Source organism: Nomascus leucogenys, unplaced genomic scaffold, assembly GCF_006542625.1.
Source record: "Nomascus leucogenys isolate Asia unplaced genomic scaffold, Asia_NLE_v1 Super-Scaffold_241, whole genome shotgun sequence".
Taxonomy (NCBI): Eukaryota; Metazoa; Chordata; class Mammalia; order Primates; family Hylobatidae; genus Nomascus; species Nomascus leucogenys.
The window spans coordinates 2,757,627-2,823,685 of NW_022095767.1; the positions used below are offsets into that span (position 1 = coordinate 2,757,627).

Below are 66,059 nucleotides of genomic sequence, written 5' to 3' on the forward strand. Positions count from 1 at the left end.
GCCTGTAATCCCAGCACTTTAGGAGGCCAAGGTGGGCAGATCACCAGATCAGGAGATCGAGACCTTCCTGGCTAACACGGTGAAACCCAGTCTCCACTTAAAAAAAAAAATACAAAAAATTAGCCAGGTGTGGTGGCGGGTGCCTGTAGTCCCAGCTACTCAGGAGGCTGAGGCAGGAGAATGGCGCGAACCCAGGAGGCAGAGCTTGCAGTGAGCCAAGATCGCGCCACTGCACTCCAGCCTGAGCGATAGAGCGAGACTCCATCTCAAAAAATCAATCAATCAATCAATCAATCAATCACACATCCATGTGCATATAGCCAGATTCACATACTCAAATACAAACCCACTTAGACACACATCCTCACCTCCACACAGAGCCTTCTCCCAGCACACACTGCAGATACCAGAATACATGAAGACACTTGCAAATACACCCAGTACAGCTACGCAAGGACACTCATAGACACAAATAGTCACACTCCTGCAGAAATATACACTTTTTTTTTTTTTTTGAGACAGAGTCTCACTCTGTTGCCCCAGCTGGAGTGCAGTGGCACTATCTCAGCTTCCGCCTCCCTGGTTCAAGCGATTCTCCCGCCTCAGCCTCCCGAGTACTTGGGATTACAGGCATGCACCACTATGCCCGGCTAATTTTTTAAAAATTTATTTTTAGTAGAGATAGAGACGGAGTGTTGCTATGTTGGCCAGGCTACTCTTGAACTCCTGGCCTCAAGTGATCTGCCCGTCTTGGCCTCCCAAAGTGCTGGGATTACACTCGTGGCCACCGCTCTCGGCCTGAAATACACACACTCTTAATGTCTCTCCATACTCCTGCATTGACAGAGGCATCAATAACACCCTCATACAACACACCAGTATGTTTAGATGCACAGAGATAGACATACAGCACTCCAAAAACAGACACACAGCCGGGCACGGTGGCTCCCGCCTGTAATCCCAGCACTTTGGGAGGCTGAGGCGGGTGGATCACCTGAGGTCAGGAGTTTGAGACCAGCCTGGCTAACATGGTGAAACCCCAACTCCACTAAAAATACAAAAATTAGCCGGGGTAGTGGCGCACCCCCGTAATCCCAGCTACTCGGGAGGCTGAGGCAGGAGAATCGCTTGAGCCCGGGAGGCCGAGGTTGCAGTGAGCCGAGATCGTGCCACCGCACTCCAGCCCGGGCGACAGAGTGAGTGAGACCCTGTCTCAAAAAAAAAACAAAAAACAGACACACACTCATCACTTCCATCCATCCTCAGGATACAGACATCTATATAATACAGATCCTTGTACACACAACAAATGAAACACACACTTACACGTACCCAGACACATACCTCAGACACACACACCCCTAGACACCCCCCAATACACTTGGTCACCACCCAAATTCATTCAGAGATACACAGATACGAAGACACACATATTCTTGTGCCTTCACCAACATGATCAGAAACAGGTGCACCTAACCACTCGCTGCCTGCGGGCCGGCGTTTATTGCAAGCACTTGCAGGAGCTCCTACGCCTAAGGGTAGACACTGGGGCTGGCACACACAGAGGGTCCCTAATCCTTCCCAGTAAGCCAGGCGCGCGCGCACACACTCACACACACGCGCGCGCACACATACACATTCAGTCCTCCGCAAGCTCCCTCCACCATCGCCGCAGTCCGGGCCGCCCACCTCCGCCCCGCCCCTGCTGCTCCGTGCACCCTGCAGTGAGGGGCCCGGGCGGGGCGCAGGGGCGCGCCAGGGTCCGGGTCCGGGTTCGGGGGCGGGGCGCACCTGGGCTCCTCCCCGGGGCGGGCCCGACGCAGCGTCGCCAGCGCAAGCGGCCGCACCTGGTTCAGCAGCGGCGGCGGCGGCGGCGGCAGCGGCGGTAGCAGCAGCGGGCCAGGCTGGGGCGCGAGCGCGGCGCAGCCCAGCCCAGTCCAGTCCCAGCGCGGACCCGGCGCCCGCAGCCCCGGCGCCGCCATGGTGGAGGCGGCGCCCCCCGGGCCCGGGCCGCTGCGGAGGACCTTTCTAGTGCCCGAGATCAAGTCGCTGGACCAGTACGATTTCTCGCGGGCCAAGGCGGCGGCCAGCCTGGCGTGGGTGCTGCGGGCCGCGTTCGGGGGCGCAGGTACCGGGGCTCGGGGGACCGGGGTGGGGGGCGGCGGGCCGGGCGCGGCAGGTGCCGGGGGGGGCGGGGCGCCGGGCCGGGAAGGCCGGGGGCCGTGGGAACAATAGCGCCGGCCGCCGGGGGTCCCCGGGCTCGGGCCCCTGCCGCGCCGGGGCCTCCGAGCTTCCTGCTCGGCCCGGGCGGTGGACTTTGCCCCGCCGGCTGCGGGAGCGCGGTGGGGGTGGGGCCCGCGGCCCAGCTCCGCTCGGGGGTCCCCGGCGTCCAAGCCTCCAGGTGAGCCGGGCGGGGTCTGCGGGCAGGGTCGGGTCTCCCCGTGCGGACCTCTCGTTCCCGCCTCCCGCACCCCCAAGGCCTTCCCTTGCACGCCTTCTTCTCTTTTACACACATCACGCCCCTGCGAGGATCTCCTCTCGGTCTCTTCCCCCGCCACACACCCTGGAGACCCAGACCCCGGCCTCGCTGGGGGGGTCTCAAGCGCTCCGGTCTCCACCACCGCACGACCCCCAGGCCCCAACACACACCCCGCGTCGGCCCTGGCCGCGCTGCGGGCGGCGACCGGGGAGCTCTGGGAACCCCCTCTTTCGCCTCCATAGCCCCCTCCAGCGCCTGGCAGCTGTGACTTATGGCCCCATTTTACTGGGGAGGTTGGCGAGCCCAGCCGAAGGGAAACGGCTAGTCCAAGATCGCCTGGGGTGGGTCCCCCCCCATCCTCCCGGCTTCGGGGCCTTCTCCCATTAGAGCAGATCCTTCACTCCCTCCCCCAGGCCCGCTTGCCTGAGAACTCGAGCCACCCTAATGGGGAGGATGCTGTAATCCCGGGTCCCCAGGATTAGAGGCCCTGGACACACTCAGTCTCGGCTTTGGGCAGCTTCACAACCCCAGGCCAGAGCTAGGAGTCAGGGCCTGGCCGGAGAAGACAGGGGTTAATTAAGGTCTGGGCCTTCCAGCGGGGAGCTGTGGGGGGTACACCCTTTTCTCCCACTGGTTCTGCCCACTGGTGTTGGCACAGCCCATCCCCCCTCTCCCTGGCCTTCCCAGATCAACCTGTTCTGGGTGTGGGTCTTGGTGACAGCTGTCCGTCTCCTGGTTCCGCCCCAGCCTGTCCCTCTTTCTCCCAGACATTCTCTGTCTGCGCCTTTCCATGCATGCATTTCCCACCCTGGGGTCTACCTGCCTGCAGATATTTGCTTGAGGAAGAAAGAGATTGGGGATTGGACAGCCAGGACAGCCCCAGCTCCTCACTTCCAAGGTTACCAGGCTGTAGAGAACTCAACGTGGAGAGTCAGAATTGAATGTGAAGTCCAGCTGCACCAGAGTGCGAATTATCCCAGTTATCTGAGCTTCTGTTTCCCCTTCTATAAAAGAAGGCGTTCGCTCACGGATTTATCTGTTTTGCAAATGTTTGTGGGGCAGGGGCACTTACTACGTGTAGGGCACTGCTCCAGTGATGGAGACCCCAGTTACCTCTTTGCAAGGTTGCTGGGAGGCATAAAAGCCATAAGGACCACAGAATCCTTCACGTGGCATGGGGCGCGCGATACATGCGAAACATGCTCGCTGCTGGTGTGATTGGCGGTGATATATTTTGATGAATAATATTAATGTTATCCATTATCCCCTGGCCAGGAATCAGAGTAGAAATTATCTCATTTTGAAGAAAGCAAAGCAAACTTCTGATGAGGGGTGTTGGTGAGCTCCCAGTGCCCTGACTCACCCAGTTCTGTTCTTGTTGACCCAGCTTCCTCTGCTGTGTGACACACGGCAGTGGCTGCCTCTACCGTGAGGGTCAAGTTCAATCTGTTCCCTGTTCAACTCCCCTAAAAAGAGGAGGGGGGCTGAAGGAAATGGGAGCAGAGTTCTACAAGATTCATGAGCTCTGGGGACTCTTGACGGTATGATACCTATCAGGTGCCGGCTGGGCGCTCAGGGTGTAGAGGAGATGGCAGGGGATGGATATGGGGCAGAGGGGGATGGGCAGGAAACCAGATCATAGGGAAGCTGGCCAGCGGGGCCTGGGGAAGGAAATTATTGAAATCTTCCAGGGAGGCAAGAGATCCCACAGGTGGAAAGATTTGAGTCTGGAAGGATGCATGGAAGTTTGACACGGAGAAGAGGTGTGTGGGCAGTGGGCAAAGGCTCGGAGTGTGGACCAGCAGGGAGTTCTCAGAGAAGAAGATGCAGGTCCCCGGGGTGGCGGTGGGAGATAAGGGAGGCTGGTCAGACTGAGGAAGTCCCTTCAGGCCCCTGGTTGTGGATCCAAGGGTACTGGGGAGCCACGGACGGTGTTGGGAACTGACAAGATCAGGGATGCAGTGGCCCCGTGGGAGTAGTGATGGCTCAGAGGAAGGGATAGTTCTGGTAACTCCAAGGCACAGGTGTGAGAAGGCTGTGCAGAAATAAAAGCAGAACACAAGCTCGGAGATTAGATAAGAAAGGGTTTCAAGCCTGGCTAACACGGTGAAACCCCGTCTCTACTAAAAATCCAAAAATTAGCCGGGCATGATGACGCACGCCTGTAGTCCCAGCTACTTGGGAGGCTGAGGCAGGAGAATCCTTGAGCCTGTGAGGCGGAGGTTGCAGTGAGCTGAGATCTCACCACTGCACTCCAGCCTGGGTGAAAGAGCGAGACTCTGTCTCAAAAAAAAAAAAAGGGTTCCATGTTAAACACATTTGGAAAACACCCCATGCCGTTCTTTATGCCTTTAGAACAGCTGTGTGATGTGTGAGGGAAACTCGAGTTCATGTTGGACATTTTTATCCTAGACAAGTTATCTCAGCTCTCCAGGCCTTGGTTTCCTCGTCTGTACAAGGGATATAATAATAAGTTTTATAAGGATTAAATGACTGGATGCAGGGAAGATCATGGTATAAATAAATGGTCGGGTGTGGTGGCATGCGCTTGTAGTCCCAGCTACTCAGGAGGCTGAGGAAGGAGGATCGCCTGAGTCCAGGAGTTCCAGGGTACAGTCAGCTATGATCACGCCACTGCACTCCAGCCCGGGCAAGAGTGAGACCCTGTCTCAATCAGTCTTCCATCCATCCATACATCCACTCACTCATCCATCCATCCACCCATCCATCCACCCACCCATTCATTCATCCATCCATCCATCCACCCATCCATCCATCCACCCATTCATTCATCCATCCATCCATCCACCCACCTACCCACCCCACTCATCCATCCACCCATGCACTCATCCATCCATCCATCCATCCACCCACCCATTCATCCATCCATCCACCCACCTACCCACCCCACTCATCCACCCACCCACCCACCCACCCACCCACTCATCCATCCATCCATCCACCCACCCACCCATCCACCCACCCACTCTCCCACCCACCCATCCACCTATATACCCATCCATCCATCCACCTGCCCATCCATCCATCCACCTGCCCATCCATCCATCCACCTGCCCATCCATCCATCCACCCGCCCACCCCCCCATCCTCCCACCCTCCCACCCACCCACCGTCCCACCCATCCACCTATCCACCCACCCACCCACTCATCCATCCACCCACCCACCCACTCATCCATCCACCCACCCTTCCATCCACCTATCCATCTACCCACCCACCCACCCATCCACCCATCCACCCACCCACCCATCCACCTATCCACCCACCCACCCACCCACCCATCTAGCCATCCATCTATCCATCCATCCACCTACCCATTCATCCATTCTTCCATTCTTCCATCCATCCATCCATCCATCCATCCATCCATCCATCCATCTATTCATCCATCCATCCTAGCTATGTTGTAGACCTGCGCTATTCAATATGGTGGCCACCAGCCAGATGTGTCTACTGAGTCACTTGAAATGTGGTTGATCTGAACCAAGATGCGCTGTAAATGTAAAATATACTCAGGGTTCCAAAGACTTGGTACAAAAACAAACAACAAAAACCAGTGTAAAATATCTTATTAATAATATTTTTATGTTGATTACATGTTAAAATAAGAGTTGAATATGTCTTGGGTCAATAAAATATATTATTAAATTCTTATTGTTTCTACATATGTAATGTGGCTTCTAGAAAACTTGACGGCTAATGTGGGCTTACATTATATGCATTATATTTCTTTTTTTTCTTTTTGAGACAGCATCTTGGTCTGTGGCCCAGGCTGGAGTGCAGTGGCACGATCTCGGCTCACCACAGCCTCCACCTCCTGGGTTCAAGTGATTCTCATGCCTCAGCCTTCTGAGTAGCTGGGATTACAGACATGCGCCACCACACCCAGCTAATTTTTGTATTTTTAGTAGAGATGGGGTTTCACCATGTTGGCCAGTCTGGGCACAATTTCTATCAGACAGCAGTGTTCTGCTGTAAATAATGCTCAGTAAACATTTTAGCCAGGTATGGTAGCACATGCCTGTAGTCCCAGCTACTCAGGAGGCTGAGGTGGGAGGGTCCCTTGAACTCAGGAGTTCAAGACCAGCCTGAGCAACATAGTGAGACCCCATCTCTAAAATAAAATAAAATAAATGAATAAATAAAATAAAAAGAAAGTGGGGCCAGGTGTGGTGGCTCATGCCTGTAATCCCAGCACTTTGGGAGGCTAAGGTGGGTGGGTCACTTGAGGTCAGGGTTTGAGACCAGCCTGGTCAACATGGTGAAACCCCATCTCTACTAAAAATACAAAAATTAGCCGGGCATGGTGGCACATGCCTGTAGTCCCAGCTACTTGGGAGGCTGAAGCAGGAGAATCACTTGAACTTGGGAAGCAAAGGTCGCAGTGAGCCGAGGTGGCACCACTGCACTCCAGCCTGGGTGACAGAGTAAGATTGTCTCAAAAAAAAGGAAAGAAAAATGAAATAAGCTTATAGTATAAGGAAGTGGTTCTCAACTGGTGATGATTTTGACTTAATTGACATTTGGCAGTGTCTGGGGACATTTGTGGTTGTCATTACTTGGGAGGAATGTACTACTGATGTCTAGTAAGTAGAGACCAGAGATTTTGCTAAACATCTTACAGTGTACAGGACAGGACAGCATCCCTTGAATACAAAGAATTTTCCAGCCCCAAGTACCAATGAACCAAGGTGGAAGAACATCAGTCTGTAATAAGTGCCTGATAAATGTCAGTGTAGCCCTAGCTCAAGGTTTTGGTATTTTTTGTTTCTTGTTTTTCATCTTAAAGGCCCTGAGAAGTCCTGTAGGAAAGAAACACATGTGATTTTGCCGGTGGGAACAAGACGTGCCCAAGGCTGGGGCTGGGGAGGTAGAGAAGAGGGTTTAGATTTGGGAGATATCAGGAAGTTGAAAGCCAAGGACGAATTAAATGTGGGGTGAGGGCGTAAAGAAAGGGAGGGAGGGTGATTTCTCACTGCCTTGGGGGCAGGGAGGAGGGGAGGTGTGGGTGAGATGTTGAGAGTGGTGGGAGATGCCCAGGGCGCAGTGGGGCTCACGACAGCCGCTGTTGCAGTCTTCAGGTGGCCCTGGAAGCTGTCACGGGGTAGGGTGGCCTGGGGTGGGGGTGGGGCATGTCCATTTACAAGGAGACGCCTGTGGGAGGAAGGTTTCTGGAAGAAGGAGGCACTGGGCACAGAGCCCAGGCGAGATACGGGCCCACAGATGTGCTTCGGAGGTCCCTGCTGGCCTTGGGGAGGCCGGAAGCCATGAGGGCAGCACCGAGCTCAGGGAAATTGAGGGAGAGGTGGAGGGCGGCTGGGAGGGCAGGGAGAAAGTGAGCCTGAAATACCTCTTCTTTCAAGGAGCCAAGATGAGAGGGGCAAAAAGAAGGCCCAAGTCTGCATGCGGCTGGCGTGTTAAGTGGGACGGTCCAGTGTGGTTTTAGAAGGTGGGAAAGGAGCCAGGACAGGGAGGGACAGAAGGCAGCCAAGAGTGCCTGGGTCCTCACGGGTGGAGAAGTCACGTTCAAATGTGTTCTGAAGCACTAGAACCCCTCACCCTGTTCTTTCTTTTCTTTTCTTTCTTTTTCTTTTTCCTTTTTTTTTTTTTTTTTTTTTTTGAGACAGAGCCTTGCTGTATCACCCAGGCTGGAGTGCAGTGGCGCAATCTCGGCTGGCTGCAACCTCTGCCTTCCAGGTTTAAACGATTCTCCTGCCTCAGCTTCCCGAGTAGCTGGGATTATAGGTGTGTGCCACCATGCCCAGCTCATTTTTGTATTTTTAGTAGAGATAGGGTTTCACCATGTTGACAAGGCTGGTCTTGAACTCCTGACCTTTAAAGATCTGCCCGCCTTGTTTTCCCAAAGTGCTGGGATTACAGGCGTGAGCCACTGCACCTGGCCCCCACCCTGTGCTTTCAAACACACACATAGAACCTCAATATACAAAACAAGGCTGGGCACAGTGGCTTACCCCTATAATCCCAGCACTTTGGGAAGCCGAGGCAGGTGGATGACTTGAGGCCAGCAAATTCGAAACCAGACTGAGCAACATCGTGAGACTTCCATCTTTACAAAAAAATTTAAAATGGGCTGGGTGTGGTGGCATGCGCCTGCGGTCCCAGCTACTCAGGAGGCTGAGGCAGGGAGAATCCCTCGAGCCTGGGAGTTCCAGGTTGCAGTGAGCCATGATCGTGCTACTGCACTCCAGCAAAAACTCAAACAAATAGAGAAAGCTATGCAGGCTGGGCGTGGTGGCTCACACCTGTTATCCCAGCACTTGGGGAGGCTGAGGTGAGCAGATCGCTTGAGGCCAGCCTCAAGACCAGCCTGGCTGAAATGGTGAAACCCTATCTCTACAACATACAAAAATTAGTCGGGTATGGCAGCGTCGCGCCTGTAATCCCAGCTACTCGGGAGGCTGAGGCAGGAGAATCATTCGAACCCGGGAGGCAGAGGTTGCAGTGAGCCAAGATTGCACCACTGCCCTCCAGCCTGGGCGACAGAGAGACTCTTATCTCCAAAAAACCACAAAAGCTATGCAGATTAGAACAAGAGCTGGACAGATTCCCTGCTGTTTATTTCAGTCACCTCTTCCCCCACCCCTGCCAGGCCTTCCTGGCCTTCTCCTCTCCACTCTTGGTCCTACGTGGATTTCTGCGCCCAGCCCACTGTCCACCTGGGGCTTCCTCATGCCTCTTCCCACTGTCCTATTCAGGGACCTCCGGCTGCCTCTATGATGTGACCTCATCGTCTCCCTAAGCCCCAGCCTTTCATATAATCTGCGTCAAGGATGTCCTCAGAGCCCCTCACATTCAATTTCACCCCTTCACCTCCCATTCCTCCTGCACCCCAGCTCAGTCATTACCCCTCTGTTCCATCTTCCCCCTCAGACCCAGCAAGGTCCTGGGTACCTCCCTCTCTGTCCCTTGCCTCCTCCCTTCAATCACCAGGTTTACATCACTCAACTCCCTTGATGTGCCTGTGGTGTGCCCACCTCCCCTGCTTGCCTGTGTGCCCCCCATTCATCCCACCCTGCCTGCAAACTGAGAGAGGGCGTCCAGTTTGCTGGGTCTAACCCCAGTCCTGGCTTTGAAGAGCTATTTGGCCTGGGCCAAGGGACTTTCCTTCTCTGTGCCTCAGTTTCCTCCTCTGTAACGTGGGGGTTGCCAATTGGGCCCTGGCTGCCTCCTAGCGTTGACATAAGGCTCAGTGAGTCTACACTGGCAAGAGCAGGAAGGTTCTTAGGATTGCCGATGTTATTGTCTTTCCTGGGACCCACAAGAACCAGTCCAGCTGGCCTGGGATTGGGGGTAGCCTCCCCTCCTTTCCACTCTAAGTGCCCATCAGCTCCCTGAGGCACCGTGTTCTCTCCCACCTCCTGGGCTTTGCATCTGCAGGCCCCTCTGCCTACAACGCCATCACCCCTTCCTCCAGCAAACTCCTGCACATCTGCACTCTCAGCCCAGATCCCCTCTCTCCCTTCCCAATGCCATCCTCCCTGGTCCAGACCCACTCTTAATCCGGGCCATGTGGGGTGTGTGTGTGTGTGTATGTGTGTGTGTGTGTGTGTGTGTGTGTGTGTGTTGTATCTGGTGACCCTGACCCCCGTGTTTCCCCTCTATGCCCCCACAGAGCACGTGCCCCCGGAGCTGTGGGAGCCCTTCTATACCGACCAGTACGCGCAGGAGCATGTGAAGCCCCCGGTGACACGGCTGCTGCTCTCAGCCGAGCTCTACTGCAGAGCCTGGCGCCAGACACTGCCACAGCTTGAAACACCCCCCAACCCCTCTGCACTGCTGGCCCTGCTGGCGCGGAGGGGCACAGTGCCTGCTTTGCCCGAGCGCCCGGTGCGCGAGGCCGACCTGAGGCACCAGCCCATTCTCATGGTAGGCCCCGCGACTGCCTGTTAGACCACGCCTACCATGCTCATCTCCTCCCCTCAAGCCCCGCCCACCAGGCCTGGCTCCTCCCAAGTTTCCTCTATCAGTCCTGGCTCCTCCTTTCAAGCTTTGTCCGTTAAGCCTAGCTCCTCCCATCAGGCTTGGCTCCTCCCCCAGGTTCCTCCCTCCAGGCCTGGCTCCTCCCCTCAAGCGCTACCATTAAGCCTAGCTCCTATCAGTCTTGGCTCCTTCCCTTAAGCTCTGTCCATCAAACCTAGCTCCTCCTATTATCAGTCTTGGCTCCTTCCCTTAAGCTCTGTCCATCAAACCTAGCTCCTCCCACCAGTCCAGGCTCCTCCCCTCAAGCTCTGTCCATTAAGCCTAGCTCTTCCCCCCAGCCCTGGCTCCTCCCCTCAAGCTCTTCCCATCAAGCCTGGCCCCTCCCATCAAACCCAGCTCCCCAAAAAGGCGCTACTCTGGCCCTTGAGGATTTGCGTACACAGCCCACCCTATCCTAAGGCCTAGCGTCTGACCTCAAAGTCCCGCCCATCGTGCGTGGCTCTTCCAGAACCCCATTTCTGGTTCCTTCCCTTAAGGCCCCACCCATGAACCACTGGCCCCGCCCCCTCAAGCCCCACCCCCCCATCAAGTCCCTCTCATCTCCAGGTTCTTCCTTTTCCCAGGCCCTTGGGGGCCGAGGTGCGCTTCCTGCAGCTCTCAGGTCTCACCCTCTGGTGCTTGCCCCCACAGGGAGCCCACCTAGCTGTCATTGATGCCCTCATGGCTGCCTTTGCCTTCGAGTGGACAAAGACCCTGCCAGGTCCCTTGGCCCTGACCAGCTTGGAGCACAAGCTGCTTTTCTGGGTGGACACGGTAGGTTGGGTTGGGCCCGGGGTGGGTTCGGGGACCAGCATCGTCCTGTGGCCAGACCACTGACCCCCTCCCTGCCCTCCAGACCGTCCGGCGGCTGCAGGAGAAGACAGAGCAGGAAGCGGCCCAGCGAGCCTCTCCAGCAGCCCCTGCAGATGGGGCGGCCCCGGCGCAGCCCTCGGTGAGGCCAGGGCATAGAACCGTCGGAAGGATGGGGGACCGGAGATCTGGGAGGCAGGGCGGGGCTGTGCTTCCCGGCCACTCCTGAAGTGGGGAGGGGGCTAGAGGTGACACACTCTCTCTTTCTTCCCCTCTCTCTCAATCTCTCTGTGCCCCGCCCGTCCCCTGTGCCGGTACCCGCTGCCCTCCTCTCTGCCTCTCTGGCCTCAGTGCCCTACGCGCTGGTACTGGAAGCTGGTTCCTGTAAGTGGGGCTGTCTGTCCGCCCCGTCTGCCTGCCCTGCTTGTAGCTCTCTCTGTCTGTATGTCTGTTTCTGCCTGCCTGTCTGCGCGCCCTCTCATACCTCCCCAAGCTGTGAGCAAAGGAGGTTGGACCCCAGTCCTGGGAGACAGGACCAAGAGAAAGGTAGAATCTCGGCCATTAACTGAAAGGGCGGACTCCTCCCCAGCGAACTGATGGGTGGGGACGAACTTCCCCTCCCGTTATTCAGAAGGGCAAACTCTCCCCCGTTCCCATTAATGAAGAGGGTGGGACCCCCTGAACCTGTCCCCCTTAGCCGAGGTGGGGAGACCACATAAATTTCTGAAGAGGGGACCTGCAGCCCATCACAAACGTGGATCCTGACCCTAGCAGGCAGGGCACCCTCTAGCCAAGGGGAAGACCCTCCAATGCAGAAGAAGATAGAATAACCTTCCTAACTGAGACCCCCAGCTTCCCTAGAGAAAAAGCCCAGCTTTGAGGAGGAGGAGGCCCATCCCTGAAGCTGGAAGTTGAAATTTCTCTCTTCTCTGAGCTGTGTGACCTTGCAGAAGTATCTAAACCTCTCTGTGCTTCGTATAAATTACTCCCGTAGTAGATAAACAAGGAGGAAGTGGGGGAGGTTTTGGGCTGGCTGGCGTCCCCACCTTTGCTCACTCCTTCCCCTCACCCTGGGGCCTGGGTTGGGAGGTTCCCTTCCTGCCTACCTGCTTCCTCTGCATCCTCTCCCCAAGCTGGGGGCCTGGGTCTTTTGTGGAAGGAGGATCCCCCACGTAAGAGGGGGTCCCTACTCTGTGGGGTGCCTTGGGGCTGGGAGGAGGTGGGGTTCGCAAAGCCGGCCAGAGCAGTCAGGGAGCTGGACGGCCGGGGCTCAGGACCAGGGTCAGGGCTACCCCCTCCCCTCCAAGGTGGGCTTGGGGGCCCAGCAGGTCAGCACCCCTCCCCCTTGCTGATGGCTGCTCCTCTCCCCCCAGCACGCAATTGCCTTCTGTTTGAAGGAGTCGGGGAGCAAACCCCCCATGGTAATGTATCCCCCGCCCCGGGGTCCCAGGAGTCCCTGTCCCCAGCCCCCGCTGCTGGCCTGGCTGCTCGAAGACATCTCCTCTGCCTCTTGCTGCTGCCCCTCCCCTGCTCCAGGCTGGCCCCCCAACTCTGTCTCTGGGACCCCCAGCTTCCCGCCCCCTCATGGCGGAAACCCCAGGCCTCCCTGCCCAGCCTGCATGACCGCTGACCCCGGGGGCCAGCCTGGCTGCTCACCTGACCTGGCTCCCATCTGCAGATCCGATACCGCAAGGACCGTGTGGTGGCTCGACGTGCCCCCTGCTTCCCGACGGTGACCAGCCTCCAGGACCTGGCTAGTGGGGCCGCGCTGGCCGCCACCATCCACTGCTATTGTCCCCAGCTGCTTCGACTTGAGGGTGAGTAAATGGATGTGGACCAGATCTTGTGCTGGGGAGCTGGGCATCCTAAGTCCCAGCTCCTAGACCCTCCATCCCCAGGTCCGCGAGACCAGCAATGATGCAGTGGTCATGAGGGCAGCTTCCGGAACTGGCAGGCCTGAGTTTGTGTCTCTGTCTTCCCCAATTAGCTGTGTGACCTCACACAAGTGTATAAACCTCTCTGTCCTTCCAGGAATTCATTCCTGCAGCAGATGAAACGTATGGAGTGTGGACTGTGTGCCAGACCTTGTTTTAGGCACTGGGGATCCAGCCAGAATAGAGACACACTCCCAACCTCACAGAGGGCTCTGGCTGGGGGAGAAAGATACTAAGTTTATCCAGAAGTACTTTTTTCTTTTCTTTTTTTTTTGAGACGGAGTCTTGCTCTGTTGCCCAGGCTGGAGTGTAATGGCACGATCTCGGCTCACTGCAACCTCCACCTCCCAGGTTCAAGCCATTCTCCTGCCTCAGCCTCCTGAGTAACTGGGACTACAGCCACACGCCACCACGCCCGGCTAATTTTTGTATTTTTAGTAGAGACAGATTTCACCATGTTGGCCAGGCTGGTCTCGAATTCCTGATCTCAAGTGATCTGCCTACCTTGGCCTCCGTAAGTGCTGGGAGTGCAAGCGTGAACCACCGCACCCGGCCCAGAAGTACTTTTTGGATATTGGGTACTCCTAAAGGCAATGGGTGATCAGAAAAAGCTTTTTTAAAAAAAACTTTTTTTTCTTTTTTATTAAAAAAAAATTATAGGGCCGGGCGTGGTGGCTCACGCCTGTAATCCCAGCAGTTTGGGAGGCCGAGGTGGGTGGATCATGAGGTCACAAGTTCAAGACCAGGCTGACCAGGATGGTGAAACCCCGTCTCTACTGAAAATACAAAAATTAGCCGGGTGCGATGGCAAGCGCCTGTAATCCCAGCTACGCAGGAGGCTGAGGCAGGAGAATTGCTTGAACTCAGGCAGTAGAGGTTGCAGTGAGCCAAGACCGCGCCATTGCACTCTAGCCTGGGCGACAGAGCGAGACTCCATCTCAAAAAAAAAAAAAAAATTATAAAATTGAGATGGGGTCTTGCTATGTTGCCCAGGCTGGTCTTGAACCCCTAGGCTCAAACATCCTCCTGCCTCAGCCTCCCCAAGTGCTAAGATGACAGGTGAGGGCCACCACACCTGGCCCGGAAAAGCTTTTTGAGCTGAGGTCTTGGGGGAGAGTGTTCTAGAAAGATGCAAAGACCTAAGGCAGTAGTCGCCAACTTTTTGGCTCCAGGGACCGGTTTTGTGGAAGACAGTTTTTCCACGGACGGAGGCAGGGAGGTGGTCTTGGGATAATTCAAGCACGTTAATCTTTATTATGTACTTTATATCTAATACGTTGTAATATAGAATGAAATAATTCTACAACTCATCATCATGGGGAATCAGTGGGAGCCCTGAGCTTGTTCCTGCAACTAGACAGTCCCAGCTGGAGGCGATGAGAGACAGTGACATCACTGTCACCTGATGATGAGTGACAGTAATCATCAGGCATTCAATTTCCATAAGGAGGGTGCAACCTAGATCCCTCACATGGGAGGTTCACAATAGGGTTTGTGCTCCTATGAGAATCGAATGCCGCCACTGATCTGATGGAAGCAGGGCTCAGGCGGTCCTGTGAGTGATGGGGAGCGGCTGTAAACACACTCACTACAGTTCACCTGCTGTACGGTTCAGTTCCTAATAGGCCACGCCCCGGGGGTTGAGGAACCCTGGCCTAAGGATGGTCTATCATAGAATTCACCTCAGCCGGGTATGGTGGCTCACGCCTGTAATCCCAGCACTTTGGGTGGCCAAGGCGGGCAGATCATGAGGTCAGGAGATCGAGACCATCCTGGCTAACATGGTGAAACCCCGTCTCTAGTAAAACCACAAGAAATTAGCCTGGTGTGGTGGCGCACTCCTGTAATCTCAGCTACTCGGGAGGCTGAGGCGGGAGAATCACTTGAACTTGGGAGGCAGAGGTTGCAGTGAGCCGGGATTGCGCCACTGCACTGCAGCCTGGGTGACAGAGCGGGACTCCGTCTCAAAAATAAATAAATAAAAAGAATTCACCCCTCGAAGGACACCTGGCGGAAGCCGGGCTCATAGGAGGTCTTCTGTGTGTGGGGGCTGCTGGTCCCTGGCTTCCCTGGGGCCCCGTCCTCCTCCTCATAGAGTCGGGGACCCACTCCTCCTGTCCCCACAGAGGTGTGCTTGAAGGACCCCATGTCTGTGGCGGACAGCCTGTACAACCTCCAGCTCGTGCAGGATTTCTGTGCCTCTCGCCTTCCGCGTGGCTGCCCCCTGTCCCTTGAGGACTTGCTGTACGTCCCACCGCCGCTCAAGGTAAGGCCATCCTGGGGCCTCCTGGGCCGAGGCGGGCGTCTGGGTCCAGGGGTCCCGTCTGCTGACCCGGCCTGCCACCTCCAGGTCAACTTGGTGGTGCTGCTGGCCGAGTTGTTCATGTGTTTTGAGGTGCTCAAGCCCGACTTTGTGCAAGTGAAGGACTTGCCCGATGGTCACGGTGAGGCCCTGGGGGCCTGGGGGCCGGGTGGGGGGCGGGTGGGAGAGCCAAACCCCCGCCTGACCCTCTTCTCTGTACTGCAGCTGCCTCCCCCCGGGGCACTGAGGCCTCCCCACCCCAGAACAACAGCGGCAGTAGGTATGCTCCCCACACTGGGCGAGTCTCTGGCATTGTGGGTGGGGGGCTCCATGTCTGCCCTGCTGAGCACTGGGACGCAGCTGGGTGATGCTGTTTCCCCCCTGGGGAGAGGCGGAGGAGGAGGTGGGGGTCCTGAGGCTGAAGTACATCTCTCTGTACAGTTCTCCTGTCTTCAACTTCCGCCACCCGCTTCTGTCATCTGGGGGCCCCCAGTCCCCACTCCGAGGATCCACAGGTGAGGAGGGGGTAGGTGGCTTCTGTCACGGGGGACCCCTCCACCCACAGACTGCCCCAGTGGGCCTCATGTTGTCTCCTCGTGAGCCTTCCAGTAGCCTCTCCATCAGATCCCCCTTGCGCATCCCAAGGTGACCCCCAGAATGGCCTCCCCAGTGGCCCCACAGTACCCCGTAGTGACAGTAAATGGCCCCGGGTATCTGTTTCTGGAAACCTCTGGTCTCACTAGGCCACATAATGAGCCATCAGTGACTCACCCAATGACCTTGCAGAGGTTGTCCCCAGATGCTGGCTGACCCCACTCATGGTCCCCAGGGTCCCCATAGTGACCACTCATCGCCTCCCCCAGGCTCCCTGAAGTCTTCCCCGTCCATGTCCCATATGGAGGCCCTGGGCAAGGCCTGGAACCGGCAGCTCAGGTGAGTGCACCTCACAGGCCAGGGTAGGGGGTGGAGCAGGCTAGGGCGGGTTGGGGCCGAGGCTGGTCCCAGGGGCTGACCCCTCCCTCTGGCCGCCCAGCCGTCCCCTCTCCCAGGCTGTGTCATTCAGCACCCCCTTTGGCCTGGACAGCGACGTGGATGTCGTCATGGGAGACCCTGTGCTCCTCCGCTCTGTGAGCTCGGACAGCCTGGGCCCCCCGCGTCCTGCGCCGGCCAGGACCCCCACCCAGCCACCCCCGGAGCCTGGTGACCTGCCCACCATCGAGGAGGCTCTGCAGATCATCCACAGTGCCGAGCCCCGGCTCCTCCCAGATGGGGCGGCGGATGGCAGCTTCTACCTCCACTCCCCTGAGGGGCCCTCCAAGCCATCCCTGGCCTCTCCCTACCTGCCCGAGGGGACCTCCAAACCACTGTCCGACAGGCCCACCAAAGCACTGGTGTACATGCCACACCCCGAGACCCCCTCGAAACCATCTCCCTGTCTGGTGGGGGAGGCATCGAAACCGCCAGCCCCATCCGAGGGGTCCCCGAAGGCGGTGGCTTCGTCCCCAGCAGCCACCAACTCCGAGGTGAAAATGACCAGCTTTGCGGAACGCAAGAAACAGCTGGTGAAGGCAGAGGCTGAGGCGGGAGCGGGGTCCCCCACGTCCACTCCGGCCCCGCCAGAGGCCCTGAGCTCGGAGATGAGTGAGCTCGGCGCCCGGCTGGAGGAGAAACGCAGAGCCATCGAGGCTCAGAAGCGACGGATTGAGGCCATCTTCGCCAAGCACCGCCAACGGCTGGGCAAAAGCGCCTTCCTGCAGGTGCAGCCGCGGGAGGCCTCCGGGGAGGTGGAGGCAGAGGCGGAGGCCGATTCAGGCCCAGTCCCTGGTGGGGAGCGGCCGGCCGGCGAGGGCCAGGGTGAGCCAACCTCACGGCCCAAGGCAGTGACCTTCTCCCCAGACCTGGGCCCGGTGCCCCCCGAGGGGCTGGGGGAATACAATCGAGCGGTCAGCAAGCTGAGTGCCGCCTTGAGTTCGCTGCAGCGGGACATGCAGAGGCTCACGGACCAGCAGCAGCGGCTCCTGGCCCCGCCCGAGGCCCCTGGATCCGCCCCACCACCTGCTGCGTGGGTCATCCCTGGCCCCACGACGGGGCCCAAAGCTGCATCCCCCAGCCCCGCACGGCGGGTCCCGGCCACCCGGCGCAGCCCTGGGCCCGGACCCAGCCAGTCACCCCGCAGCCCGAAACACGCACGGCCGGCGGAGCTGCGGCTGGCACCCTTGACCAGGGTGCTCACGCCACCCCACGACGTAGACAGCCTCCCCCACCTGCGCAAGTTCTCGCCGAGCCAGGTGCCTGTGCAGACGCGCTCTTCCATCCTCCTGGCGGAGGAGACGCCCCCCGAGGAGCCAGCCGCCCGGCCGGGCCTCATCGAGATCCCGCTGGGCAGCCTGGCAGATCCCGCCGCCGAGGACGAGGGAGACGGGAGCCCCGCTGGTGCTGAGGATTCCTTGGAGGAGGAGGCGTCTTCGGAGGGGGAGCCCCGGGTGGGGCTGGGGTTCTTCTATAAGGTGAGTCCCTGAGCAGGTGGCTGGAGGGTCCTGGGCCTGGGGCGGGGGCGGGTGGGGGCAGGGGGGAGGTGGACAGACCCACTGTTAGATGAATAGGGCTTTACTGAAGGATGGGTGGGCGGGTGGGGGATGGATGGGGAGCCAGGTATGAGTGGACAGAAGAGGTGTGAGTGGCTGGGTAAGGCCTCCATGGGTGGGAGAGGGGGGAAAGGGACATTTGCACGGGTGGGGGGCAGGTATGTGGGGTGATTGGGGCCTCAGATGGGATTTGACCCTGTCTGTTGGGTAAGGACTTCCACAAGGGGCTGTGGGGGTGCAGTGGGGTGAGAGGTCTTCCCCCTATGGCTTAATGAGTGAGGCCCTCGGGTATGTTTGGGGGTGAGGGTTTCCAGTGGGGGCTGACCCAGTCATGTCCCTCCCAAACAAGGTACGGGTGGCCAGACAAGGGGGGTAGATAGATGTGGGGAGGGGTGGAGAAACAGGGAGGAGTCATGGATAGACAGATGGATGAATGGCTGGTTGCATGGGTGGGTGATGGACAGATAGACGGACAGGACCAGGATCTTCAGGGTACCTCCTTGCTCATCCTCTCCTTTACCCCCTCGCCCCCAGCACGCTCCTACTGGCCCCCTTTCCTGGCACTGTCCTGTGTCCACTGTCTCTCCATTCCCATGGCTTTCCCAGCCGGGGCTACCACAGTGTCTCACCTGGACACCTAGGGTCACCTTCTGACTGGCCTCTGCTGCCCGCCTCCATCCCAGGCCATTTTCCACTGAGTGGTCGGGGATTTTGACTGCTCCCCTTACCCTTGCTTTTAGAATGAAAGTCCTCCCCCAGGGTGGCCAGGCGCACTGGCTCATGCCTGTAATCCCAGCACTTTGGGAGGCCAAGGCGGGCAGATCACAAGGTCAGGAGATCGAGACCATCTTGGCTAACACGGTGAAACCCCGTCTCTACTAAAAATACAAAAAATTAGCCGGACGTGGTGGCGGGCGCCTGTAGTCCCAGCTACTTGGGAGGCTGAGGCAGGAGAATGGCGTGAACCCGGGAGGTGGAGCTTGCAGTGAGCCGAGATTGCGCCACTGCACTCCAGCCTGGGCAACAGAGCGACACTCCATCTCAAAAAAAAAAAAAAAAAAAAAAAAGTGAGCACAGCCCAAAGCCCTGGGGAGGACTTTCTTTTCATTTTTGTTTTGTTTTGTTTTGTTTTTTGTTTTTTGAGATGGAGTCTCGCCCTGTGGCCCAGGCTGGAGTGCAGTGGCATGATCTTGGTTCACTACAACCTCCACCTCCTGGGTTCAAGTGATTCTCTTGTCTCAGCCTCCCGAGTAGCTGGGACTACAAGAGCATGCCACCACACCCAGCTAATTTTTGCATTTTTAGTAGAGACAGGGTTTCTCCATGTTGGCCAGGCTGGTCTCGAACCCCTGACCTCAAGTGATCCACCTGCCTTGGCCTCCCAAACTGCTGGGATTGCAGGTGTGGGCTACGGCGCCTGGCGTGTGCTCGCTTCTGACTTAGTCCTGCGCCACTGTCCTCAGCTCTGTGTCCCAGCCACACTGGCCCCCCATACTAATGTGCCCCCCAGTAGGTTTGCTCCAGCCTCAGGGCCTCAGCACTAGCTGTCCCCTCTGCCTGGAACGCTCTGCTCTGTACCCCTGTACGCCTACCTAGTTAAATCCTAATCATTCTACAGGGTACTTCCTCCAGGAAGCCTTCCTGGGTGTCTCCAGGCCAGGCTGGGGTCCTCCCGCAGTGTAGAGTGTCTGTGCCCAACACGAGCTTTTGCTGGCACTCACCGCTGTCTGCTGCCTTTGTCTTCCCCGTTGGGTTAAGCACTGTGTGTGTGTGTGAGCGGCACCCAGTGTATCCCATCCCTGTTGTGTCCCAGTACTTAGTGTGGGGCTGTGCATACAGTAGGCACCAACTAAGTGCATTTAGAACAATGATGAAAACAAAAGCACAGGTGGGTGGTGGGCTGGCTGGGTGGACGGAAGATGGGCCTCCAGGCATGTTGGGGGAGGGGGTGGCTGGCTGGACTCGGCATCTGTCCCCAGGATGAAGACAAGCCTGAGGACGAGATGGCCCAAAAGCGGGCCAGCCTGCTGGAGCGGCAGCAGCGGCGAGCAGAGGAGGCGCGGCGGCGCAAGCAGTGGCAGGAAGTGGAGAAGGAACAGCGGAGGGAGGAGGCCGCGAGGTGAGGCCAGGCCTGCCCAGGACGCCCGCTCCTTGGCCTGTCTGCCACCGCGGACCCCGTGAGGGGTTCTGATGCCGATTCCCTGTGATCTGCAGACTGGCCCAAGAGGAGGCCCTCGGCCCAGCCCCGCCTGTGTCCGCAGTCCCCGCAGCCCCGATGGCGACCCCAGCCCCTGCTGCCCGGGCTCCAGCCGAGGAGGAGGTGGGCCCCCGGAAGGGGGACTTCACGCGGCAGGAGTACGAGCGCCGGGCCCAGCTGAAGCTGATGGACGACCTGGATAAGGTGCTGCGGCCCCGGGCTGCGGGGTCCGGGGGTCCAGGTCGGGGCGGGCGGAGGGCCACCCGGCCTCGCTCGGGTTGCTGTGACGACTCGGCCCTGGCACGAAGCCCAGCCCGTGGCCTGCTGGGTGAGGACCCTTGGGGGATGGGGCCTGCCCAGTACCCTTTCCGGGGCTCACTGGGTGAGGCCCCCATGGGTAAGGGGGGAGGAGGAGGGAGATGTAAGCAGGGGTGCTGGGAGGGGGCGGGTATGTGGGGTGACAGGGGGCCTCAGGTGGGGTTGGACACTGTCTCTTGCGTAAAGACTTCCATAGGGGGCCGGGCGTGGTGGCTCATGCCTGTAATCCCAGCACTTTGGGAGGCTGAGGCGGGCAGATCACCTGAGGTCAGGAGTTCGAGACCAGCCTGGCCAACATGGCGAAAACCCATCTCTATTAAAAATACAAAAATTAGCCGGGCATGGTGGCATGCCTGTAGTCCCAGCTACTTGGGAGACTGAGGCAGGAGAATCGCTTGAGCCTGGGAGGTGGAGGTTGTGGTGAGCCAAGATTGCACCACTGTACTCCAGCCTGGGCAACAGAGTGAGACTCCGTCTCAAAAATAAGACAAAAAAAAAAAAAAACTTCCATAGGGATGTGGGGTGCAGTGGGATGAGGGGTCTTTCTTCTGTGGCTTAATGGATTGGAACCTTTGAGAGTATGTTTGGGGTGAGGCGTTGCCCGTAGGGGCTGACCCAGTGCTGCTCCCCACTTGCCTGCTGGGCAGAGCATCCTCCCTCATAGACGGGCCCCCCCACAGGGGTACTGCAGAGGGCCGAGGGGTCTTGGGCAGGGCTGACTCCTCCTGTGTCCCCCCACAGCCTGCTGGACCGGGTGTTGTGGAGGGCAGGGGCTTCTGGTGGGCACTGACCTGCACTCTCTGTCCCCAGGCTCTCGGCTGAGCAAAATCTATTCCCAGTCCACCCTGTCACTGTCCACTGTGGCCAACGAGGCCCACAATAACCTCGGGGTGAAGAGGCCCACGTCTCGGTGAGTTTAGCCCGCACAGGTGGGGTTCGTGTGCCAGGTGGCCTCCCAGAGCCTGGGAGGTGTGTGGGCATCTGGGTGAACCTAGAGGGCGGTGTGGCTCGAGTGTATGGATACGCCATGAAGAGATGGAGGGACGAGTGGGGGCACGTGTGCATGGGGGATAGTCTGTACCTGGCAGACAGGACTCAAGCGTGTGCCTCAGTGCACCTGAGTGCCAGGTGTTCCTGAGGGAGGAGGACAGCACGGGGCACTGAATGGACTTGGGAGGGTGTGCAGTGTATACCGCCTTTTCTTTTTCTTTTTGTTTTTTTGAGAGGGAGTCTCGCTGTGTCGCCCAGGCTGGAGTGTAGTGGCGCAATCTTGGCTCACTGCAACCTCCGCCTCCTGGGTGCAAGCGATTCTCGTGCCTCAGCCTCCCGAGTAGCTGGGGTTACCTGTGCCTGTAGAGATGGTGTTTCACCATGTTGGCCAGGCTGGCCTCGAACTCCCGACCTCAAGTGATCTGCCCGCTTTGGCCTCCCAAAGTGCTGGGATTACAGGCATGAGCCACGATGCCCAGCCATGGCCCTTTTCCTTGGCCCCTCTGCACATCGGGAAGCTTCCCATCTCTGACCCCACTGCCATCCCATCCTTCCCCCACTGCAGGGCTCCCTCCCCGTCGGGTCTCATGTCCCCAAGCCGCCTGCCTGGAAGCCGCGAACGGGACTGGGAAAATGGCAGCAATGCCTCCTCCCCAGCGTCAGTGCCCGAGTACACAGGTAAGCAGGGGCTCTGGGTGACGTGAGGAGCAAAAGGCACCCTTCTCCACGGCCCCTGCTCATTCCTGCTGCCCCCCCCACCCCCTCCCCTTGCCTCACCCTCTAGGTCCACGGCTGTACAAGGAGCCCAGCGCCAAGTCCAACAAGTTCATCATCCACAACGCCCTATCACATTGCTGCCTGGCGGGCAAGGTGAACGAACCGCAGAAGAATCGAATTCTGGAGGTGAGCCCGCCCACACATGAGAGTTGGGGGCTGGTGGGTGGGTGGGTGGCCTGGCTTGGCCAGCTGACCATTTCTAGCACTCCTGCCCAGGAAATTGAGAAAAGCAAGGCCAACCACTTCTTGATCCTCTTTCGCGACTCGAGCTGCCAGTTCCGGGCGCTCTACACGCTGTCGGGGGAGACAGAAGAGCTGTCGCGGCTGGCAGGGTACGGGCCCCGGACCGTCACACCCGCCATGGTCGAAGGCATCTACAAGTACAACTCGGACCGCAAGCGCTTCACCCAGATCCCCGCCAAGACCATGTCCATGAGCGTCGATGCCTTCACCATCCAGGGACACCTCTGGCAGGGCAAGAAACCCACCACTCCCAAGAAGGGTGGCAGCACCCCCAAATAGCCCCACCCGGGGGGTCCACGGGCCGGGCCCTGTGTGCCGCGGCCGCCATCCCCTGGAGGACAGTCAGTCGGTATTCCTGGGTCCTGTCTGTCCCCAACCGTGTCTGGGTGGGGCTGGAGTCTCCACCCTCTGACTTTGAGTCCAGTCCTGCTGTGGGGGCTGAGCTGGGAGGTTCAGGGACTCAGGGCTCAGCTCAGTCCCCTTGTCTGTCCTCCCCCACTTCTTGAATAAAATAATTTAAAGAGAAGTTGAACCTTGTCCCCTCCGAGGCTGGCCGGGGTCCCACACTCCCTGGCTGTGTTTTTAGTCTCCTGTTCTCAGACCAACTCCTGTCTTCAACCCCCATAATCCCCTAATGCAGCTTCAGCCAGGGCACTCCCAGCCCCCAACCAGGGCTGTTTCGAAGCTGCCTCTGATCTCTCGGGCTCGAGGTGTCCGACTGGCCCTTCCTGTGGCCTTGGCCACCCCCGCTTGCTGGATTCTCCTGGTCTGTGTGGCTGTTGTTACTGGCCCTAACCAGCGTTTGGCAGGGGGCCAACTTCTAACCTGATCTTGTCTCCCCTGGCCAGCCTGGTGTTTCCAGGCCTGGCGTCTACCTCTGGGCCAGCGATTCCAGGTTTCTCTGAGATCTGTGTTTGACAATCCAGTTGCCCCCTAGGCATTGCCTGGGTGTCTCAGATGCAAGGCCTGCCCTGCAACCCAGGCTAGCACTGGCTTCCCAGCTGCCGCCCAGTTCTACACAGCTCGGCCCTCCCCTCCTGTCTCACTCACTTCTCTCCAGCCTTGTCACCTCCCTGCAAAGTCCAAGCCAATGGCCTGGGCCTCCCCATGTCCCCAGCTGCCTCCTGCCCACACAGCAGCCTGTGTGACCCATTCGAAGCACAAATCTGATTATATCCCTTGATGCTTAAAACCCCTTAATAGCCTAGAGCCCACTAATGGCTTCCCAGGCTTAGGACTAAGGACCACACCCTGGTCCTGGGCTGTGCACAAGGTCTGGCACCTGGCCCCCCTGCAGGCACAGAAGCGCCTTACTAATCAGTTCCCAGAGCTGGGCCAGAGGCTGCCTGACTCCAAGACTTGAGGGCAAGGGCCAGTCCCTGGTGGGGAGCAGCCAGTGGGTGCCACCCCAGGGAGGCGGCAGCTGCCTGGGGCCACAGAAGGGCTCTGAGAGGCAGGGGCTGGCAAGACCTGGGCAGCCAGGGGCTGGATCGCCCTTCCCAGGCTACAGAGGCTCAAGGAAGTTTCCGGGCAGGACCCACTCCAAGGCCCCAGGCAGCGGAGGGACTGGCCTCTCGAGTCCAGAACTGGCTCTGCGGGGTGAGGCCGGGCAGTGTCTGGCCTGGGGCCCAGCCACCCCACCTCCCACAGCAGCCAATCCCGGCCCAGGGCCAGGCACTCCTGAGCTGTACTCCCTCGGGCACCTGGGCAGCAGGAAGGAGGCTCAGACCATGATGTACAAACGTAGCTGTACTGGGGAGGGGGTGGGGAGGGGGGATGGGGGAGGGACGGGTCAGTCTTCCTTCAGGCTCCCGAACACTGCAGCTGGCACGCTCTGCTGCTCCAGCCGAACCTCTGTGGGGAAGGCGGGAGCCAGTCACCCTCCTGGCGTTGGCCTGTCCCCTGAGGCCCGCCTCGGCCCTGTCCCCGTCCCCGTCCCCGCCCCCGCCGGGCCCTCACCGTTGGGCTCCAGGTCCATCTCGTCCTCATCCTCGTCCTCACCCAGCTGGATCTCCTCGGGGTTGACCTGCTGTGCCAGCTCTGCCAGCTCCTCTCGGGAGGCGTCACTCCTGGGGACGGGCCATGCTGCCTCAGTTCCCCACCCCGGGCCCCCTCAGGACCTGTCCCAGTCCTGTCCCGTCCAAGGATCCGCCCTCACCTCACGAACAGGATCTTGCTCTGGGCGCGCAAGGGCTGGTCGCGCTCCGCCTCAGCCGCCAGCTGCTCTGCCCGCTGTTCCAGCAGCTTCATGTCGTCCATGCCGCTCTGCCCAGGGGCCAGGTCAGACACTAGCGGGTGGTAGCAGGGGGTCAGTGCCACGGGGGCCCCTCCCACACATTGGACGCTGCACTGTCCCAGTCCCCCGGGTGATGGCCCAGCCCTCAAGGAGATTGCCGTCAGGATCCGAGGCTCCCAGACCCAGAAAGCCCAGGTCAGGCCGGGCTGAGATGCCCTGGATCAGGGACCCAGCCAGCTGGGACGGCTCACCGGTGCCCGTGGCACTGCCCGAGACCTTGAGCATCTGCGAGGCCATGAAGTTGACCTGCGTGTTGTATGTGGCCTGCACGCTGCGCCGGATACGCAGCATCTCCTTGATGGTGTCCTCATTGCCATGCCGGACCTCGAAGTCCTTCCACGTCTGCCAGAACGCGCCAGTCGTCTGTGTGGGGGGCAGGGCAGGGCAGGGCAGGGCAGGGGTGGGTGTGTGTGCCTGTGAGCTGGCTGACTCCGCCGCAGCCCCCAACCCAGATGCCCGTCCCTCCCTAGCCCCCAGCCCTACCCGGGGGTCACAGATCTGGGAGCAGAAGCTGTAGATGGCCCGGGCGCGGTCGATCTCCCCAAGCTTGCACTCCATGTCTGCAAACCGCAGGCACATCTCACGCGCGTGCTCGTCCGACAGCACCTGGACACCGGGGTTGGGGAGGCTGGGAGTGAGGCCGGGGTAGCTCAGGGGCTCCCAACACACCATGGCCATCCCTGTGCTTCCAGAAGGCTCCTCCCCAGCCCCTCCCACCTGCCTGGACCCCTTCCGTCTGCTCAGGGACCTCCGGCCCCAGCCCAGCCCCCCGTGGTGGGTACCTCAATGGCCTTCTGGTAGATGCCGCGGGTGTGGGTGACCCCATAGATCTCGGCCGCCCGCTTGATGTAGATGTTGAACATGTCGTACTGCTGGGTGGGCTCCACGGCCCTGGTGGCGCGCTCGTACACCGCCATGGCGTGCCGGGCCAGGCCCCACTCCTCCTCCAGCTGTGCGTACAGCAGGTACAAGGCTGGGCGGGGCACGGGGGAGAGGGGAGCACGGTCAGCCGGGGCCAGTCAGAAACCCAGCCCGCCCGCCCGCCCCATGCCCTCTGCGCACCCCCGCCCACGCCCTCTGCCCGCCTCACTCTTGGCATATTTTGGGGGGCAGCCGTCCAGAGCCTGTTCAAACAGGTCCCGCGCCCGCTCCAGCTTGCGGCCCCCATAGCGGGCAATGAATTTGGTCAGGTAGGTGCTCCAGATGTCGGACACGTTGGGCCACTTGAACAGCGAGATGCCGCGCTCGTATGCCTGTTACCAGAGGGAGAGTCACATGTGAGAGTCTGTAGATAGAGACCACCAGGCACCCAGGATGTCCTTGGGTGACATCTGTAGGGAGCCCGCCGGGATCTCCCTTGGGGCCCTTCCCTGTCCACGCCTCCCTGTCCCTAATGGCAGTTGTGGGGGTCTGTCCTCTGCACTGTCTCCCTCTGTGAGAACCCCAAGAACAGGGGTGCAATGGGACCTGCTAAGCACACTCTGGCCCCATAGGAGGTGACGTGACGGGTGAAGGTAGGTGGTTCCCCAGCTCCGCTGACGCTGGCTGCCCATCCCCAGGGAGAAGGCCGCACCCCCAGACAGAGAGACAGGCAGTAACACGCATGTGCATGTACGACCTCCCCATTTGTGTATCTGTATAACGCCCACACGATCCATAGAAACACACACTCAAACATGACTGCTCCGGCCGCGGGACAGGGCCTTGCCACGGAGACACACGACACAGCCCCTGGACCCCACAACCCGTCTCCTGAGCAGCGGGGCAGGGAGAGCCCGCACACACTGGCACCAACACCCTCCCGATGAGTCATGGGTGCATACGGAAGTAGGACTCTGCCTGCTATGGAATGAACTGTGCCCCCCCAAACATTCATATGCTCAAATCTTAACCCCCAGTACCTCAAAAAGTAGATTCGTTTGAAGATGAGATCATTAAGTTAAACTGAGGTCGTTAGGGGCCGCCTAATCCATTATGACTGAGGTCCTTTTAAGAAGAGGAAATTTCGAAAGTGACACACACAAAGAGAAGGCCACACAAAGACATAGGAAGAAAGCGGCTGTCTAAGCTAAGGAGAGAGGCCTCAGGAGGAACCAGCCCTGCCCATGCCTCCATCCTGGACTTCCAGCCTCAAGGACGGGGAGAAGCTGAATCTTTGTTGTTTAAGTCACCCAGTCTGTATACTGTGTCACACAAGCCCCAGCAGACTTGTAAGTTGCCGAGGCCCCCTGGGGAGGGGACACCGCCATCAGGGGCCTCTGGGTCTGTCCCAGCCCCTCACCTTGAAGCTCTCCTCGAAGTACTTATGCTCCTCCAGGAACATGGCATAGTTGATGACGATCTGGGGTGTGGCGATGCGCAGGTCCAGGATGCGGTCATACACAGCCTTGGTGGACTGCGGGGGTGGGGATGGGGACAGGTTGGAGCTGGTTCTGGAGCTGAGTCCAGGACCCTGTCCCTCCCCAGCCACAGGCAGCTCACCTGGAAGGTGCCAAGGCTCTCCTCCAGGTCAGCGAGCATGGACCAGACCTTCAGTGACTTGTACACGCGGTTCTGCACGGGCTCTGAGCCATCAAAGTACTCAGCCCGGCGGGCAGGCAGCGCTGTGGCCTTCTGCAGGGGCAGACAGCAGCCGAGGAGGTGCTCAGGGGCTGTCCCGGGCCCTGGCGGTACAACCTGCAGCCCCCACCCCACAGCCTGGGCCTGTTCTCACTCGCAGCAGCCGCAAGGCCTCATCGTAGTTCTCGTGTCGGAGCTCCAGCTCCCCGCACTGACACCACACGCTTGCCAGGTCATCCACCTGCTTGAAGTTCACCTTGGTGGCCTTCTCCAGGATGACACGGGCCTGCCGGGGTGCGCAGAGGCGAGGCTGAGACCCTGCCCACCTGGACAGCTCCCACCATCAAGGGTCAGAAAGGCGACTGTGCTCACAAACATACAGGCACAAACACACAGGCGCACACACAGGCACACGCATGTGTGCACATATGCATGCACCCAAATGCACATGCATGCACACTTGCACACACACACATGCACACACGCACGCATCCGTGCACACACGTACGCACACAGGCACACACACATACATGCACACATATACAAGCACGCACACATGCATGAACACACAGGCACATGCAACAGGGTGCTCACATCATCCAGCTGCCCGTTGTCCTCATAAAACTTGGCAAACGCCACCCACAGAGTGTGGGGCTTGCCTGTGGCCTTGAAGGGGTCCACCGTCTGCACAGCCTCTGTGTAGGTGTTGATGATCTAGGGACAGGAGGGAGGAGGTCATATAGGACTCAGGACCCTGCAGATGACAGTCGGGGCAGAGCTGTGGCTCTGAGGGGTGTGGCCTGGAGGGTGCTGTGGCCCCTGTTGGGAGAGGCCAGGAAGGAACTATGGCCCTTGCCAATGGTCAGGACCAAGAGAGAGCTGTGGCCCAAGGGGCGGGGCCAAGAGAGCTGTGGCCCTAAGGGGCAGGGCCAGGAGAGAGCTGTGGCCCTCCAAGGGGTGGGGCCAGGAGGGAGCTGTGGCTCTGAGGGGCGGGGCTAGGGCAGGACGAGAACCCCAAGAACAGGGGTGGAATTGGACCTACTAAGCAGAGTCAGGTCCCTAGAAGGTGACATTATGGGTGAAGGTGGGTGGCTCCCCAGTTCTGCAGGAAACTGTGGTCCTCAGGGGCAGGACCGGGGCAGGCTTCACGCACCTCCCGGGGGCGGCCCTGGTGCAGGGCGACACGCTTGTGCCACTCGTGCACGTGGTGTGGGTTTTGGCGCAGCAAGACGCTGTTGAGGAGCAGGGGCCGCCGGCTGATGAGCTGCTCGAAGCGGGCCAGGCGCAGCTCCAGGTCCACATCATCTGGGAGCCGCAAACATGTTTGTGAGGGGCGGAGACCCAGGATGCAGGTCGCCGGATGCCACCGCCTCTGCTCCCCACCCTCACTCCACTCCAGTCCCCAGCCAAGTGCTCTGGGCCCTAGACACTCAGCTCAGGTGTCCACCTGAGCCCCACCTCCAGCCCCAGGTACTGCAGATACCCCCTCCTACCCCACTGTTCCCCTAGCCCTCCTGCCCTGCCAGGCTCTGGCCCAGGCCTGAGACGTGTCCCCATTCCTGGCTCCTCCAAGACCCCCACACCCCCTGCATCCACCCAGCCTCCTTCCCTGCTGGCCCCCAGCTGAGCCTCCTGGGGCTGCCCCAACTGAGATGTGTCCCGCCCCTACCGCTAATGTCCACTCAGCTCTCTCCCCACCAGCCAGGGCCCCCAGAGGCTCACCCTCCTCCTCGCGCCCCAGCTCTGAGGCGGTCTCCATCTTTGCGGCGATCATGCTCTCCTCAAACTGGGCATAGCTGTCAAACACCTGTGTGAAGTCCCGCACGGTCATCACCGTCCGGATGGCCTCCTCGTACACATCCCGAGCCTGTGGGGACCCAGGGAAGGGGAGGTGAGAGGAAAGTGATGCAGGGGACAGGCAGTAGCACTCTTAGCACGAGCCCCAATCTGGAACCCCTGGGGGCCTTCTGGGGGCCCATCCAGCACCTCTGGGCAGTGATTCCAGGACACAGCCTCAGTAGAGCCTTCTCACCCCCACCCTGCCCTGAACTGCCAGGGTGATCTTGGGAGCTTCAGGACCTCCTTAGTAAGCCGGGTGACTACCCTTTGTGCACAGTGACCTCAGACGCGACTGAGACACATGTGTGAAGCACTTGGCACCCAATAGGTGGCCAAAAACCCCCCAGCACCTATGGGTCCACCCTGCAGGGACCCTCGCCTCAGCTCATCCTCCGAGGGCTCAGAATTTGCTCCAAAGCACTCCTCTCGCTTGCCTGACCCTCTTCCCCAGCCCGCCTGTCCCCCACCTGGCTCACCCACCCCAGCTCAGGTCCCCTCTCTCTACCCAGCCCTGACAGGTCTTGCCCTGCTGCCTCCGACAGCCTTGGCCTACACATGCCCCTGGAAGGGGCGCTGTGAAGCACATGCCGCCCACACCCCACTGGCGGCTCCCCCAGCCAGCAGCACGGCCAGCCCGTTTGGCTTTCGAGGCGCCCAACCTATCTTCCCTGGGTTCCTGAGCCTCCCCGCTCTCAGCTCTGGCCCCCTCTGCACCCACCTGCCCCCAGGCCATCCCCTGAGCTTGCCACTCCCCTGCCTGCCAAGATCCACAGTCAGCTAACCCCTGATGGAGTGGCCCTCACACCACATAGCTCCTCAGTGCTGTGCCTGCGTCACTGAGCTGATTGGTGACAGGCAGTAACTGTCACTCTGATTTTACAAAAGAAGACACTCCACCTTAGTGGGGCCAAGGTCGCACAGCCAGAGGGTGAACTCTGAACACAAATGTGGCTGACTCCAAGGCTGATGTGCTTGCGGGCCGGAGTGTTCCCCTCCCCTCACCAGGATGGCAATCATGTGCAGGGACATGCATGTCTGTCACAAACGGCACCTTTTTTTTTTTTTTTTGAGATGGAGTCTCGCTCTGCCACCCAGGCTGGAGTGCAGTGGCACAATCGCAGCTCACGGCAAACTCCATCTCCCAAGTTCAAGCGATTCTCCTGCCTCAGCCTCCCAAGTAGCTGGGATTACAGGTGCCCACTACCATGTCTGACTAATTTTTGTATTTTTAGTAGAGATGGGGTTTCACCATGTTGGCCAGGCTGGTCTTCAACTCCTGACCTCAAGTGATCTGCCCGCCTCAGCCTCCCAAAGTGCTGGGATGACAGGTGTGAGCCACCGCGCCCGGCCATAAATGGCACGTTTTCTGCCTGTGCATGTGTCGACATGTGTCGCTGAGTGTCGGAGGGAGACCCCGCCCCGAACCCAGAGCCGGGTGTGCCAGCGTGCACCTTCTCGAAGTGGCCGCTGCGGATGTAGTAGTCGGCGAGAGAACACCAGAGCTTGCCCAGCTGGTCGGTGAAGCGGGTGAGGCCCCCGCGGATGATGGCGTCCACATTGAGGGACTGTACCTTGTCTGGATTCTGGGAGATGAGGTCGCACAGCTCGTGCCACAGCTGCAGGGCATGAGGCAGTTGGGGGAGAGTCTCAGGCTCAGTCACGGAGGGCGGTGGCCCTCCCACCCGGCTCCCGGCTCCCGGCAGGCCCACCTGGTAGTTAGACTTGCCAGCCTTGGACACGAAACGCTCGTCGTTCACCACGGTGGCCAGGCGCTGGGCGGCCTCATCCAGCCGGTCACTTGACTTGAGGTACTCAATGTACTCCTCTGCACTCTCGGGACTCAGCTGGGGACCGAGCCACCCCTCAGGCAGTCAGTGGGGTGGCAGGGCTATGCCCACCTCCCGATTCAGTGGCTTTGGGGCGCCCCCCCCACACCCATTTACGACTGTCTTGGGCAAAAGCAAGCCCTGTCAAACCAGCCTCAGCCCCACTGGTCCAGCCCGGTTCCTACTGGTCTAGCCTCGGCCCCACTGGGTTAGGCTCAACCCCCTATGGGTCCTGCCTTGGCTCCACTGGTCCAGCCTCAGTCCTGACTAGACCAGCTGCGGACTTTTTGGGTTAGCCTTGACCCGCAAGGGCACAGCCTTGACTGCAGTGGTCCAGTCTCAGCCCCAATGGTCCAGCCTTGGTCCTTTTGGGTTAGAATTGACCCCCAAACCACAATGGGTCCAACCTTGGCTCCACTAGTCCAGCCTCAGTCCTAACTGGTCTAGCCTTGCCCCTTTGGGTCAGCCTTGATCACATGGGTCTAGCCTTGACTATAGTGTCCAGCCTGGGCCCCATGGGTCCAGCCTCAGTCCTGACTGGTCCAGCTTAGAATCCAAATGTCACAAAACAGATACTGTAAGTTTGAGCAAACCATGCCCCACTCCTGCCTGGCTGGTGCTTCCACTCTCCACCCTGCCTGCTTCTCCCCACCCCTATTCCTGGCCCTCATCATGGCTGTGGTTTTACTCTAGTTCATGCCATCAGCTCATATGCATCTGTCTTCCTAGTTAGACTAAAAGCTCCGTGCAGGCAGGGAGTGTCTTAGTTACACTGTCCTCAGCACCGATCACTATGCCTAATGTGAAACCGGTGTGAGCAAACTATTTGGAAAATAAAGACATGAATCATGGACAAAATGCATGCATCTCCAGGGGCCTCTTCCCACATCCCGTCTGCTGGGTGACATCCTACACGGAGCTAGCGTCACGGTGAGGCCGTTTCTGGAAACTAACCTGGGGAACCAGCGCACCTGCTCAGCTCACCTTGAGGAAGCGCCGATAGCCTCGCACAGCTGTCTCAGGCAGTGGGTGTGAGCGCAGGAAGCGCAGATACAGGGGCCAAATTCGAGAGTGCTGCGTGATGGGCAGTGCCCGGAGGGCACGGTCGAAGGTGCGGCGGGTGTGTGTGACGCGCCCCTGGTCCATGAGGAACTGGCAGTAATCTAGCCACAGACGAGGCATCTGGGGGTGTGGGGAGAGGCCGCTGGGGCTAAGCCACGGACTCCATGGCCTGGCCATAGACACTCGATGTCCTGTGGCTGAGCCACACCTGGGGCCTCCACATAAATGCAGCGCAACCCAGAAACCCCCAGCTCCAGGACTGAGTCCAGCCCAACTTCCCATGCAAAGAAGCAACAGGAATCCAAGCCCCCATCCCTAACATGCTGAGCCCAGCCCCTGTCCCTGCCCCACCCACCACCATGGACTGAGCCCCATCTCCCAATTCATCCCCTCGCCTAGCCCCAAACCTTGTGCATGAACACAAAGGCCCTCTCATGACAGTTGTTGACATCTTCATAGGCAGGGTCGGTCACACAGCGATGCTTCACCTGTGCCCGACGCGCCTTCAGGTATCGGTACCAGAGTTTGTAGCTGGGGAACAGGAGGGGACAGATGCTGATCGGTCAGCTTTATGGACCCCCCCCCAGAACCATCTGCCCTGCCCCAGTTGGCAAATGTGGGAAGAAGGGGTGTGGAAGGGGTGACATGTCTCAGCAATGACAGGGACAGACTGGGACATCAGAGAAGGTGCGCTGACCCATCAAAGGATGTACAGGTCAGTGATGGAACATGAAGCAATCACCCGGGACCTACTTGGCAGTTTTGTTATAACTGGACCAGGTGGGGTGGGGGCTGGTGGGCAGGGCTGCTGGAGCCATTCCCACCTGCAGGGCAGCAGCTTGAGTGCCCGCTCGTATAGCTGATTGAGCCTGGGCTTCGGGGCGCCCTGTTTGAACTCGATGTAGCGAAGCCAGCATTTGACAGAGAACTGGTTCCGCATGATTTCCTCCTCATACGGGAGGTCCTCTTCCTCCTGCCAGGGCCAGGGAATGGGAAGAAGAGAGACCTACCCTCAGAGCCTGTGTGCAGCACCATCCTACTGCTGGGGCTCAAGTCCAAACTCCGGACTTTTACCTAGATCCCACCACCCACCAAGGAAGTCAGGTCACCAGATGCCCAGGCACCAAACCAGATGCCCAGACACCAAGACAGTGGCCCAGACCTTTACCCCTCGGAATTCAACTACCCAAAATCGAACCCGAATCATCAGACTTCTCAGTCATTAGGGCTCTGGGCCAGGAATGAGTCCGCATCACCACTCGCTTTCTGCCCCAGATGGTCAGACTCCTTAGTTACCAAGGCCCTGGCCCAGATGCCAGGCCTCTGTCCTGGACACCAGACCCCACTTCTTCAAAACGTGCCTCTTCCCAGACACCAGGCCTTTGGCCCCTCAGACTCCCACTGTCACCATCTGACCCATCTCCACCCCAGGCCCAGATGACCAGATCTTTACCCCAGCCACCAGGGCTCTCAGGTCCCGATTCCAAGCCACTAGCCCCGCCCCCAGGATCCCACTAGCCAGCATCTCGCTCAACTTTGCCCCAGAAGTTAAAAGCTAGGCCTTTATCTCATAAGAGGAGTTATACACCAGAAGCCAAGCCTTTAACTCTGCACACCAAGAATCTGGTGAAGATGTCACGCCTCTACTCCAGACAGTAAGTATTTCATTGGCCATCGCCTGACAAGCTCCACATCACCAGGGTTCTTCTAGCCTGGCCACCACCCCAGAAACTGTCATGCTGCAGTCCAGGCCTAGAGACCGCTATCCAGAAAACCAAGCCTTCATCCCAGAAACCAGAACCCTGGCCTCGTAATCACGCCTTTACTTCAGACACCGGTCTTCACCTCTCAAGGTTCAGTTATGCGATCTCCCTCCTCTCCCATTCCCTGCACGCCCCCATTTCCGCCCCTAGTTCGGGACGCTAGACGCTTCCCTTCGACAGTAGTTTTCTACTCAGACCCTAAGATACACCATATTTTTACTCCTGGACAGTTCGGTGCGGACATGACGATCCGGTCTCTGGCCCGTTAAGGTTCCCAGCCCTTGGCCTGGCGGTTTCGGCCTAAATCCCCTTGGCGACCCGGCCCCGATCCCCTGCGGCGTCCAGGTCCCAATGCCCCAACGCAGGCCACCCCCGGCTCCTCTGTGGACTCACGAAGACAAGGTCCGGCCGCTCGGGCCGCGAAAGTCGTGCCATCACCACCATTTTTCTGGATGCCCAGGTACAGGCGAAGAGTCGCGCGCTTATGACGTCTACCACTGACGGCCCGCCCCTCCAAGCCAGACCCGTTTTCTATTGGTTAAATCCTTTTTGACGGACAGGCTCACGTTACTGACTTCGTTTCGAAGACGCCAGCGAACGGAAGCAGAATAGAGGCGCCCGAAGATGCGTCATCAGGATACACATTGGCCAATCAGCTTCAGCAATGGAGCGTGCAAAACACCAGTGAGCTTCTGTCTTGCTGGAGGGTCGGCTTTGGGCGGAAGTGGCTTTGTTGACCGGGAGAAACGAGATGGGGGTGAAGCTGGAGATATTTCGGGTCAGTGGACACAGGAGTGGGTTGGGAGGCTTGGCAGGGGATCTTCCTGGATCTGAAGATGAGGTTGGAAATGGGGGGACTTCAAAGGAAGAGGGCACTCCAAGGAGAAAGCTCTTAAGATTTGAGAGGAACGGACGCTGGGTTGAGGGGGTTCTCGGATTTGAGCTTCTGGGTTTAGGGGCTGTGGGAGAGCTGGTCCGAGTAAGGACCTCAGAGAGGAGTGAGCTGAGAAGGGGGCTCTAAAGAAGGAAGACTTAAGATCCTGGGGGAGCTCTCGGGCTCGTGGTGGGTGGGTGTCTATGACAGGGAGATTCCTAGACTTCGAGAAGTGGAGTTGAAGAGTGACGCCTCCTGGGTTTGGGGGTGCTCCCGGGATCTTAAGTGGGGATTGGTAATGAGGTCTCGAGGAGATGCTTTTGGTTGTAGCTGGGGCCTCTCTGTGTCTGTCTGTCTTTGAGAGGAAGACTCCAGCCCAGGGGGGACTTTCAGGAATGAGGCCTCCTGGATTATAGGAGTTAGGTTTTAGGGTGCGAGGTTTCTGTACCCTTGGTGGGAGTTCTGGGGTTCTTGGGTTGGCCGTAACGAGGCGCTTTTGGACTCTGCAGTAGGATGGGTCCCCCAGGCTCTGAGGAGCCTCTGCACATTGCATGGGGGGGCTCACGTCACCCACCCTCTGCCATTCCAGATGATAATCTACCTCACTTTCCCTGTGGCTATGTTCTGGGTTTCCAATCAGGCCGAGTGGTTTGAGGACCATGTCATACAGCGCAAGGTGGGCATAAGAGGAGTGTTTGAGGGTTCATTCCAGGGGTGGGAGAGGGTGTGGGGCACCAATCTGCTGGGGACCAATGTCTGCCTCCCATAAGCCGACCCTACCCTGATGTGGGGCTCTGGAGGCTCTTGGCTCGTGTCCCAGTTGTGACTTTTCCTTACAGAGGGAGCTGTGGCCACCTGAGAAGGTAAGTGATCTCTTCTTCCTGCCAGAGGGATGGAAGAGGCTGGATTCTTGTATCCGGGATGGGTTTTAGATGAAAATTTTAGGCCAGGCACAGTGGCTTATGCCTGTAATCCCAGGGCATGGGAGGCGGAGGTGGGTAGATTACTTGAGGTCAGGAGTTCAAGACCAGCCTGGCCAATATGGCGAAACCCCATGTCTACAAAAATACAAAAATTAGCCGGGCGTGGTGGCAGGCGCCTATAATTCCAGCTGCTTGGGAGACTGAGGGAGGAGAATCACTTGAACCCAGGAGGTGGAGGTTGCAGTGAGCCCAAGATCACGCCACTGCACTCCAGCCTGGGCAACAGAGCGAGACTTTTTCTCAAAAAGGAACATTTTACTCTCAGCCATGAGTAAGGAACCGAGAGCCGAGGAGTAGATGGTTTCCTTATTGCCTTCTCCTGGAAGAGTGAAGCGGATCCCACTTGGACCACTTTGTAATTGGCAGGGGGCTTCCAGTGAAGACACTGAACCCTGAAGCCGTGGTCTGGGGCAGGGTGGTGGGAGAGTGGGAGGGGGGTCCCGGCTCTGAGGTGTGTGCCCCTTCCCCCTTCCTGTCCCACCCGCTTCTCCACCCCTAGCTTCAAGAGATAGAGGAGTTCAAAGAGAGGTTACGGAAGCGGCGGGAGGAGAAGCTCCTTCGCGATGCCCAGCAGAACTCCTGAGGCCTCCAAGTGGGAGTTCTAGCCCCTCCCCGATGAAATATACATATACTCAGTTCCTTGTTACTTATGGAAGTGTTTTATTCTTTTATCAGCTTTTGGGGGCCGAGTGAGACCCAGGATGCCTCAGGCCCTCAGGGGGCTTGTGTCGGGGGCTGGGGGCTGCTGTTCCGACGGAAGCTGAGAGCGGTCGGGTCCTGAGGGGTGAGCAGGGGTTGGGGACTGAGGGTCCCAGCTCGTTTCTGCGCTCCGTCCTGTGGATGAAGAGGGGTCAGCCAGTGGGAGGGCTCAAGGGCAGCGCTGGCCAGAGATGGTGAACACTGGAGAGAGGGTGCAGGTAGGCACCGTGTCCCACCTCCTCATGAGCACTGGTCTATGTTTACCTTCAATATCTGCCATTTAGGGTGGCATTTGAGTGTGAGGTGGCAGGTCTTGGGGCCCTCGCTGGGGTCTCGATCAGAACCCAAGCTTCGTGTGTGTGTGAAGTCAACACAGGTGAGTATGCAAATGTATATATCCTATGCGTGAGCTTACGTGCCCTCCTCCCTGGGGTACCTTCCTAGGAAGGGGTCCTACTTTCTCCCTTTGGCCTCCCCAGAACCTTCAGACTTGGGGGCAGGAGCCACAAGTTCCAGCCACGGGTCTGACACTAGCATGGCCCCTGTGTAACCTTGGGCCCCTCTAGCCACTGCCTGGGCCTTCGTCCTCCCATCTGAAGTCAGGGCAGTGGATGGACAGAGGTGGGACAGGCCCTGTTTTCTCCTGGCTGGGGTGGAGGGCAGGATCGGAGAGCACTGCCTGGCGGGTTTCTCCTCGGCATCGCCAGAACATCACCTACCTTGGACCCCACGGGCTGGAAGCCGGGCAGGCTGCTGACTGTCACACGTTGGTCATCCATGCGGCGGCCCTGGGTACTGGCCAGCATGTCCATGAGGGTGTCCATCTCGGGGGTGGGGTCGCTCTCTGCGTGGACGTTCACAGACTTGGGAGGACACAGCCGGACTGGGGGCCCCCAACCCTACCCCTTCACCCCCACGCAGATGCTTCAGGGTGCACAACTACCCTCCCACACCCCGTGCCCCCAGGCTCTCCAGATGACCACTTGCCCTGCACTCCCACCCTGTTCACGCCCCATGGACAGCACCCTTGTGCCCATGCTCACGGCTCTTGGTGGTCTGGTCCGGCCCGGCCTGCAGTGAACAGCGCTGCCCCTCCATCCGGTCACCCTGCACATGGCTCAGCAGATTGAAGAAGCCCTCCTGGTCTGGGGAGCCCGCCTGGGGACAGACCCGCTCAGTCTGGTTGGCCCTTCAGCTTGGGGGCCCCTCCCCAACCTTCCCAGCCAGCCTGCTCACACCCTGACCCCGGGGCCTGCCGTCCCTTCTTCCTCAGCCCTCACCATGGTCCCCGCCGATCCTCTGCAGAGCTGTTCTGAATGAGACATGAGTCTCCTTCCCAATCCCGGCCCCTGCCCCAGGGGCCTGGCCAGCAGTGCCACTTCACGTGGTACCGCCTCAAGGGACGGGCTCCGATGCCAGTGTCCCGCCGTCCTAGATTGGGGCCTGATGAGTGTGGCCTGGGAGCTGGGACACGAATCAGGGAAACAGCTCTCCTTGGCCCAGGAGCTACCCCTAGGTCCCAGCATCTCCTGTCAATAGGGGTCCACACAGAGAGCCCTGCCCTTTGCCCTGGGGCCTGGCACTCAGACTCCCAAGCCCACCAGCCCCTTTCTACAGCCACAACTGGGTCAGGGGGTCCTAGGAGACTCACGCGCTAATTAGGTGCCCTACAAACTAATTAGTCTTGTCAATCATGGGCTCTGAGACCTTGAGCTGGGGGTGGGGTGGGGGCAGGGCCCTCTCACCTCGGCACAGGGGCCTGAGCCTTCCTCCGTCTTCTCCTCCTGATCCATCATGTCCCTGGATTCCAGTCACTTTTCTGCTGGCCTCTGCCCCGGCCCAGTGCCAGAGAGGGCCTTTTAAACGTCCAGGACGTGGGGGTGTGGATTCTCCCCATCCCCAAATCCCCAGCTCATGCCCCATCTGCTCCCACCCAAGCTTAAGCCCCATAAAGATCATCCAGATAATTGTTTGCCCACAACGATGCTGGATCTGGCATGGGGGGTAGGGGGCAGGGCGACCTGAGCTTGGACCTCGCTGGGCCCAGCAGCAATGACCGGACCCCAGGGACTCGCGGGTGTGATGTCACAAAAGGCCTGAGCAGCGTCCCCACAGTTGGAGAAGGGAGGCCAACAGTGTAGGGTGGTAGCTGGCTTAGGCGAGGACTTGCAGGTGTCCCCACCCAGCCAGCCAGGTTCCCCCACTGGCTCCTGGAAGGGCAGCTGCCACCTGCAGTTGGTACAGAAAGAGGAGGTTGGAGTCAAAGGCCCCTTCCCTCCCTCGCTCTCTGCACCTGCCTCAGACACCACCGGCCACCCTAGCTCCAGCTCTGTCTCCTTGGCAGCAAGTCAAGGGGTCTCCCAGCCGCCCTTCCTTCAACTCACTGTCCCTGGAACCTGGTTGCCTGCCCCAGACCCCAAAACAAGAAAGTCTGGGGTCTCCTGTTCCCACACCACCCAAATGCCAGGTTGAGCTATCTCCTCTCCTCTATCACCCTAGCCCCAGGTGGGAACAGGAGGCAAGACTCCCTGGGGACAGAGGCAGGTGGGGAGAGGACGTCCCTGCCTTCTCCCTCGAGCCGCTGTGGCTTTCCCTCAGTGCCCAAGCAGGAGATGCCACTGGGAGGTCCCCATCCCCTTCCCTGCGCTCCCCAAGACGCCTTTACAGAAACCAGTGGAAGTTTCATCTCAGAATGAATGGGCTGCGCTATCACCACCTCTGCCCGAGGCTCCCCTGTTCCACAAAGGGCCAAGTTCACACTCTCTCCCTCTATGCCAACGAAGTGTCCCCCTCCTCAGCATGTGTATCCCTTTCCTAGGCCTGCCAGAACAAAGTGTCATAGACCAGATGGCTTAAAGCAACGTAAGTTGACTTTTATTATATATTTTTATATAGAGATGAGGTCTCACTATATTGCCCAGGCTAGTCTCAAACTCGTGGGTTCATGAGATCCTCCCGCCTGGTCCTCCCAAAGTGCTGGGGTTACAGGCATGAGCCACCATGCTCAGCCTTTTAAATTTTTTTTTTAACAGAAATTTATTGAGCCAACATTCCAGAGGCCAGAGCCTGAAATGAAGGTGTTGGCAGAGCTGTGCTCCCTCTGAAAAGCAGGTCTCAGGAGCCCTCCTTGCCCCTCCCTGGCTGTTGGCAGTGGCCTGCCGTCCTTGGTGTCCTTGGCTTGTCACTGCAGCTCTTCACTCCCTGCCTCTGTGGTCACATGGCATTCTCCCTCTGTGTCCCAGTCTTCATATACCCATTTCCCCACCCCCCACCAACCACCTACACAGAATCAGGCAGACATATAACTATCTTACAAGGACACGAGTGAGATTGCATTAGAGGCCTACTCTACCCAGTGTGACCTCACGCTCACTGCTAATATCTATAATAACCCCATTTCAAATAAGATCCTATTGTGGGGTATTGGGGATTAGTACTTCATATCTATTGGGGGTTAGTGGTGGGGTGGCTGGCCCTATCAGCTCTCCGTTCCCCCAAGGGGTCAGGCTGAGAAGCTGGAGGCGGTCCTGTCTTCCATCCCCCCAGGATCTGGAGGGTTCCCCGCCTTCTCCTGCTCAAAACTCTTCCCTTCTCAAGACAAAACCCAAACACCTAGGGGTCGTGGAAGTGTTCTAAAATGGATTGTGGTAATGGACACACAACTCCAAAAATACTGAAAGCCATTGACTTATGCACCTTAGGTCAGCGAGTTGTATGGTATGTGAATTATATCTCAGTAAAGCTGTTAAAAAAGGAGGAAAGGGCAGGGTGCGGTGGCTCATACCTAAAATCCTAACACTTTGGGAGGCCAAGGCAGAAGGATCCCTTGAGCCCAGGAGTTTGATACCAGCCTGGGCAACATAGGGAGACCCTGTCTCTTAACAACAACAACAACAACAACAAAATCAGCTGGGCATGGTGGCATGCACCTATAGTCCCAGCTACTTAGGAGGCCGAGGTGGAAGAATCCCATGAGCTCAGGAAATCGAGGCTGCAGTGAGCTATGATTGTGCCACTGCCCTCCAGCCTGAGCAACAGAGCGAGACCCATCTCTTTACGAAATAAAAACAAACAAAAACGGGGAGGAGGGAGAAGAAGGAAGAAAGGAAGGGAAAAGGAAAGGAAAGGAAGAAATAGCTAAAACTCCTACCTACAGTTGCCAACCGTCCTGGTTTGCCTGTGACTGTCCTATTTTTAGCACTGAAAGTCCTGCATCCTGGCACTGGGATGGGTCAGCCTGACCTTGTCCTACAGAAGTCTGGCCCCTGCTGCCCCTACCCTCCAGCCTTCTTAAGCTCGGGTCTCCTCCCTTCTCTACCTGGACATGCTGTGTGGCTGCTTCTAGAATTCATTCAGGGATAATGTCAAAAGGCTGCTTCTTCAGAGAGGCCCTCGGGGGTCATCCTCAATAAAGTCCCCTCCCACCCCTACCTTCCATGGCACTTGCTGTCACATTAGTTTATTTCCTTTAGGGCAGCATGGATCCTTTCCCCCCAAGACCTTCGGGTCTGATTCACTCCCTATGTCCCATGTAAGTGGCAGGGGCTTGGTACCTTCATCAACACAGCCGAGCGAAGGAACCAGCTCAGACCAGCAAGAGTCTGTTTACGCACATACCTCGCACCTTAAGTCGGAGACCTCATTTTGTATGGGTGCTGCTGGGGCTGTGCCTTCCAAGCAACAGAACACACAGCAGAAGCAGCTTCTGAAATTCCGAGTTGAGTTGTGTGTGTGTGTGTGTGTGTGTGTGTTTGCAAGCATTTGAGGGCGTCACTCACCCCATGTGTGTATCAGCATGTTAATTCGATTGTTGGTCCACGAGGGTAAGCGTGGCTCCTCCCGGAAGAGGGTAAGGCTGTGACAAATGCTCCCCGGGGACAGGATCCTGGCTTGAATCCCAGCAGGCTCACTCGTCGTGGCCTTGGATTAGGGATCCCGCTAAGCCTCGGTTTCCTCGTCGGGACATCGGGCAGGACTGAATGAAAATTATGTTCAGGTGCCTGCACACGAGGTCTCCAGGTCTCCTGAATCCATCAAAAGTTATCCAAGACGGCTGCTGCTGCTGCTGCTGCCTCTAAACCCTGAAGTACAGAAGGCAAGTGGGTCAAGATCCCAGGCCCAGACAGTGGCGGCCCGGTGGCATCGAGTGGGCGCCGTGTATCTTGCAGACACGCAACCTCCCGGGGAAGATGGAGGGATTATTGCCCTGCGATCCCGCTTCGCACGCAAGCCAGGAAATGTGTGTCTGAACTCCCGTCTGTGAGCGTGTCGTCGAGGTGTGCCCCTCCAGCGACTTCGTGCTTGGCAGCGCGGACGCACCTGCCCGTCCTCTCCGCCAGGGACTCAACTTCCTGGGCCTGGGCGAGAACCGACGGCGGGGAGGGGCCAGGTGCGCAGGGGGCGGGGCCAGGGCCTGCGGGGCGGGGTCAACGTGGGTGACGCGCGGGGCCACGCCCCCACCTTGGGACACACCCGGAAGCGGCGGCGGCGCCCCTCGGGGAAGATGGCGCCCTCGGGGCTGAAGGCGGTGGTGGGGGAAAGTGAGTGCCTCTCCGGGGCCGGGCTCTGGCGTCCGGTGGGGGACGGGGGTCGGGGACGCACGGGCTCTGGGATCCTGGGTTCGTGGCGGCTGGGAGTTGGGGGCCGGGCTGGGCGTCCGAGCACCTGACCTTCGAGGGGGCGGGCGGGGACGGGTTCCCAGCTGGACGCCCCTGCTCTCCTGTGCCAGAACAGAACAAAATTGGGGGGCCGGACTCCGGGGACCCAAAGGGGACGGGTAGAGTGTGGCGTAGGCTGGGGCCCGGACTCCTGGGCCTCCTAGGGTGCCTGCCGGTGGAGGAGGGCACAGCTGGATGCCCACACTCTAGGATCTCTTAAGCCGGGCAAAGTTCAGGGGCTGGATTCTTGGGGCCTCCTGGGGCTCTGGTCAGCGACCCTAGGTGCTGTGAGCGCTCAGGGGACGTGTCCAGGCCCCAGAGGGGTGGTGGTGTAGAGGATGCCTTCCTCCTTGCCCCATTCCCAGGAGTACCTTGCAGCTGGAGGACACAGGCGTCCAGGCCTCACCGGCCCCGGTTCTTGGGGGAAGGGTGGAGGGCGCCTCTTCCTCCACCCCGGGGAGTTCCGGCCTCAGCTGCTCCTTCCGCCCTGGCCGTCTTGATAACAGTGGACATGACACAGTGGACGTGGCTGGGCGGGGCCACCCCGTTACTTCTCTCTACTCCTCTAGGCAGGGCAGTCTGTAGCTCAAACCCCTTTAATTGGAGGAGATTGGAAAAAAAGTGATTCCATTTTACAGATGAGGAAACTGAGGCCGGAGGTCAGTGGGATAGCCTCAGCTAGGCATGCCTCAGAGCTGGGAACCAGGGGTCCTACATTTTAGACCAGGGTGGGGGGACTGGCTGAAACCCTCACAGCAGGAGTACTTGAGGTAGCAGGTGGGGAAGCCGAGAGCCTGGCTCTAGAGGCAGATAGAGCTGTAGATGATCCCTATTCTCCTCTTTTCATTTATCTAAAACATGCTTATCGAATGGCACCTTTTGCCCCAGCACTCTGCCACTTAGACACTCAGGATGCTTAGGTGAGTTGCATGTTGCCTAAGAATCTGTTTCCCTGTCTGTAAATTGGGGGTGACCCCAGAAGCCAATTTGCAGAACTGGGGGCTAAAAATAAATGATTCCTGTGCAGCGTCTCACGCCTGTAATCCCAGCATTTTGGGAGGCCGAGGCAAGAGGATTGCTTGAGGCCAAAAGTTTGAGACCAGCTTGGGCAACATAGCGAGACCCCATCTATACAGAAATAAAAATAAATTAGCTGTGGGTGGTACACACACCTGTAGTCCCAGCTACTCGGGAGGCTGAGGCAAGAGGATCACTGGAGCCCAGGAGTTGGAGGCCGCAGTGAGTTATGATCACACCACTGCACTTTAGCCTAGGGGACAGAGTGAGATCTTCCTCTCTTAAAAAAAAAAAAAAAACTAAATGAGAATTAAGATGGGGGTTCAGCCCCAAGGCTGAGAAGGCTTGGGGCAGTGGTGGGACCAGAGAACCAGCATTCTGACCCCTCCCCTCCCTTCCCTGCAGAAATTCTGAGCGGAGTTATTCGGAGTGTCAAGAAGGATGGGGAGTGGAAGGTAGGGGCGAGGCAGATGGCTGGGTACCCAGAGGCAGCCCATCATCAGGCCCATGGGGAAGACCCTGAATGTGAGACCCCCAAGAACTGCCTGTCCACATGGGTGGAGTTGGGTGAATTCGTCCTGGGTCCTCCCACCCAGCCAGCCCTTGAAACTGCCCCTCCCACTGCCTTGGCCCCTCCTGGGGCCAGCTGTGGCCTCTTCCGCCTGCTTCTCCATCCATCTGTCCATCCATCTGGACAGGTGCTTATCATGGATCACCCCAGCATGCGCATCTTGTCTTCCTGCTGCAAAATGTCAGACATCCTGGCTGAGGGCATCACCAGTGAGTGAACGGGTCCCCAGTGAGATGGGACCTCAGCGTGGGAACCCCTGACTGTGCCCCGCTCCCAGGGTTTAGTCCTTGAATGTAGGATCCCCTCAAATCGTCCAGAACTGCCAAGTATGCAGCTCCCTGCACGGACAGCCTGGATCCTGTGACCAAATCCATTCTTAAACGTTGCAAGCTGACTGCGGGAGCCCATGGATTGGAGGCCTCCCCTGCAGGACTCCCTGGCTGCAGCCCCTTCCTGACAGTGCAGCCCCCACATGGAGCCCTGTGTGGGACTCCCAGGGTGGACTCTGGATGTGGGGTCCCAAGAATGCAGAGCCTTCTATGGGTGACCCCAGGTGGTGTCCCAGTCACTTTGCCATTGAGGGACAGGTGCTGAGGGAGCCTGTCCTCTCAGAACCTCAGTTTCCCTGTCTGTAAATTTGGGGAACCCAGTTGGCTGCACAACCCCTGCAGAACCCTGTCGTGTGGCTCTTAGCTGGTGATCCCTAAGTGGGTTTCTCCTGCAGTCCCTCCTAAGCATCCACTCCTCCTCCCCAAGCCTCCAACCCCCCCACACCTGAGACTCCCCACGTGGCCCTGCCTGGATGCCACCCACCTGTGTCCCTTCCTCTGTTCCTACTAGTTGTTGAAGACATCAACAAACGGCGGGAACCCATTCCCAGCCTGGAGGCCATTTATTTGCTGAGCCCCACGAAGAAGGTGCCTATATGAGTGAGCGTGTGTGTGTGGATGCGCATGCATGTGTGTACATGTGCATGTGCGCATATGTGTATGTCTGCATGTGTGCATGCATGTGTGATTGCATATGTGTGTGTGTGTGCATCTGTGTACGCATGTGCGTGTGTCCGTGTGTGTGTGCACGTGTGTGTTTGTGCATCTGTGTATGCGTGTGCATGTATCTGTGTGTGTGTCTGCATGTTTGCGTATGTGTATGTGTCTGTGCATGTGTATGTCTCTGTGTGTGCATGTGTGTCTGCATGTGCATATGTGTGTGTCTGTATCTGCGTCTGTGTATCTGTGTCTGTGTGCATTTGTGTGTGTGTGCATGTGTGTATGCGTGTGTATGTATGTGTGTGTCTGTGCACATCTGTGTGTGTGTGCACGTGTGCCCATGTGGATGCGACACTAGTGTGCATGTGCACATATACATGACCCTGTCCATCCATGTTTGCATATGGTGGCAGATGGGAGGTGGCTGGGAGGCCTAGGCAGACAATGAGCCTGGGTGTGCAGGCTCAGGCCCAGAGAGTGATCCACCTTCCCCAGTCAGTTCAGGCCCTGATTGAAGACTTCCGGGGGACCCCGACCTTCACCTACAAAGCGGCCCATATCTTCTTCACCGACAGTGAGTGAGGAGAGCCTAGGGTGTTGGTGGGTGGGGTGAGGAAGTGTGGGGGCTGCTCTGGCCTGATGCCCCACTCCTGCCTCACCCCAGCCTGCCCCGAGCCCCTGTTCAGTGAGCTAGGCCGCTCTCGTCTGGCAAAGGTGGTGAAGACGTTGAAGGAGATTCACCTTGCCTTTCTCCCCTACGAGGCCCAGGTACGGCCCGGGCTCATCCTGGGCAGGGGGTGGGGGTTTGTGACCAAATGTCCCCTGTTCCCTCAGAAACAGACACTGAGGCTGGGCGCAGTGGCTCACACCTGTAATCCCAGCGCTGTGGGAGGCCAGGGCAGGAGGATCACTTGGGGCCAGGAGTTCAAGACCAGCCTGGGTACAGAGCAAACCCCGTCTCTTAAAAAAAAAAAGACATTAGCCTGGCGTGGTGGCATGCACCTGTAGTCCTAGCTACTCATGGGGCTGGGGTGGGAGGGTCGCTTGAGCCCCAGAGGTCGAGGCTGCAGTGAGCTATGATCGCACCGCTGCCCTCCAGCCTGGGCGACAGAGCGAGATCCTGTCTCAAAAACAGATACATAAAGTAAAATTTTAAAAAGGGAGGTACCCACAGAGTCCAAGGAGCTCTTGCCTTGAGTTCTATCCCACTGGGCCCCTCTCTCTCTGCTTTTGTCCCTCTCCACGCCCAGGTGTTCTCCCTCGATGCCCCCCACAGCACCTACAACCTCTACTGCCCCTTCCGGGCAGGGGAGCGCATGCGGCAGCTCGAGGTGCTGGCCCAGCAGATTGCCACGCTGTGCGCCACCCTGCAGGAGTATCCGGCCATCCGCTACCGCAAGTGGGGACCCCACCCAGCCACACCCCAATGCCGCCCCCCCCAACCGCGTGCAACACCTAACCTTTAACCTCTCTTGTGACCCCAGCCCCGGCCCTCACCCTGGCCCCTGACTCCCACCTTCAAACCCATCGTTGACCCCATCCCCTAATGATGTCCCCTGTGTCTGACCTCCCCGCCAGGGGCCCAGAGGACACAGCCCAGTTGGCCCACGCTGTCCTGGCCAAGCTGAACGCCTTCAAGGCAGACACTCCCAGTCTGGGCGAGGTGAGGGGGTGTGCTTGGGAGGTGAGGGGCAGCCCCAGCCGGCTCAGGGTCAGTGCCTCATTCCTGCCCTAAACCCCACCCCAGGGCCCAGAGAAAACCCGCTCCCAGCTGCTGATCATGGACCGGGCAGCTGACCCCGTGTCCCCACTACTACATGAGCTCACGTTCCAGGCCATGGCCTATGATCTGCTGGACATAGAGCAGGACACATACAGGTCTTCAGACTTGGAACCCATCCCCACCCTTGCCACCAACCTGGTTCCCCAGTCCTTAGCTCCCCTGACCCCCAGGCTCTCTCCTTCCTCCCCAGGTATGAGACCACCGGGCTGAGCGAGGCGCGGGAGAAGGCCGTCCTGCTGGACGAAGACGATGACTTGTGGGTGGAGCTTCGCCACATGCACATCGCAGATGTGTCCAAGTGGGTGCACATGGAGACTGGATCCCCCCCTCCCCCGCTGTGGGCCTGGTAGCGGCCTTGGGATCCCTGGCTGCTGCCAAGTCTTTGGCCCTCATGAGCACCCCTCAGTGTGACTCCAGACTGGCCTCCAATTTCACCCCACCTCCCCCTGTGCCCCCGGAGTGGGCTTACCCATGGCCCCGTGTGGGGACACATGGCCTGTGGCTCCTCTCCCCGCAATCTCACCCCTGCCCACCCTCATGGCCAGGAAGGTCACGGAGCTCCTGAGGACCTTCTGTGAGAGCAAGAGGCTGACCACGGACAAGGTAGGGGTGGACCCAGGTCACCAAAGGTGCTGGTGGAAGGAAGCCCCCCTCCCCATGGGTGCAGGGCCACAGCCTGGATTTCGAGCCTGGACTGAGGCCCAGGTGGGCACTGCCTGGCCTCGCCCCCCCAATCCCTACCCTCTTCCCCCTACTTCCCCAGGCGAACATCAAAGACCTATCCCAGATCCTGAAAAAGATGCCGCAGTACCAGAAGGAGCTGAATAAGGTGCGCTCGGGTGGGCAGGGAGCGGGGACACCTCGGCCCCTCAACCCCATGCTCTGTCTGCATTCTGCCATGACTCAGCCTTTGTTACCCCCAACCCCCACCCCGCACCCTGCAGTATTCTACGCACCTGCATCTAGCAGATGATTGCATGAAGCACTTCAAGGGCTCGGTGGAGAAGCTGTGTAGTGTGGAGCAGGTGGGGCAGGGCCTGTGGGGGGCAGGGCTAGTGGAGAGGTGGAGGGGCCTTGGAGAGAGGTGGGGCCTGGTGGGGAAGGAGTGGGTCTTGTGGAGAAACGGTCCTAGGATGAGGGCCTATGCCTAGGATGAGGGCATAGGTGGATGGGGCCTTGGGTGAGGGGTGGAGCCTTGGAGAGGGGGGACCTGAGTGAGGGGTGGGGCCTTGGAGAAGTAGAACCTGGGAGAGGGTAGAGCTGTGGAGAGGTGGGACCCGGGTGAGGCACCGGGCCTTGGAGAGGTGGGACCTGGGGGAGAGGTGGGACCTGGGTGAGGGGTGGAACCTTGGAGAGGTGGGACCTGGATGAGGGGTGGAACCTTGGAGAGGTGGGACCTGGATGAGGGGTGGAACCTTGGAGAGGTGGGACCTGGATGAGGGGTGGAACCTTGGAGAGGTGGGACCTGGATGAGGGGTGGAACCTTGGAGAGGTGGGACCTGGGTGAGGGGTGGAACCTTGGAGAGGTGGGACCTGGGTGAGGGGTGGAGCCTTGGAGAGGTGGGACCTGGGTGAGGGGTGGAACCTTGGAGAGGTGGGACCTGGATGAGGGGTGGAACCTTGGAGAGGTGGGACCTGGATGAGGGGTGGAACCTTGGAGAGGTGGGACCTGGGTGAGGGGTGGAACCTTGGAGAGGTGGGACCTGGGTAAGGGATGGAGCTTTGGAGAGGTGGGACCTGGGTGAGGGGTGGAACCTTGGAGAGGTGGGACCTGGGTAAGGGATGGAGCCTTGCAGAGGTAGTCTCAGGATAGGGGTGTGGCCTGTGCATAGGTGGGTGGGGCATTGGAAAGGTGGGACCTGGGTGAGGAGCAGGGCCTGTGGAGAGACTGTCCCTGGACAGGGGTGGGACCTTGAGAGACCTGGTGCTGAGATGAGGTAGGACCCAAATGTCCTCTTGCCAAGGATTCTGGGGATGTCCCTGGCCTGCCTCTCCCGTCCCCTTCCCTGACACATAGCGGCCGGTGGACGGCTGACCCCATGCCCGCAGGACCTGGCCATGGGCTCCGACGCAGAGGGGGAGAAGATCAAGGACTCCATGAAGCTGATCGTGCCGGTGCTGCTGGACGCGGCGGTGCCTGCCTACGACAAGATCCGGGTCCTGCTGCTCTACATCCTCCTTCGGAATGGTGGGTGGGGGCTGTGGGGAGTTGGAACGTCCCCATTTGCCAGCGTCTCCCACGATCCTGGGAACTGCTGAACCCCGCAGCTCTCCTTGGGTCATTTCCACTCACCGGGCTCACCAACCCCCACAGCTACCCCTCTGGACCCGGGAACCCTCCTACATTGGCTTGGGGATTTCTCCATTGAGGTGAGGGCTCCCTGCTGATGTGGAAACCCTCACATCTGTGATTCCTATAGATGTGGGGCTCCCTCAGCTCATCCGGAGGAGCCCCTGATCTACCCCCTCCAGGTTTCCCACTTTTGCTCACACTAACCCGGGGTCCTGAGGCCCTCCCCACTGCAAGATTCTCCTATCAGAGTCCTGGGAGCTCCTCAGCCCACCCCAAACTCCCCTAAACCTGGGAGCCCACCTGGCCGCCGCCTCCAGCCCGCCCATTCCCGTCCCCCAGGTGTGAGTGAGGAGAACCTGGCCAAGCTGATTCAGCATGCCAATGTACAGGCACACAGCAGCCTCATCCGCAACCTGGAGCAGCTGGGAGGCACTGTCACCAACCCCGGGGTACGCCAGGAGTGGGCGTGGGGGGAACCGGGGAGAGGGTGCCGATCACAGCAGGGGCCCTGCAAGGCAGAGGGCCGGTGGTGCACAGTTATGGTGTGGTTCCTGGCGTGGTGTGGTTGCTGGGAGGCCAAAAGCAGTGTTTCGGGTCTGGTCTGGGGCCCAGAGGACACTGGGGCCTCCCCCAGTCCCAGGTCACACAATAGGCAGGGGGAGTGAGACATGGGTGCTGCCAGGCTGGTCCTGGCGGTGGTGCGTTTGGGGGCGGGTGGTCTGAGTGCTAGAGGCAGGGAGTAGGGTCCCCAGCGTGGGGGCTACGACACATTGTCTATCTGGGCTCCCAGGCGTCTCTGAGGGTGCCCCGCACCCATCCAGCACCCGCACACAGCCATGTGTGTGCTTGACTCTCGGGCGAGCCTCTCCCGTCTCTCTCTGGCCCTGTGTGTCCCCCTGCAGGGTGCCCTCACCCTGTCCCCATCTCTCCCCCATCCCTCATCCACCTCGCTGTGCACTGTTTCTCCATATCTCTCTCTCTCACCCTTCTCTCTGCCTTTCCCTTTCTCTCTGTTCTATGTCTCGCTCCCCTCCCCTCTCTGTCCCCCTTCTGTCCCCGTCTTCCTCTCTCTCTGTTTCCCGCTTCATCTCTTGTCTCTCTCTTTGCCTTCATACTTTGTCTCACTGCCTCGTATCTCTTTGCCTATCTCTGCCTCTGTCTTTGTCTTTCTCTGGCTCGCTCTCTCTCCCTTTGGCTCTCTCTCTCTGTCTCTCTCTGGCTCACTGTTCCTCTCTCTCGCACTCTTGCTGTCTCTCACTCTCTCTGGCTTTCTGTTCTACTTCCCCATCTTTGCCTGCCATCCCCCACCCTACCAGCCACACCAGGCCCAGCCCCTCTGTGACCAGCCTCCTCCCCCTCAATCCCCCTGCGGCCCTCCCTGCCCTGCCTGTAGGGCTCCTCCAGCCGGCTGGAGCCGAGAGAACGCATGGAGCCCACCTATCAGCTGTCCCGCTGGACCCCGGTCATCAAGGACGTAATGGAGGTACTGGGTGGGCAGGTCAGGGTGGGGGTCAGCCCTCCGCATCAGCTGGCAGCTCAGCCTCCCTCCTGCCGAGGCGCTAAGCCTCAGGGCTTAGGGGAAAATGCTCATTGCTGGCATTCCTTTGGCACCGATCTGCTCTGCCGAGGGGGACATGCCAAGCCCGCAGCTGAGGAATTGGGGCGACAGCGGGGCCTGTGCTGGGGAGCCTCACTTCCTCCCCACCTGCCGGCTGCCTCCGCTATGTCTCTCTAGTCTGTTCCCCTGCCCCTCCAGGAGCCCCCCTGAGCCCCAGCCCTGGCCTTCCCAGGATCCCAGGGCAGCACCATCCAATGGTAATGGGCCCGGGGCGGCTTCCTGGCTTCCTCCTTGTCCCTCTAAGAGCCCCGGCCCCTCCTTCTTCCTGGGGGCCAGAGGCCTGGACCTCCTCATCCCCATGGACCTTGAATACCTGGAATTCTGGGGCTTTGAGGGGCTGAGAGCCCAGACGCTGGGTTCCCCAAAGGGCTGGGGGTATTGACTGATGGTCCCCGAGGGCCTGGAGGCCCAGACTACTGGGTCGCCAAGGAACTGTGGGTTTAGACTTCTGGGTACCCAAAGAGTTATGGAATTAGATTCGTGGGTCCCCAATGAGTTATGGGTCTGGATTTCTAGATCTCCAATGGACTAGAGGCCTAGACTCCTGGGTCCCCCAGAGGCAGGAGGTGGAGATGCTGGTTCCTCTCTGCCAGGATCTTGGCCCCTGAATACCCCGTGGGGGGCTCTCCTGACCCCAGGCCCATGCCTGGGGTTCCTCCCCTAAACCCCCTCTCGGCCGCCAGGACGCCGTGGAGGACAGGCTGGACAGGAACGTGTGGCCCTTCATATCCGACCCCGCCCCCACGGCCAGCTCCCAGGCTGCAGTCAGGTGAGGCCCCGAGGCTGCCCCCACCCACGCCTGGGTCTGTGTTAGGTGGGCGGCCTGGCGGCGGTGACGGCCTCCTGCCTGTGCTTTCTGCCCCTGCCCTGCCCTGCACAGTGCCCGCTTCGGTCACTGGCACAAGAACAAGGCCGGCGTAGAGGCCCGGGCGGGCCCCCGGCTCATCGTGTACGTCATGGGCGGTGTGGCCATGTCGGAGATGAGGGCTGCCTACGAGGTGACCAGGGCCACCGAGGGCAAGTGGGAGGTGCTCATTGGTAAGTCACCAGGACTGGGACCCCGGGGGCTAGGCTTGTACCTTCTAGGTTTCTAGACTCCAGAGTCCTTCGAGTCAGGGACCTGGTTTGCTGAGGGACAGGGACAGCGCCACACCAGCCAGGACCCTGGCGGGAGCCTGCCAAAGACGAAGGCAGCGCCCCCCAACATCATCCCCAAACCTCTGCTCCTGCACAGGCTCCTCACACATCCTCACCCCGACCCGCTTCCTGGATGACCTGAAGACGCTGGACCAGAAGCTGGAAGACATTGCCCTGCCCTGACCCCTGGCCCCGCCCCCTGCCCCTCCCTTTCCAGAGAAATAAACTCTTGCCGTGTCTCTGCCAGCCAGCGCCCACCTCACTTTCTTTCCAAGGGAGCCCCTGGGAGTTGTGCTGACCCAGGCCCGTGCCCCAGGCCCCACCAACCCCTATTATCCTCTCAGAAGGAGAATTAGCCTTTCCCTGCCCCCGAGGGCATCTCAAGCCCTCATGGAGGTTAAGAACTTGGACTTTCGGCAGGACACGGTGGCTCACGCCTGTAATCCCAGCACTTTGGGAGGCCAAGGTGGAAGGATCACTTGAGGTCAGGACTTCAAGACCAGCCTGGCCAACATGGTGAAAACCCATCTCTACTAAAAATACAAAACAACTAGCTGAGCGTGGTGGTGGGCACCTGTAGTCCCAGCTACTTGGGGGGCTGAGGCAGGAGAATCGCTTGAACCCAGGAGGTGGAGGCTGCAGTGAGCCGAGATTGCCCCTCTGCACTCCAGCCTGGGTGACAAAGCGAGACTCCCTCTCAAAAAAAAAAAAAAAAAAAAAAAAAAATTGGACTCTCGTTTGAATATCAGCTCTAAGATTTTCTAGTGATGAGGCCGTGGCCAACTTACGGGGTTCCCAATCTAAAAACATGGAGCCCAAAATAGCAGCTGCTTTGCAGAGGAGAGAACGGAGATAGTGCAGGAAGGCTGGTGACATGCAAGCGTGACAGCTGCTGCTACCCCATTTTCACTGGAACCATTTTGGCTGCTCCGTTAATATTGTTATTAAGCAGAATGGACCCTGGAACTCCAACCCCCCTAGAACTGTTCCAAGGGACCTGTAGGCACACAATGCCAGGAGTTGTGTTCAGCTTCTGCTGTATTCATGTGAGGCACACAGCAAACTCTCCCTGCTTTCTCCTCCCAGCTCCACGGGGTTCACAGAGGCTCCTGACTGCAGGACCTATCAGGGCCTTCAGTGGGTGTATCTGTTTGCTAGGGCTGTCATAACAAAGTACCACAGACTAGGTGACTTAACAGAAATTGCCAGGCACCGTGGCTCATGCCTGTAGTCGCACTTTGGGAGGCCAAGGCAGGTTGATACTTGAGGCCAGGAGTTCAAGACTAGCCCAGGCAATATAGTGAGAACCTGTCTCTACAAAAAAATAGAAGTAGCTGAGTGTAGTGGTGTGCACCGTGGTCCCAGCTACTCAGGAAACTGAGGTGGGAGGATCATTTGAGCCTGGGAGGCAGAGGTTGCAGTGAGCCAAGATCGTGCCAGTGCACTCCAGCCTTGGGTGACAAGAGCAAGACCTCCATCTCAAAAACAAAACTATAATCCCAACACTTTGGGAGGCCGAGGCAGGTGGATCACCTGAGGTCAGGAGTTCAAGACAAGCCTGGCCAACATGGTGAAACCTTGTCTCTACTAAAAATACAAAAATTAGCCAGGTGTGGTGCATGCCTGTGGTCCCAGCTACTTGGGAGGCTTAGGCAGGAGAATCACTTGAATTCAGGAGGTGGAGGTTGTAGTGAGCCAAGATCGCACCGTTGCACTCCAGCCTGGGCATCAGAGCAAGACTGTCTCAAAACAAACAAACAAATTTATAGCCTTATGTTTCTAGAGACTGGAAGTCCAAGATGAAGATGTCCACAGGGTGACTCCTTCCCAGGCTCCTCTCCTTTCCTTGTAGACAGCTGTCTTTTCCCGGTGTGCTTACACAGACTCCTCCCCCCGCCCCCATGCATGTCTGTGTCCTAATCTGCTCTTCTTACAAGGAAACTGGTCCTGTTGGATTAGGTCCCACGCATATGACCTCGTTTTTAGTTAATTATTTCTTTAAAGATCCTATCGCCAAGTATAGTCACTTTCTGAGGCAGTTGCGGGGCAGGACTTTAGCACAGACATTTGTGGAGAGGACACAGTTCAGCCCATAGCACTCAAGTGAGGTGTGAATCTCTCAGCGCCAATAGAACAGGGGAGGCCGGGTGAGGTAGCTCACACCTGTAATCCCAGTGCTTTGGGAGGCCCAGGTGAGAGGATCTCTTGGGCCCAGGAGTTCGAGACCAGCCTGGGCAGCATAACCAGATCCTGTCTCTACAAAAAAATTTTAAAATTATTATTTTTTTTTTATGGGCATGGTGTCTTGCACCTGGGGTCCAATTTACTCAGGAGGCTGAGGTGGGAGATCACTTGATCCTAGGAGTTTAAGACCAGCCTGGGCAACATAGCAAGACCCCATCTCTACAAAAAAGAAAAATTAGTCAGGCACCTGGTGGCACATGCCTGTAGTCCCAGCTGCTCAGGACTTTCAGGTGGAAGGATCGCTTGGGCCCAGGAGGTTGAGACTGCAATGAGCTATGATCATGCCACTGCACTCCAGCCTGGGTGGCAAGGTGACACCCTATCTCAAAAAAAAAAAAAAAAAAAAAAAAAAAAAAGAAAAGAAAAGAAAAGAAAAAGGAAAAGAAACCTCTCTGGGGCACAGATATACAGCCAGCCACACGAGTAATCTGAGGCAAAAGGGGCTGTGGGAGCCCATATCACATCTAATCCACCCAGACTGGGGGCAATCAGGGAAGGCTTCCTAGAGGAGGTGGCATTTGCAAAGAAAATGAAAATGAAGAGGGCGAAGGGAAGGGAGGGGAGGGCAGAGCAGAAGCCAAGGCCAGAGAATGTAGGAGGCCCCTGAGGAGCTGAAGGGGAGGGTACTGACCTGCACCCCAATCTGAGAACCATGTGGAGCCACACAGGCCATGGTGAGGGTTTTGGTCCCTGCTGAGGACATAGGACATCATAGACAGGGTCTGAGTTGGGACAGGTAGGGACCCATGTCTCATGTTGGCGGTGAAATTCTCACTGCTGGAGTGGGTGCCTGGGGAGGGGGCAGAGGGTGGGGAAGCAGCCTCTTCAGAGGTAGAGCCTCTCTTACCGCCTGGGTTCAAGCGATCCTCCCACCTCAGCCTCCTGAGTAGCTGGGACCATGAGTGCACGTCACAAAGCCCAGTTAATCTTTTAATTTTTTGTAGAGACTGGGTCTGGCTATGTTGCCCAGGCTGGTCTCCTGGGCTCAAGCAATCTGCCCACCTCAGCCTCTCAAAGTACTGGGATGACAGGCGTCAGCCACCACGCCCGGCCTCTCGCCTGATTTTGAGGTCACAGATCCTTTTGAGAATTCAGGGAAATCTAAGGACACTCATCCCAGAAAAACTGCACACACAATTTGCTGGTGGGGGCTGAGGAAAATGCAGCCCCCTCTGATTCAGCAGTTCCACAATTAGGATTTATCCGAATCTCCCACCAGGGCAGGGAGATGGATGAGGAGAGTTGTGAAGGGGATGAAGTGTGGGGAAGAAAGTGGGTCAGCTGTGGAGCCCTGGGGTCTGCCTGCCCTGGATATGCCTTTGCAGGGCCTCAGCAGGGATGCGTTTTAACTTACGGGAGGTGCAGGGAGTGGGAGGGAGGTGGTTTTAATGTTTAAAACTTAAGCTCAAGGTCGGGCACGGTGGCTCACGCCTGCAATCCCAGCACTTTGGGAGGGTGAGGTGGGAGGATTGCTTGAGGCCACGAGTTTGAGGCCAGCCTGGGCAACATAGCAAATTCCTAAATGTATGTATTTTTGAGACAGGGTCTCACTCTGTTGCCCAGGCTGGAGTGCAGTGGTGCGATCTCGATTCACTGTAACCTCTGCCTCCTGGGTTCAAGCGATTCTCCTGCCTCAGCCTCCCAAAAAGCTGGGATCATGGACGTGCGACACCATGCCCGGCGAATTTTTGTACTTTTAGTAGAGATGGGGTTTTGCCATGTTGGCCAGGCTGGTCTGGAACTCCTGGGCTCCAGAGATCCTCCCACCTCAGCCTCCCAAAATGCAGGAATTAGAGGTGTGAGCCACTGCGCCCAGCCAATCTCTACAATACTCTTTTTATTTTATTTTCTTTATTTAATTAATTAATTAATTTATTTTTTGGAGACTGAGTCTCGCTCAGTCGCCCAGGCTGGAGTGCAGTGGTGTGATCTCAGCTCACTGCAACTTCGGCCTCCCCGGTTCAACTGATTCTGCTGTCTCAGCCTCCCGAGTAGCTGGGACTACAGGTGCGCGCCACCACGCCCAGCTAATTTTTGTATTTTTAGTAGAGACGGGGTTTCACCATGTTGGCTGGGATGGTCTCGAACTCCTGACGTCGTGATCCACCTGCCTTGGCCTCCCAAAGCGCTGGGATTACAGGCGTGAGCCACCGCGCCCGGCCAATACTCGTTTTAAGAAAAATTTAAAAGTGTACTCACGCCTAACTGGGTAGTTACTTGATACAATAAATGATCTTTTCTAGATTAAGAAAAAAGAAAAACATTTAAACTCAACTTCCTGGGAAGCCGCAGTTTTGCTCCGGGAGTGGCTTGTGTAGGCACGCGCTGCGAGCGCCAGGGGGCGCTGCGGCGCAATTTCCCGATTTCTTTGATCTTCCGCGTCTGTAACTGGAGATGAGGTGACCCTAATTAGAGACGACGGGGAAGTAGGTCAGGGGTTATTCCGTGGTCGGAGACAAAAGTCTGTTGCTTAAACCGCCTCTGCCTCTGCTCCTTACTTATACTCAGGTGATGCAATGTCTTCACACTAAAGGCAAATATTGAGTCTACAAATATTTATGTGTCCCTGTGGGCGGCGGCAGCTGACAATATCAGGGCCTAACGAGTACAAAGTCAAGCTCCCTCTGCACGCGTTATGCAGATCCTCAAAACCCTCCTGTGAGGATCGCTGGAGCCTAGGAGTTCGAGGCTGCAGTGAGCTATGATCGTGCTTCTGCACTCCAGCCTGGGTGACAAAGCGAGAAGTTGTGTTAAAAAAAAAAAAAAAAAGTTGGGGGGCCGGGCGCGGTGGCTCACGCCTGTAATCCCAGTACTTTGGGAGGCCGAGGCGGGCGGATCACGAGGTCAGGAGTTCAAGACCAGTCTAGCCAACACGGTGAAACCCCGTCTCTACTAAAAATAGAAAAATTAGCCGGGCGCGGTGGTGGGCTCCTGTAATCCCAGCTACTCGGGAGGCTGAGGCAGGAGAATCGCTTGAAACCGGAAGGCAGAGGTTGCAGTGAGCCATCATGCCACTGCACTCCAGCCTGGGCAACAAGAGTGAAACCCTGTCTCCAAAAAAAAAAAAAAAAATTATCCTATGAGATCCCTCCCCCAAGTCCCTTTCCCACCTCATGGTGGACCTGGCTGCTGTTTTTCAAACACACCACACTGTCCCTGCCCCAGAACCTTTGCACCTGCTATTCCCATCATCCGCAATGCTGTGCCTCGCAAGCTATTGTACCCCTTCCTCCTTCCCTTCCCCAGCTGGGAGAGGCCCCTGCTTTACTTCCTTGTGGTATCCCCACTTAGGGTGCTTTCTTTCTGGTTCCCTTCTGGTACTGAGGAATGATCCTCATTCTGGATTTGGCAGGTTGCTTCCTTTCTCCCCATCCCTGCCCCAATGTTTACCCTATAAATGGTTTAGAACCACACGCTCTATTGGAGTAAGGGTCAGTTGTAGCCAGAATAATATCATGCTGGTGGGGCCGGGTACTTCCTGGTGCATCACATCAGGGGGTCCATAATGTCATGTCACTACGATTGATGGGTGGCTTTGGGGAATGTCCCTGGTCCCCAGTAACTCTCCACATAAAGATGTTAGCAGGAGCTGGGCCCAGTGGCTCACGCCTGTAGTTCCCAGCACTTTGAGAGGCCAAGGCGGGAGGATCACTTAGGCCCAGGAATTTGAGACCAGCCTGGGCACCATAGCAAAACCCTGTCTCTACTAAAAATAAAATAAAGACCAGACACGGTGGCTCATACCTGTAATCCCAGCACTTTGGGAGGCTGAGATGGGCGGATCACTTGAGGTCAGGAGTTCAAGACCAGCCTGGCCAACATGGTGAAACCCCGTTTCTACTAAAAATACAAAAATTAACCAGGCATGGTGGCGCACACCTGTTATCCCAGCTACTCAGGAAGCTGAGGTAGGAGAATCACTTGAATCCAGGAGGCGGAGGTTGCAGTGAGCTGAGCTCATGCCATTGCACTCCAGCCTGGGTGGCAGAGTAAGACTCTGCCTCAAAAAATAAATAAATAAAATAAAACAAAATAAAATAAGTAGCCAGATGTGGCAGCAATTGCTTGTAGTCCCAGCTACATGGGAGGCTGAGGTGGGAAGATCACTTGAGTCCAAGAGGTTGAGGCTGCACTGAGTTATGATCTCGGCACTGCACTCCAGTCTGGGCGATAGAGTGAGACCCTGTCTCATAAAAAGTAAAAATAAAAAAGGAAAGAAAAGAAAAAAAGTTGTTAGCAGCCATCAATTTTGTTGTTGTTGTTGTTTGTTTGTTTTTGAGATAGAGTTTCGCTCTTGTTGCCCAGGCTGGAGTGCAGTGATGCAATGTTGGCTCACTGCAATCTCCACCTCCAGGGTTAAAGCAATTCTCCTGCCTCAGCCTCCCAAGAAGCTGGGACTACAAGCATGAGCCACCATGCTAGGTTAATTTTTGTATTTTTAGTAGAGACGGGGTCTCACCATGGTGGCCAAGCTGGTCTTGAACTCCTAACCTCAAATGATCCACCTGCCTCATCCTCCTAAAATGTTGGGATTACAGGCATGAGCCACCTTGCCTGGCCCGCCATCCATTTTTGATTCTTTACTCTCTTAAGGATTATGTCCAACTTTATCATTCCTTCTACTGGAATTAGCTGTGGTTCTTCTGAAAAAGGCTTTCTGCTTCCCTCAGGAACTAGCTGGTTTGTACAGAAAGTGACAACGTGATACATTGACTTATGTATTAATTGTGGAATGCCTTGAGGCAAGCGGTTACACGAGCTCAGCAGAAGAGCCTGGAATGGGCACAGCCCAGAGGGTCATGTGTGGCTCCACTGGAAGCATCTAGGGAGCACCCAGGAACAATTGGCTGCCATAATAATTACTATCTAATTTATTAGATATAGTAAAAATAAATTTATTACTAATCATTATCATTAACGATTCTGATTACTGGGTGAGAACAATGGTGATCTCATGTATTTATGTGCATTACAGGATGAGAATTCTCCTTCCTGTGGTGTGCAGGAGATTCTAGAATAGAAACTCATTGAAATAGTGAGAGGAAAACATTTGTGACCTTGAACCTGTTCCACTTAAAAATACATGAGGGAGGCCGGGTGCAGTGGCTCACGCCTATAATCCCAGCACTTTGGGAGGCCGAGTTGGGTGGATCACCTGAGGTCAGGAGTTCGAGACCAGCCTGGCCAACATGGTGAAACCTCGTCACTACTAAAAATACAAAAATTAGCTGGGCATGGTGGCATGCGCCTGTAATCCTAGCTACTCGGGAGGCTGAGGCAGGAGAATCACTTGAACCCAGGGAGCGGAGGTTGCAGTGAGCCGAGATTGCGCCACTGCACTCCAGCCTGGGTGATACAGCAAGACTCCGTCTCAAAATAAGTAAATGAATAAATCGATTAATAAAAAATACATGAGCGGACCGGTGCAGTGGCTCATGCTGGTAATCCCAGCACTCTGGGAGGCTGAGGTGAAAGGATCATCTAAAGCTGGGAGTTTGAGACCAGCCTGGGCAATATAGCAAGACCCCTGCCTCTACAAAAAATGTAGCTGCACCTGGTGGTGCACGCCCAGCTACTTGGGAGGCTGAGGCAGGAGGATCACTTGATTCTGGGAGGTGGAGGCTACAGTGAGCTGTGATTGCACCACTGCACTCCAGCCTGGGTGACAGAGCAAGACCTCATCTCCAAAAAAAGCACAAATAACAAAAACGTGAGAGTCCAGGGAAATTAAAGCTGCAGGCTGGGCCAGCAGCAGTGGTGGTGGGATGGTGAAGCCAGCGACCCTAGCAGAGAAATCGGGAACAAAGGAATCAGTGCTGGAGACCTGCAGAGGAGGCGTCCTGGCCCCAGACAGGAAAAGGAGGTGATGTAACTCAATGAAGCAAGGAAATCTCATGGAAATGAGTAAGGTGCCAAAGAGAGGCCACCCAGGGGGAGACCCAGACATTGAGGGGAGCTTCCCTTTTTTTTTTCTGTAAAGTTGCTCAAAAACCTTAAAACACAGTTGACCAACAGCTGCTGCCAAGAACATTGTGAAAAGATTTCCGGGTAAGGAAATGGCCCTGTGAATGGGAAGGCTCCGCTCTGGTGGGATCGGAGATGAGGTCTCCAGGGCTGGGGTGGGCAGGCCAGGATAGCAAAGCCCTGGCAGACAGAGGCTCCATTTTGGGTGTCCTTCATTCCCTTCTTTTTTTTTTTTTTTCTTCTTTTTTTTTGAGGCGGAGTCTCGCCCTGTCACCTACGCCAGAGAGCAGTGGCGCGATCTCGGCTCATTGCAGCCTCTGCCTCCCGGGTTCAAGTGATTCTCCCGCTTCAGCCTCCCAAGCAGCTGGCATTACAGGCATGTGCCACCACGCCCAGCTAATTTTTGTATTCTTAGCAGAGACAGACTTTTGCCATGTTGCCTAGGCGAATCTCGAACTCCTAATCAAGCAGTCCACCCGCCCTCAGCCTCCTTCATTCCCTTCTGAGATGATTCGGTTTCTGTCTCTGTTGGCAGCTGGGAAAGTTCTGAAAAAAGAATGAAGAGCAGTCCAGGCGTGGTGGCTCACAACTGTAATCCCAGCACTTTGGGAGGCCGAGGTGGGCAGATCACCTTAGCTTGGGAGTTGGAGACCAGCCTGACCAAAAAGGTGAAACCTCACCTCTACTAAAAATACAAAAATTAGCTGGAAATGGTGGTGGATGTCTGTAATCCCTGCTACTCGGGAGGCTGAGGTAGGAGAATCGCTTGAGCCCGGGAGGCAGAGGTTGCAGCGAGCTGAGATTGTCCCACTGCCCTGCAGCTTGGGTGACAGAGTGAGACTGTCTCAAAAAAAAAAAAAAAAAAAAAAAGAAAAGAAAAAGAAAAAATAAAGACAATGGCATTAGACAAATTCTGGCTCTGAAATCTAGGCTAGCTGGCCTGGTGACTTTTTTTTTTTTTAATAGAGATGGGGTCTTTCTATGTTGCCCAGGCTGGGTTTTGAATTTCTGGCCTCAAGCCATCCTCCTGCCTCAGCTTCCCAAAGTGCTGGGAATGTAGGTGTGAGCCACCAATGTGCCCCACTTTTTTTTCTTTTCTTTTTTTTTTTTTTTTGAGACAGAGTCTCATTCTGTCGCCCAGGCTGGAGTGCAGTGACGAAATCTTGGCTCACTGCAAACTCCACCTCCCAAATTCAAGCGATTCTCCCACCTCAGCCTCCCGAGTAGCTGGGATTACAGGTGCCCACCATCACGCCCAGCTAAGTTTTGTATTTTTAGTAGAAATGGGGTTTCACCACGTTGGCCAGGTTGGTCTCGAACTCCTGATGTCAGGTGATCTGCCCGCCTTGGCCTCCCAAAGTGCTGGGATTACAGACATAAGCCACCGTGCCCTGCCTTTTTTTTTTTTTTTTTTTTTTTTTTTTTTTTTTTTTGAGAGTCTCTGTCTGTTAGGCTGGAGTGCGGTGGTGCAATCATAGCTCACTGCAGCCACAAACTCCCGGGCTGAAGCAATAGATCCTCCCCCTTCCTTCGGCCTCCTAAGTAGCGGCTGGGATTACATGGGCATACCACCACACCCAGCTAATTTTTAAAAAGTTTTTGTAAAGACGGGGGTTTTCCTATGTTGCTCAGGCTGAACTCAAACTCTTGAGCTCAACGGATCCTCCCGCCTTGGCCTCCCAAGGAGCTGGAATTATAGGCGTGAGCCACTGTGCCTGGCCCTGGTGACCTTTTGACAGTAGCCCCGCCTTCCCTAGCGTGGGTTTTCCCTCTGTAATATTGCGTAGGGCTGTTGCGATCACAGAACGAGGTGGAGTGTGAGTACTTCTGGGGTACATGCCGGAGGCTGGGGATTTGTGGAGGTGTGTGGCTCAACTTTATTCTGGGAAACTGTGGCCAGACGGGCCGTCAGCACCTTCCCTTGCATCTACAGTTCCTCAATTGGGGGGGTGTGAGTTGTTTCATAAGCCCCTCCCCCTCATTTCTTGCAGGAAAGTAGTAATGCAAAGAAACTTTTATTTTATCCACATCTATATTCTTTGTAACCCTTTAAAATAAGATGCTTGGCCTGGCACCTGTAACCCCAGCATTTTCGCAGGCTGAGGCAGGCACATCGCTTGAGTTCAGGAGTTCAAGACCAGCCTGGCCAACAGGGTGAAACCCCACCTCTACTAAAAATACAAAAATTAGCTGGGCACGGTGGCGCACGCCTGTAATCCCAGGTACTCGGGAGGCTGAGGCATGAGAATTGCTTGAACTTGGGAGGTGGAGGTTGCAGTGAGCCAAGAGGGTTAGGGTTAGGGTTCAGAAGGAAGAAAAAACCTAGGGTGTTTAGCCCTGGGAATCTCTCTTTTGATGTTCACTGCCTCAAGGTTCTTGCTACCTCTTGCTCCAAGTCACAGCCTGGCCCCAGCAGGTCATGCCAGAGCCCCCAGCCTGTCCTCTGCCAAGCGGTGGTCCTGGCAGCCACTTAGACTCCCACTCTGAAGCTGGATCATCTGTAGATGGGAAGTGTTTGCATAAATGGGGCCAAGGAGTGCTCTCCAGCTCTTTGGTAAAGAAGCCTGACAGCCGCCAAGGCTTTTACTTTTATTTTCCATCCTTCACCCTGGAGGGGAAGCAAGTATCGCTGCATTCTGATTTGGCAGAGCCACCTGTCATTGCAGCATTGTCACCAGGGCAACAAGTTACCATCTTAGTAAGGCGACCAGTGAGAAGCACGGATTTCCTCTGGTGGTTGGTTTCACAGAACGGCAACAGTTTCTAGGCATCTGAGTGATACCAGAACTCTTTGTTCAAATAAGGCTTCAAGGACAGTTGTATAGTGACAGAGAGGAGAACAAGCTGGTAGCAATTATGAATTTTCACAAGGAAAACTAGCTGTGGGGAGCAGAAAAATCCTCTCTGTGGCTTCAGGAACAAAGAGGCCATTTCCTTTGGGTCTTTAGGAAACCCCCTTTTTCCAACTATAATTTATTTTATTATTATTTTTTGAGATGGAGTTTCGCTCTTGTTTCCCAGGTTAGAGTGCAATAATGCGATCTCGGCTCACTGCAACCTCTGCCTCCCGGATTCAAGCGATTCTCCTGTCTCAGCCTCCCGATTAGCTGGGATTACAGGTGTCCGCCACAATGTCCAGCTAATTTTTGTATTTTTGGTTGAGACGGGGTTTCACCATGTTGGCCAGCCTGGTCTGGAACTCCTGACCTCAGGTGAACTTCCCCCCTCGGCCTCCCAAAGTGCTGGGTTACAGGCGTGAGCCACTGCGCCCAGCCCAACGATAATTTAAATTACAAGTATTTGGCCCCGCATTAGTGGTGCATGCCTGTAATCTCTGCACTTTGGGAGGTCAAAGAGCAAGGATCCTGGCAACATATGAGACCCTGTCTCTACAAAGAAGCCTCAATTTTTTTGAATTAACTGGTGGTGGTGGTGGGTGCCTGTAGTCCCAGCTACTCAGGAGGCTGAGGCAGGAGGATCGCTTGAGCCCAGGAGTTGGAGGATGCAGTGAGCTCTGATGGCACCACTGCACCCCGGTGTGGGAGATTGAGACAGAGTGAGACACCATCTCTAAAAAATAATAATAAATAAATAAATACGTATTTGGTGGTGATGGTTACAAGACTGTGTGCAGAATTTTAATGTATATAAATGCCACCTTAATAAAACCTGATTTTTAGAAAATAATTCTTGGGAAAAACAAAACGTGCAGCAGGCAGGTAGACACATTTGTCAAAATGCATCAAACTCAGTAACAGCAGACCAAAGACTGCCTGTTCTCGCTTATAAGTGGGATCTAAACTTCAGGTACTCATGGACATAAAGGTGGCAATAATGAACACTGGGGATTACCAGGGAGGGGTGAGAAAAAGGGGCATGAGGGTTGAGAAACTAACTGTTGAATACTGTGCTCACCATCTGGGTGATAGAATCGCTCATACCCCAAACTTCAGCATCATGCAATATACTCAGGTAGGAAACTGGCACAGGTATCCCCGGAATCTAAAATAAAAGTTGATAAAGAGGGTCCCAAGTGCGGCGGCTCACAACTGTAATCCCAGCACTTTGGGAGGCCAAGGCGGGCAGATCGCTTTGAGGCCAGGAGTTTGAGACCAGTCTGGGCAACATGGTGAAACCCTGTCTCTACTAAAAATACAAAAATTAGCTGGGTGTGGTGGCAGGCACCTGTAATCCCAGCTACTTGGGAGGCTGATGCAGGAGAATCGCTTGAACCCGGGAGGCAGAGTTTGCAGTGAGCCAAGATCACACCACTGCACTCCAATTTGGGCAACAGATCGAGACTCCGTCTCAAAAAATGAAAAAATAAATAAAAGTTGATAAAGAGGGCTGGGCATGGTGGCTTATGCCTGTAATTCCAGTACTTTGGGAGGCTGAGATAGGCAGATCACTTGAGGCCAGGAGTTTGAGACCAGCCTGGGCAACATGGTGAAACCACATCTCTACGAAAAATACAAAAATTAGTTGGGCGTGGTGGTGTGTGCCTGTGGTCCCAGCACTTTGGGAGGCCTAAGTGGGTGGATCACTTGAGGTCAAGAGTTCGAGACCAGCCTGGCCAACATGGAGAAACCCTGTCTCTACTAAAAATACAAAAATTAGCTGTGTGTAGTGGTGCATGCCTGTGGTCCCAGCTACTCAGGAGGCTGAGGCAGGAGAATTGCTTGAACCTGAGAGGCGAAGGTTGCAGTGAGCCGAGATTGTGTCACTGCACACCAGCCTGGGCAACAGAGCGAGACCCTGTCTCAAAAAAAAAAAAAATTAAAAAGTTGAAAAAGAAAAACAATGCATGAAACCAAACACACAAGATAGGCACATTCTACTGTATGTAAATTACACATCAACAAAATGGATTTTTCAAAAATCACTGTTTCTGGGATTTTATTAGATAGCATTAGGTACAAAATTGAGGTCAGTAGAGCTCAGTTTTACTGGTAGAAATCAGAGGAAGTTAAAGGATTTTATGTTTTAGAAGAGAATTAAGGGGCATATTGTCTTTTCCTCCTACTGAACCAAGAGTTTTCAGACTGGGTCCCTAAATAACCCTAGGGGTTCCATGCCTACCCTGCTTTCTCCTCAATCTGTCATCACAGCCGCCCACTCCTTTTGTGTCCTCCAAAAGGTTTTACCCGAAGAGTTCTGAGACCAAAGGGTTTGAAAATCAGAGCTCTCAAAAAATGATTTTTCTTTTTCTTTTCTTTTTTTTTTTTTTTGAGACGGGATCTCACTTTGTTGTCCAGGCTGGAGTGCAGTGATGCCATCGTAGCTCACTGCAGTCTCAGCCTTTCTGGGCTCAAGTGATCCTCACACCCAGCCTCCTCAGTAGCTGGGACTACCAGCATGGACCACCACACCCAGCTAATTTTTTTTCCATTGATTGATTGAGACCGAGTCCCACTCTGTCACCCAGGCTGGAGTGCAGTGGTGCAATCTCAGCTCACTGCAACCTCCACCTCCTGAGTTCAAGCGATTTTCCTGCCTCAGCCTCCCAAGTAGCTGGGATTACAGGTGCCCACCACCACGCCGATCTAAGTTTTGTATTTTTAGTAGAGACGGCGTTTTGTCATGTTGGCCAGGCTGGTCTTGAACTCCTGACCTCAGGTAATCTGCCCGCCTTGGCCTCCCAAAGTGCTGGGATTACAGGCATGAACCACTGCGCCTGGCTTTTTCCCTTTTATCTTTGTAGAGATGGGGTCTTGTTATGTTGTCCAGGCTGGTCTCAAGCTCCTGGCCTCAAGCGATCCTCCCGCCTCAGTCTCCCAAAGCACAAGGATGACAGGCGTGAGCCACTGCACCTGGCAATAACATGGTTTCTGCCTCTTTCCAAGCTCCCCTTTGTCCAGGGTGTGTCAAAGAGTAGCTCAAGAAGAGACAGAAGTCATGTCTTCAAGGAGGCAGGATGAGCTGAGACTTGAGCGTGGGGAAATATCTGGACAAAAGTGGACTTGAAAGTTCCTGCTAGGACCAGAAGAGACAGAGAGCCTGTGGGATTCACTTTTGCCCTCCAGATCCCCTGTCCCCCAAATTTGCTTTCAGTTCCTCTAAATGCGCACACTCCATTCTGCCTCAGGGCCTTGGAACACACAGTTCTCTCCCTCCACCCAGAAGGCCCTCCCTAACTGCCTCTCTTGGTTAACCCTTGTGCATCCTCCACCCTCCCTTCGGACATCTTTTCCTCCCCCCAAAATACTTTCTGATTCCCCCATGTGGGGCTGATTGTTAGGTCAGAGGTTC

General features: G+C 57.0%; 6 protein-coding genes across 13 annotated transcripts; 3 read left to right on the forward strand and 3 right to left on the reverse strand.

The window, feature by feature from the left end:
• Positions 1-1,838: 1,838 nt before the first annotated feature.
• CAMSAP3 (calmodulin regulated spectrin associated protein family member 3) lies at positions 1,839-23,168 on the forward strand. 3 transcript variants are annotated; one of them, XM_030807765.1, is made up of 19 exons: positions 1,839-2,128; positions 10,134-10,387; positions 11,132-11,254; positions 11,337-11,432; positions 11,642-11,674; positions 12,664-12,711; positions 12,969-13,107; positions 15,351-15,490; positions 15,575-15,668; positions 15,752-15,806; positions 15,968-16,041; positions 16,390-16,459; positions 16,560-18,033; positions 20,091-20,230; positions 20,326-20,636; positions 21,437-21,536; positions 22,182-22,294; positions 22,401-22,519; positions 22,610-23,168. In XM_030807765.1, the coding sequence occupies exons 1-19, from the start codon at positions 1,981-1,983 to the stop codon at positions 22,913-22,915; spliced, it is 3,837 nt and encodes a 1,278-aa protein (XP_030663625.1). In that variant the 5' UTR covers positions 1,839-1,980; the 3' UTR covers positions 22,916-23,168. The 3 variants fall into 3 exon arrangements, with proteins under 3 accessions (XP_030663625.1, XP_030663627.1, XP_030663626.1); XM_030807767.1 differs by having other exon boundaries at positions 16,611-18,033; XM_030807766.1 differs by lacking the exon at positions 12,664-12,711.
• A 1,199-nt stretch (positions 23,169-24,367) lies between these two features.
• XAB2 (XPA binding protein 2) lies at positions 24,368-34,482 on the reverse strand. Its single transcript, XM_030807769.1, has 19 exons — positions 34,375-34,482; positions 33,043-33,191; positions 32,626-32,749; positions 32,141-32,338; positions 31,040-31,174; positions 30,782-30,946; positions 29,214-29,358; positions 28,645-28,796; positions 28,086-28,205; positions 27,646-27,777; positions 27,414-27,545; positions 27,214-27,327; positions 26,023-26,185; positions 25,715-25,905; positions 25,416-25,538; positions 25,124-25,295; positions 24,795-24,924; positions 24,596-24,705; positions 24,368-24,490 (listed from the first exon to the last, which is right to left on the reverse strand). Exons 1-19 carry the CDS (start codon positions 34,423-34,425, stop codon positions 24,429-24,431), a joined length of 2,568 nt encoding a protein of 855 aa, XP_030663629.1. The 5' UTR covers positions 34,426-34,482; the 3' UTR covers positions 24,368-24,428.
• A 155-nt stretch (positions 34,483-34,637) lies between these two features.
• On the forward strand, positions 34,638-36,484 carry LOC100601835 (protein PET100 homolog, mitochondrial). 3 transcript variants are annotated; one of them, XM_003281052.4, is made up of 4 exons: positions 34,638-34,759; positions 35,445-35,531; positions 35,695-35,718; positions 36,338-36,484. In XM_003281052.4, the coding sequence occupies exons 1-4, from the start codon at positions 34,733-34,735 to the stop codon at positions 36,419-36,421; spliced, it is 222 nt and encodes a 73-aa protein (XP_003281100.1). In that variant the 5' UTR covers positions 34,638-34,732; the 3' UTR covers positions 36,422-36,484. The 3 variants fall into 3 exon arrangements, with proteins under 3 accessions (XP_003281100.1, XP_030663613.1, XP_030663614.1); XM_030807753.1 differs by having other exon boundaries at positions 34,661-34,822; XM_030807754.1 differs by lacking the exon at positions 35,695-35,718 and having other exon boundaries at positions 34,661-34,822.
• Positions 36,475-38,624, reverse strand: PCP2 (Purkinje cell protein 2). 2 transcript variants are annotated; one of them, XM_003281058.3, is made up of 4 exons: positions 38,283-38,624; positions 37,581-37,695; positions 37,257-37,381; positions 36,475-36,672 (listed from the first exon to the last, which is right to left on the reverse strand). In XM_003281058.3, exons 1-4 carry the CDS (start codon positions 38,331-38,333, stop codon positions 36,553-36,555), a joined length of 411 nt encoding a protein of 136 aa, XP_003281106.1. In that variant the 5' UTR covers positions 38,334-38,624; the 3' UTR covers positions 36,475-36,552. The 2 variants fall into 2 exon arrangements, with proteins under 2 accessions (XP_003281106.1, XP_030663612.1); XM_030807752.1 differs by lacking the exon at positions 38,283-38,624 and adding an exon at positions 37,818-37,927.
• A 3,376-nt stretch (positions 38,625-42,000) lies between these two features.
• STXBP2 (syntaxin binding protein 2) lies at positions 42,001-51,848 on the forward strand. Of its 3 annotated transcripts, XM_030807748.1 has the most exons (19): positions 42,001-42,077; positions 43,617-43,666; positions 43,910-43,991; positions 44,623-44,699; positions 45,267-45,345; positions 45,436-45,539; positions 46,022-46,170; positions 46,350-46,434; positions 46,519-46,649; positions 46,745-46,852; positions 47,100-47,157; positions 47,318-47,383; positions 47,499-47,579; positions 48,604-48,742; positions 49,187-49,296; positions 50,241-50,330; positions 51,149-51,234; positions 51,346-51,503; positions 51,700-51,848. In XM_030807748.1, exons 1-19 carry the CDS (start codon positions 42,041-42,043, stop codon positions 51,783-51,785), a joined length of 1,776 nt encoding a protein of 591 aa, XP_030663608.1. In that variant the 5' UTR covers positions 42,001-42,040; the 3' UTR covers positions 51,786-51,848. The 3 variants fall into 3 exon arrangements, with proteins under 3 accessions (XP_030663608.1, XP_030663610.1, XP_030663609.1); XM_030807750.1 differs by lacking the exon at positions 51,346-51,503; XM_030807749.1 differs by lacking the exon at positions 47,499-47,579.
• Positions 47,600-48,612, reverse strand: LOC115833535 (extensin-like). Its single transcript, XM_030807751.1, has 2 exons — positions 48,326-48,612; positions 47,600-48,257 (listed from the first exon to the last, which is right to left on the reverse strand). Exons 1-2 carry the CDS (start codon positions 48,567-48,569, stop codon positions 47,683-47,685), a joined length of 819 nt encoding a protein of 272 aa, XP_030663611.1. The 5' UTR covers positions 48,570-48,612; the 3' UTR covers positions 47,600-47,682.
• Positions 51,849-66,059: the final 14,211 nt, after the last annotated feature.

Coding starts and splice junctions, on each gene's coding strand:
- CAMSAP3 (XM_030807765.1), top strand. CDS start 1,981: ATGGTGGAGGCGGCGCCCCCCGGGCCCGGGCCGCTGCGGAGGACCTTT. Junction 15,807..15,967: donor CAGAACAACAGCGGCAGTAG/GTATGCTCCCCA, acceptor CTCTCTGTACAG/TTCTCCTGTCTTCAACTTCC. Junction 22,295..22,400: donor GTCAGTGCCCGAGTACACAG/GTAAGCAGGGGC, acceptor CTCACCCTCTAG/GTCCACGGCTGTACAAGGAG.
- XAB2 (XM_030807769.1), bottom strand. CDS start 34,425: ATGGTGGTGATGGCACGACTTTCGCGGCCCGAGCGGCCGGACCTTGTC. Junction 32,750..33,042: donor CTCAAGCTGCTGCCCTGCAG/GTGGGAATGGCT, acceptor CCTGTTCCCCAG/CTACAAACTCTGGTACCGAT. Junction 28,206..28,644: donor ACCAGGGCCGCCCCCGGGAG/GTGCGTGAAGCC, acceptor TCCTGTCCCTAG/ATCATCAACACCTACACAGA.
- LOC100601835 (XM_030807753.1), top strand. CDS start 34,733: ATGGGGGTGAAGCTGGAGATATTTCGGGTCAGTGGACACAGGAGTGGG. Junction 34,823..35,444: donor TTCCTGGATCTGAAGATGAG/GTTGGAAATGGG, acceptor CTGCCATTCCAG/ATGATAATCTACCTCACTTT. Junction 35,719..36,337: donor AGCTGTGGCCACCTGAGAAG/GTAAGTGATCTC, acceptor CTCCACCCCTAG/CTTCAAGAGATAGAGGAGTT.
- PCP2 (XM_003281058.3), bottom strand. CDS start 38,333: ATGATGGATCAGGAGGAGAAGACGGAGGAAGGCTCAGGCCCCTGTGCC. Junction 37,696..38,282: donor GCTCAGGCCCCTGTGCCGAG/GTGAGAGGGCCC, acceptor GTCTGTCCCCAG/GCGGGCTCCCCAGACCAGGA. Junction 36,673..37,256: donor TCCAGCCCGTGGGGTCCAAG/GTAGGTGATGTT, acceptor CTTCATCCACAG/GACGGAGCGCAGAAACGAGC.
- STXBP2 (XM_030807748.1), top strand. CDS start 42,041: ATGGCGCCCTCGGGGCTGAAGGCGGTGGTGGGGGAAA. Junction 47,158..47,317: donor AGAGGCTGACCACGGACAAG/GTAGGGGTGGAC, acceptor CTACTTCCCCAG/GCGAACATCAAAGACCTATC. Junction 47,580..48,603: donor AGCTGTGTAGTGTGGAGCAG/GTGGGGCAGGGC, acceptor CCATGCCCGCAG/GACCTGGCCATGGGCTCCGA.
- LOC115833535 (XM_030807751.1), bottom strand. CDS start 48,569: ATGTGTCAGGGAAGGGGACGGGAGAGGCAGGCCAGGGACATCCCCAGA. Junction 48,258..48,325: donor AGGCTCCATCCCTTACCCAG/GTCCCACCTCTC, acceptor TCCCTTACCCAG/GTCCCACCTCTCCAAGGTTC.